Source organism: Monomorium pharaonis, chromosome 7 (genome assembly GCF_013373865.1).
Source record: "Monomorium pharaonis isolate MP-MQ-018 chromosome 7, ASM1337386v2, whole genome shotgun sequence".
In the NCBI taxonomy this organism is placed as follows: Eukaryota; Metazoa; Arthropoda; class Insecta; order Hymenoptera; family Formicidae; genus Monomorium; species Monomorium pharaonis.
Genome location: NC_050473.1, coordinates 15,482,603 through 15,541,729, shown reverse-complemented (window position 1 = coordinate 15,541,729; position 59,127 = coordinate 15,482,603). Strand labels below are relative to the sequence as shown.

Genomic DNA, 59,127 nt, shown 5'->3' with positions numbered 1-59,127 from the left:
GTAATCCTAATGGGATATAATGAGTTGGCTTGATTCAATCCCGAATACCTCGTTCCTTATATATCTTGAAAAAAAAATCGTTATACATTTTTTTTTTTTTCCATTATCAATGTCGCACCTACCCAACCTGTACTCTTGTTCGTCACTCAGGAATACGAAGGTCGATCGGAGGGTCTGATTTAGGAATACGCAACTAGCAGGTGATATCTCGTCAGATCGCACACGTGAGATATTTCTTTCACGTACGTGAACGGAAGCCTGTATACACGTGGCAAGCGAAGCGACGAGCTCTATGTGCGAACGCACACCAAAGTGCCGATGGATGACCAAGCGGCTTACTCAACACGAATGCGAGCGCGTGACATGGGACGAAGGGAGAGAAGCAAACGGCTGGAGAAAGGAGGAGGATGGGAAATTCGTATGAGGGGGACTTTGAAGATAGAACGAGCGGGCTCTACTTTCCCCCTGGGACGTCGGAATATCAAAGTTCGGCTCGCGTAAGCCGCAGAAACATGCGGGCTGATTCTCATGGACCACCACCCGTTCTGGTGCCATCGAAGATTAAATCGATTCTACCGCGACCGTAATATTTTTATCACGATAATTTAATTGCCCTATCGATGGATTTCGATTATATCTTCATTTGATAATCTCCGCTTGTATCCGTGCTTGGTAAGCCCTCCTTTCTTCTCCTCTCTTTCAATACTTTTTTTTTTACTGTTTCAAGGGTATTGTTTACGTTTTTCTTTTACTGCACACATATCTCGATTCCGAAATAAATACTGCAAAATTTTTATTCGTTATGTGCGTTTCCACGCACATAAAATTTTTGTAATATTTCAAACATATATATGTGCGTGTGTATGTATGTGTATGTATGTGTGTACATATTTATATAATAAAGCGTAAAAAATTTAAAGAGTTCCTGATTTATTTGCTGAGTATAATCATTTCACATATATACATAAGTAGTTACAATCAAATTTACTTACAGATCTTATCTGATCAATTATAAACTTATTTAACGAGTTTTATACTGAAATAATTTTATTAATTAAAAATGGATAGCAATGAGTTAATTATAAAGTGCCTCAATTTTTAAAAAATATTTTTCTAAGAACTATTTTTCTTATTATTGTCTATTTTTATGTGAAAATTTTGTACGAAATAATTTTGTTATTTTATTGTTATTTTCTCATAAAAAGTAATTTATGATTGGTAAAATAATTTGAAAGACGAAATAATCTGTGAAAAATTGTAACACAATTCAAAAATATTATATAAAACAATTACGGATATCATCGGTTATATCTAATTAACGAGAACTAGAATGAGAATTAGAACTTTATTCACGTAAAAAGTAAAATATTCTGAAATATCGGAATGTCGAGAGACACATAGACGATTGACGGCCGTGCTTGATTCGGTTACGAATAAACGTAGACAAATAGAATATAACACCTAAAAAGAAAATTTGCTAAAAGTATCGTGTTTGCGGTATTAAAGCCGCGTGGGGGTGGAGGGACATTTAATGCCAACGCTAATTAAAAGTCCGATACTCGTCGTCAACTCGCCCTGCCGTTTACAGAACTCTCGAATTCGCCTACTTCAAAACTAAAGAGATTATTTTTCTCACTGTTATTCGGGAATAAATTCATCACTAAATAAAACATGTTTTTTTTTCTCTTCTAATAAAATCATGGTAACGCGATATTTATTCACAGATATATGTATGAAGATAAGAAAAAAGTGTGCACGCTGTATATTGAATCGATCTTTAAAATTTAGATTAGTAGATCTTAAGATGCAGTATATCAAACTTAAGAAAATTTAGAAATTAATCTTACTTTCAGATAAGATAACTTAATGATAAAAAATTATTTCACGATGAATTTGCAAGAGACGACCTTGCGTACTTTCAAAATTATACTGTAGCATATTTTCACTTTATTAACCGCGCTTTATTTTAATTATATCATATTAATTTAAGCAATTTTTATAAAATATGTGATCTAAATTTTGCATTACATCACCCTAGGATTTTAAACAAATTTTTACCAGTTGTTCATCGAGATCACGAGGATATTCCTATCTTCGCAAGGCTGTTATTTTTTTTTTTTTTTTTTGTATTCGTTTTAGCAAGTCATCAATTTTTAAATAAGCGGATCCGCGCACATATTTGTCACACGTATAAAGGAATCCTAGGTGTATCCCGCGAAACTCCACCGCCAATCAATATTTTCGTAGGATTCAACGGGTGTCCTGTTTGTACGACGTCAGTTTGCCGACGCGCTCGCTTCAGGATGTATGAGTTTGCCGAATTAGCGTGCTGTTTAATCAGGCGCGAGGATTGTGTCCTTCCAATGCTCGCGTCACGCTGCGGAAATATCGGGAGCCAATGACGCTCGTCGCCCAGGTCCCCACATCCGCGTCGCGAGATGCGTGATTTTTCGATGATTCCCGGCGGGATCCGCGCCCTCTCCTCACCCCACACGCGCGTGGGCCTCGGGCTAAATAAAAATACAAAAAAATAGAGCGGCGCTTCGCGCGATGACCGATCTGGGAAGTGCAGTTCGGTGTCGGCTGCGCCGACATCGAGGAAATTGACCGGCGTTTGCTACACGCAGCCGCGCTCTCGAAACGCTGGCGGAAAAAAAAAAGAATTTCAAGCTCGCGAACGCGGGCAGCTGAACACGCGCGAAAGTAAAATGATCTTTATAAATGGGTCGATTAAAACGATCGTGGCGTAAGTTACATCTACAGCGAAAACGCGCACATTTTATTTCTGAAAATATTCCATGTATATCGTTTTCGCTTACAAAACGAAACGGTTAAAAAGCAAACGATTATGCCGCAAAATATTTCGCAAAAATAATACTAATGGATAGATTGAGTGTTAAAACCATTTCGCATATTCTAAAAAATTGCATGTAGAAGTCAACTGATTGCTTGTGTAATACATTTTTTTTTTTTTTACAACAGGACAAAATGCATGAAGCATGGATTCAAATATTTACTTTTAAAATATTTGACTATTATTATATTATTGAATAAGGTTTATTAAATTTACTTTATTTTTAGAGTTTAAAAAAAATTTATTAATCATCAGAATTATGGAATAAAAAAATTAATTAAATGAGCCTTATTCAGCAGAAATATCATAACTTTATTTGAGAAATTAATGGACATTATATTCTTCAAAATATTAACGAAAAATTGACAAGTAGATTCTCATACTGAGACGAAAGAAAAAATGATAAGATACTTCGTGTTTTTTCCACCGCTTTAAAAAAAGACATCGAATGGAGACTATTAAAAAAGGAGTAGAAACAATTTCCAGTGTTAATTTTATTTAGTCGACACTCGGAAATCGGTGACAGGCGCGCGAAGAATTGTCACACCGCGGAAAAATCAACTATAGGAATGTGCAAACGCGCGAACCGATATCCGTAAATCGATATGATTTACTCTCGCGGATAAAGAGCGCCGATTGTTCGTCGGACAGAGAAGCGCAGCACGATACAAGTCGACGAGCGACGTAACATCTTCTCAGCGCGACGAGCGAGCAATAAACCGGAAGAAGCAAACGCACCCATTTCCTCCGATGCATTTCCTATCGCTATGGCTCTTTGATCTTGTCCCTTCTCCCCCTCCCCCACCCCCCGTCGACGTCAGTCGATCGAATCTTATAATCGCGGCACGCGGCGCCGACCGGACGAATTTCCACAACGATGACGGCTCAACGCTGCGGCTGGCCGCGCGGTTTCCGACGAATCTGCGAAAAAACCGCACGTTGGCCGTGAATTCGGCCGGGCCGGCCGGGCCGAAGATTTTCAGGCGATTAATCGACGTGCGGTTTCCGCCGAAACGAGAACGATAACAGGTTGACCGTTGCAGGAAAAAAGAGAAAAGGGAAACGGGTCGCGAGAGCGCGAGCGGCCGGCACGGTGTGTTTTGACTGTTCTTGTTTCCCCCGACACCCGATATTTTTGCGGCGTTGCAGAAGCCGCGCGCGAGAAATTAACCGCGGCCGGCGAAGGTCACGGCAATTGAACGTATAAATTCCGATAAATTGGCGCTCTCCGATAAATCAAGTTTTCCGATGTTGACCGCGACGAATCGTCGAATTTCATCTCTTACCGACTCGCTGCCGCCGCGCGGCAGAAAGCTCTCTTACCGGCATTTGTAAGGGGATGCAACGAATTCGAGGTGGGAGCGAAAGGGTCGCTGCTGTCGGCGAAAGATAGTTCAAAAAAGTTTCGTTAATTCTTCTACATATATACGATAATATATGTGTAATTATATTAAATACATAAAAGGAATGACGATTCAGACGATGATTACCATTTGCACAAAGTACAACTCAGTTAAATCGTTCATTAAGACAAATAATTAAATGTTAATAAGGCACTAACGAAAATTTATATCCTACATAAAAAGCTAAATATAAATTTTTATAGCTTACGACAAGATTTTATCATTAAAAATTCGAAACAAATAAACTTCAAGAAAGTGTTTTTTCCCCGGCAAATTAAGGAAAGACAAAAGAGATAGTAAAGTTTTATTCATTTCATAATTAAACTGTTAAATAAACATGGAACAAATATTTTTTTAATTTGTTTTAAGGTCTACTTAAAAACGTACTTTTGTTTTTTTATTATTTTATTTAAAAACATTTCTCTGGAATTTTGATGAGATTTTATCTGCTAACTTAAGACTTTTCTTTTATAAAAATTGTGTAGCTTTCATTTTCTACGGCTTTTTTTTTATTATAAGACAATATAAAAAACTCAAATGGAACCACAGAGAGTTAATATCAACTTGGCGAACATGTAGTTTCTCTCTATTAGGAATTCGTAAAAAAAAAAAAAATGAATCAAAGATCTGTGAAGCTATAAATCATATATAAACACTTGATATAATTTTCTTTGTAATCAATTTAATTAGCGTACGGAAAATGTCTGGAAAGCGTGTTAATGCAACTTTATGGGCACGAGGGGAATCCCGATACCGCCGTCGCGCGCGAGCCGCGTGCATCCATCCGACGCCGAACGCGTATTATATCCCGCGGCGAAGCGGATAACGCGCAAATATATTCGAAAAGCCGGGCCGATACAAAAAGGAAGTAGAAAGAAACGGGACAAGTTCCTCCACTGACCCAGTGCACGCGTGGCGCGTGCGCGCACCCTCGTTCGCGCGGCGTATTTACACGCCGCGGTGACAAGCGCCGACGATATATCCGCCCATTTTTTTTTCCCCATGAACGCGTATCGAAGCGATCCGAACATTGCGCGCGTCCCCTCTCCGCAGCGAGATGAGCGCGAGAAGGATGATCCGAGCACACACACACACACACACACACACGCACGCACGTACATACACGTACGTACGTACGTACGTTTGTATGATGTACGTGCCGCATACCATGCACCAGACGATACATAAACGTCGAGCGAAAAAGCGTTGATCGAAGAAGGAAAAACGGTCGGGAGAGCGAAAAGGAAAGGGGATGGAGTGCGAAAGGGAGAGAAAAATAGCGAACGGTTCGGAAACGGATAGAGACAGGGACAGAGTATCGGAAGGGGTGAGAGGCGCGAGCGAGAAGAATGCGAAGATGCGGCGGCGGCGAGGTGACGAGCGGATGGTGGATTCGACGAGGACCGAGCGAGCCGCGAGAGGGTGGCTATGTACCGCGGCGGAAAGAGAGGCCTCGAAAGAGAGGACCGGCGACGCGAGAGGAGCGGAGGACGCGCCGATACCAACGGGAATGGTGAGAGACGAGAGAGAGGAGGAGCCCGCCGAGCGGGCGACGTGAGCGCGAGAGGAGATCGGAAAGAGTACGGTTGCACAGAGGGTAGTAGCGAGCGAACGAGCGAGAGGGAATGAAAAAGAGAGAAGGTATACGGAGGCGAGAGGAAAGAGAGGCGGAACGATATCGAGAGGAAGCGAGAGAAAGAGAGAGAAGCCGGGGGGTGGAAAGCGAGGGTGGAAAGCGGGAGGAACGAGAGAGCGAGAGAAAGAAGGCGCGCGTCGGCGTGCCCGGCGGAGGGAGCGAGACGGCCGCATATGTGTTCTGAAACAAACGTTCGATCAGAGTGCCGATTGTTGCCAATCATACGTTGCCGCGGCGTACCCCTCTGTGCCCGTGGCTGGTCCGCGGATTCAGTTCCGCGTTTTTACGCGGCGCGGCAACCAGGGCCCGTCTGCCGCGCGCGGCTATCCGCGAAAACCGCCGCGCTAAATGTGCCGCGAACTGCTCCCGCGTGGTCGACGACCGTGTGCGGCACGTCTCCAACTTAACCCTCGTCCCCTCGAGTCGGCCTCTCGCGAGGGTCGCGGCGGAAGGGCGCGGTGTAGAGAAGGCAGCCTTTCGTCCGGCGGCCTAACTCTCAGCGTATCGATATGGAATGGGGCGGCGTGCGTGCGTTGCGTGGCCCGCGTACGTGCGTGTGCTTTCCGCGGAAAATGTCGGCGCTGGCGGTGGCATTCGATGATTGATGACGACGGCGGCGGCGGCGGCGGCGGCGGCAGCAACGGACTACGGCATGGACACGGGCATGTGTGCGTGTGCGTGTGCGTGTGCGTGTGCGCAAATGAGTGTGCATACTTCTCATCGGAGGCTGGCTACGTGCGTGCAGCCCATGTGTGTGCGTGTGTGCGTGTGCGTATGCGTACGCTCCCGTGCGCGCACGGGAGTGTGTGAGTGCGCGCGCGAGAGGGCACGATGATTTCGGAAAACACGGTGGCCTGTGTGCCGACCAATGGCAGCGCGTCTACTCGCCGACCGGGCGACGGCGATACGCGATGACGAAAAGAGAGAGGGAGTGAGACGGGAAGAAGGGAGAGAATGACCGGGGGGGATGACGGAAGTGGAGGAGAACGGACGGGGTATTCGCGACGAGTAATAATGAATGTTTGTTGCCGCCGGCTAAGCCTTCATTTTCGCTGCTTCAACCCGCGGATGAGGCTCCTCGCGCGCCCTTCGAGTCGCCCACCCCCGACCCTCCAACGTTTCGCGATCGCGCGCCGATTCGCCATCCGGTCTCCTCGTTTGAAACTGCCAAGAGACGCCAAGACCGACGCGGGGGGGTTGGTCGGGCCGCTATAAATAAGAGAACCGGTTTAATTCCGTCGAGTTCCGGATTTCAAGGCTATGAGCCCGACGGAAATGATTCCTACGATTATTCCTCTGCGAACAGCGCTACAGGCAGAGCGTGCACATTTTTCTCTCTACTCGTCTACTCTTTATTCCGATATCAAAAATTGAAAAAAAAAATTTTAATGAGATCCTGAAGATGTGGCTTCCTTCTAATTCTATATATTTTCAACGTTTTGTACATACGTATATATTTAATGATAATATTGTCAATATTCCTAATATATGTATTAGCAATATAAAGTCTGATTTCACGTCTCTGGATTTGAGAATAGAAATCATGAAATACGATCACAAACAAAAGATATATGCTCTCGAAAGCATTGTCTTCCAATGATAATATCTATAAAATGTGTTTATCAATGTTTTCTAACTTATTTTTTTAATAAATTAAATATTTTGTTATAATACATTATTTCTTTGTTTTTTAATTATCTAAAAATATAAAAAGAAATAAGAAAATTAGAAATAAGAAAATCACATCTTAGTAGTCACAGAGCAGATTGCTTCTCTCGCTCCTCGCGAGAAGACTAGGCGGGCAAGACTGGAAAAACTCGTAGGAGCGTGCATTTTCTTAGGGAAAGTTGAAATGATTAAGTCAATGTCGGGGCGGAAAACGGCGCACGCGCGTAAGGAAAGGGATTCCAACTTTCTCAAGGGCGCGAAAAAAGGCGCGCGGAATTAGTCGGGACTTTCTCCCGCTTCTTTCTTTCACGATTTTCAAAACGCGGACGGAAGCGGGAGAGGGGGGGGGGATGGCAACGGCAGGATGCAAGTTAAACATTGCGCAACCCGATAGCACTCTAAGAGCGCGGAGAGCGCGAGAGGGATGCTCGCGGAACGAGCGCGAACGCGAGGGAGACGCGAAGGTGGAACGAGGACACCGTGCTAGGGCGAACGGGAGAAAGAGGGGAGAAAATGAGAGCGGGCAAGGGATGAGGCGAAAGATGAAGAGAGAAGGGTGAGACGGATGGTGGGGAACGAGTGCTTTTCACGACGTTGGCACAGCTCGTAGGCGATAGTGCGGAGGGCAGCTCCGGGCGCGCACGCGCTTTTTCGAAAAATCAATAAAACGAAAAGCTTACCTAATGCTATGTTACTACGGGGGTAGACTCCGCCTTCATCTACTAGCTATAGATACGGCCCGATCGCCGCCTAGATACTACCTCGACCCGACCAGATGACCATCTGCAGATGAACGTGGCGTAGGGTTGCGCGCGAGCGCGCACGGGACGCATCATTTCCATACTTAACTGGTACACGCGCGACAAAGTTCATTTCGCGCCGATCAAGGAAAAAAATGTTACCCACCCCATCGCCCGCGTTTATGTCACGTGGGCACTTTTCGCGTGTACGTTCGACCACGCTCCCGGTTTGGGCTGATTATTTCATTTCTCGCGGCGACGAGGAAAGAGAGCGAGAGAGAGATGCTTTCCGCGGTTATCATAACAATACAAATTTTTATTTAAAAGTCACGTCTAATCAGTCTAATTAGCTTTAAGTAATTACTTTGAAGATACAAAATTTATTAACTTCCTACGTCTAAGATTACTTATTGTAATCATTGTTAACAATAGAGAAAGAGGGTGCACATTTAAAGTAAATGTCATACGTATTTCCCAAGTATTACGTTGCTTTGTTTTGCGCGGAGTTGACGTAGCCTTTTAAATGCGTTCCATATTTTAACATACGAGTCATGCATGAATTATCCGATGTGCTGGCGATTAATAGTTTATGCGACGAGGTTAACATTCGCCGATATTAAATGATATATCTTGGTATCGTCATAATTCCCTTAGGACATTGGAATCTCGTATGTGCACATTAATGAGGTATTTCATGCACAGTGCTGCTCGTCCAAAAGATATAAATGCCGCAAGACAATGTAGAACAGCTGGGAGCAAATAATCGATTTCACTGACAGTCTTAGCAGTTTGAAAAACTTTCATTTCAATTTTTGTAAGGACTACAATTTTTATCGTAATAAATATTGTTACGTTCTTAATAAAGAAAAATTTAAATATATATATATATAAGAATAAATAATAAGATGATATTATAATTATAATAAACCGTAAAAATTAGACTCTTAATAGTTTTTGTGAGAGGAGAATGCGGTTAAGAAGATTTTCCGAACAGATTTTTAATTGTAAATCAACAAATCAAACCACAACTACAATTTAAGCCACGAAACGCGATCGTCGGGTGACCGATTAACAAGCTTCGCGGTTTCCAAGGAGCCACGAAATAAAACGACAAGAAAGAGCGCTACAGACCCCACGCGATATCCAGGAAGCTCTTGTAAAATAGGGGCTTGCGAATGCGGCGAGCCATGATTAGATTGTGGCTTGTGCTCCAGGCGTCCGACTAGGTTCAGCACGTTAGCGAATTCGGTCCGTTGAGTGTTGACAAGTCCGCATCCTCCTCTCCCGGTGCCTTTAGCGCCGGCCGTGTAACTCTAACGAGCTTAGGGCACGTTGGCTCTCTGCTCGAGTGCATTATCTGAAACCGCGAGGTGTTCTTGGCCAGAGTGGATGCGTTTCCGGTGCCACAACGTACGCGAATGGTATACCCGTTATGTTGTCAACAGTCAGGTATCGAGAACGGATCGATTCGTAAGAAGATTCCGCCGAGAGAATTTCTTCATTTCATTTCTTACAAAAACATTTTTTTTCTTCAATTTTCTATATATAACACTTGATGTAACTGAAGTCATTTTCATATTAATTTTAAACTCAAAAATTAACATAACTGTATGTACTAAAATGTATTATATAATATACATACTTTTATTTCATATAACCAATTATTTTTTCATGTAAAATTGATTTTTTTATATTCATGGATAACCATAAGTAATTTAAAAAATTTGAAAATATTAAATTTTATATAATATAGTTTTAATAGATTGAATATAATCATAAACGACATTAGAGAGAATTATGATAATAATCTCTCTTTAAAGAATTATGTAAAAAATAATTTTTTTAACTATCTAGTTTGAGCAATTAACCTAAATTAATATCTAGCAATTTAATAGTTATTATCTTCGAATCAAAAGAGATAATTTATTCTTAAAATTTCAGTCTTATCTACATGTTATGTATTTCGCGAGCATCGTCATTTCTTTAGAACAGCTAAAGATAGTGCAACGAGTAGCTCCCTTGTATCTCCCTTTCTCTTTTTTTTTATCCGCGGATGAATATTTTTACCGTGCGCCGACAGTGGTGAAATTATACAAAGGGGATTCCTCCCATGGTTCAAATCGAGCTGCAGTCGTTACTTTTTACTATCTTCGTAGCCAATAAACATAACCGTTTTCATAACTACTTACTCGGAATAGCCGTCGACGCGAGAACAAATCGAAAAATATATCTGATGGTTGTCACACAAGGCCATGGAAAATCAGCCACTGGTGTGAACATTCTTTAATTGATAAATATAAAGCCACAGATACATGCGTTCTACGTATATACATGTATCCGCTGAAACAATAATTTAATTACATAAAATTTATGTGTGTGTGTGTGTGTGTGTGTGTGTGTGTGTGTGTGTGTGTGTGTGTATATATATATATATATATATATATATATATATATGAAAAAATGCTATTTTTTAATGATTTGTTATGACGATATTACAGTAATTTTTTACAAAAAATAACACTTCTTAAGTACACATATTCATCTTTAATAAGCATTATTTATAATGCTATCTAATTATCTATATCAAATAAAGGCTATCAAATCAAATATGAACTTCTTAGCTTAATGTCGAGTATGCTTAAATAATTTATGAAATCGTATGATTATGCGTGCGAACGTGTCTGAGCGAATGTGAGCCTCGACTAAGTATCACGGCGGAAAACCCCGAAAACCCGGTCATTAATTGTCTTAGACGTTTAAGCGATGTAAACACTGGAGGTCGCGAAAGGGAAAGCCCCTGGGTAAAAGCTTTTGCAAAAGTACGAACGCTGTTAGCGGAAGTTTTTCCGCGTAACGACGCCGCGGTGCGCCGGCAGTTTTCACAATTTTGCGGAGACTGTACCGCGGGGGTAACCCTTCAAGTATAAACCACCCCCTACGGTAACCATGGCAACACGGACGTGGTATTCCTACCCGGCAACTCGCCCCGTCCTACCTCCTCCTCTTCCTACGTCCTTCTACCCTCCACCCCCTACTCCGGTCCCGTGCCCCTCGCCCTCCATCACCGATACCCGAGCCTCCACCCTAAAAACAAGAGTGTAGTTGCCGGATCACGTGGTTCCGCTGCTCTCAAGGGGTGGGAGGTCGAAGGGAAGTGAGGATAGAGCCAGAATAGGATAGAAGGGGTAGTTCCTAATTGCACCGGGTGGGTGAGACACTAGAGGGGCTCCAGAATTGATGCTGGAATTTTGAGGCTAGGTTAACTCGCTCTCGCTCCCTCTCTCTCTCTTTCCTCTTTCCCTCAGTCTCTCCGTTCTACTCCCTGCCTCTTTCTCTCCCTTCGCTCACTCACTCTCCATCGTTCGCTTGTTCTCCTCCTCTCTTCTTCCCTGCCGTGAGCACCTATCTCTCGCCAGTCGCTCTCCCTCGAGTGAGTCCAGAGAAGCTAGTAGGGGTTGGTCCCCTAGACTGAAAAATGCTGCGGTATACCGGCCGGACATGGGGGTCCTTTTCGAAATCCTCCCGAAACTGTAATGAGAAACTCACTTGCCGATTTTCAACCAGCCGAGCTCTCGGCCCACTGAGAATCGCCGAAATGACCACGGCGGTTCGGTCGTAATTCTATTTGCTACGCACCGTACTTAACTTGCAAGCTCCTCGCTTTTTTCCCATAACTTAGATTGAGCCGGCTGATATTTAAACGGCTATTTCCTTCCATCCGCAACACGAACCGTATAACTCAAGAAGTTCCCATTTATCATTGATTCGTGATATTCTTTCTACGATAAAATGAAATATTTATACCATCTTTAAACATCTTTAATAAAGAAATTACTAATATATTGTTGTAATTTTCATAAATGTAATTATTTATAAAAATAAAATATATATATACATTTTTTCGTATGAATCTTGTCTTAACCTTTCATCTTTTTTTCGCCAAAAATATAAAAAACAAAAAGCAAGATTTTTTACAATTTTCTATATTTTTTTCATTTAAAAATTTTTTAATTTTTTTTTAAGTCGAAAGCCCTCAGAGATTCCTGGGCTCCGCCCTGAAAGTCGAGAGCGAACGAGTCCCTCTTCGGCTGCCCGGCCAACGAAGAGGATAGTTTGCATACGTGGTGCAACGGAGAGGGTGGCAGCCGGACACAGCCCTCCGATCAATGAAGGCGAAGCGCGCGCAGCCTCTCCGGTTTTTTGAAAATCTGCCCGCCAACCTGGTACTGCCCCTTGTTTATCCCCTCCGCAGTGTCTACATCTGAACCGCATACCAAGATGGGGAAACGTAGTGACGCTACGTGAATACACCATTTTGCTGTCGACTTGTTCGATTTACCTAGTATCGCCATTTTGCCCCAAGAAGCTGCTCTCAACGACAAAAATTGTCAATGATATGCATCGAAATATGAAAAATAATACAATCGATCTTACATTCTTATTCCATTTATGCAAGCATAAAAAAATTGCTTTCTTTAAAAGAATGATTCAACCGTGATATTCCCGCGCGCAAAAAGAATTGTACAGAGCCGCCCTCTCGTTTTTTATAAGCGCGATTTGCACCCGGAAGGTACAAAAAAGCAAAAAAGGATTCTTTCTTCGTCGTAGAGAGGAGCCTGGTGCCATCTACTGGCATTTTTTGCACAAGCCATACTTCACTCTTCATCCCTTGCGTACATTCGTTGAGCAAAGGCACGTATAAGTTCACCAACCACCTGCAGGATGGCGCCACTAAGCAAATTCCATTTTAAAAAATTATTTGCATTATTTATAAAATTTTTTACTATTGAAATTAACAACTTGTCTTTTTAAAAATTATTTTATAAATATAAAGCAGTAAATCAATACAATTTAATGGAATATTAAATCATAATATTACATGCAGTATTACTTTTAAATTATTAACTATACTTGTATAAATTATTTTGATTCTCAACAAAACTTTCAAAACAACTTTAAAAATATTGTTTTAGTATAGTTTTATTCATGCTTCTTAAATCTCGTGTCTATATGTTTCTCGTATAAAAGAATGAAGAATGAAATAAATATATTATATATATTAAATACATTATTATATATATATATATATATATACACGTCGTATCATCACGTATAATAATAAAACTTTTTATAATTAAATAAATTCTATTTTATCTAACCAGTAAACAATTAAACATAAACATAATTTTTTTCAAGAAAAAAATAATCATTTTTTTATTTTAATATCCCCATACATCGAAACAACAATATGGAATTGTTTTATAAATACATGGAACTTGTCTTGTAATTATTTTATTTATACTCTTGAAGTTGTTTAATTATATTGAATATGATATTGCTATTATTTACATATCTTGATGTCTTCGATACTAAATTAGTCTCCATAACTTCCATTTTATGAGCCATCTATTCGTTTTATCGACTGATTGCAAACTGATATTCTTAGGTCAATTTTTTCAATATATATTGTGTTTAAAATTTTAAAAATATCAAATGTTAATTATTGAGATATTTGTAGGATAAGCGTTATTTTTATGAAATAATCTCTGTACAAATACACATACATATTGTACATAAATATAGTAGTATTATATTATTATATTTCCTACTGAAAAATATATGACAAATATTCCAGTACAATAGCTCCTTCTAAAGTTACATTTTTATCAACGTCAAATTAAAAACTAACTGTGCTTATATTGCATAATTGCATGTTTATCTCAACGCGTAAATAATATTAATTGATTGCAATTTTTGAATATTAAAGTTGTAACTTTGATCTTAATATTGCGATGTTAGGCTGTTAGATAGTTATACGACAAGAATTCATATGAAAATCATAAGTCTCTCATCAGTAGAGAAGGAACAAACCACCTTTCATGACTGCAACGAGGTTCACCAGTCTCGAAATCCAACTGATGGAAGGTCGATGAGGGTCGGTGCATATGCACGACACTCGTTTCCCGTTCGTAGTTCCTATAGTTGCGTTCTTGTCCGGGTTTCGAGAGGACGCGGTAGTCGTGCGATAATAAATTATTCGAGATAGATGATGTTGCCACGCCACAACGGGTCTGGGCTTGCTCTCTGCTCCTGCAGTGTTCTGCAACCGGGTATTTATGCCGAGTCTGGCCGCCATGCTTCATACCACCGGGATAGCGACCCCCCTGAGTTATGTCGACCGCGTTGGTCTTGATAGATTTTACAATTTACGATCGCCGCGTACACGCGTCGCCGAAATATCAAGCTGTCGCGAACTTCTCCGACGGCGACTTTGCATTTTCGGCAATTGTGCCTTTCACCGTCGAGACAAAGTGCGCGATGTACTTTGACGTCATCGGGCCACACGACAATACTCGTATAACTTTATAGCGGTTATTGTTGCTCGTACATGAATAGTCTTTTAGATCTACAATATATATTGAATATTGGCCATAACTGTAAAGTATACATACTATTTATAATAGACAAATACAGCAAAATAATTTTTTTGTTACTCATTAATTTGAATTAAGCATTCATTCATTCATCGTGTATGTCGAATTTCGTACAATTCGTCGGAAATGAATCACGCGCAATGAACATCGGACTAACATTTTAAATTTCAAAATAATCGAGAATTGCCCGGTTAAAATTTGAAACGTGTTTTAAAAGGGGTTGTAGACTGGTATCTGAGGAGCGGTTATCATCAAGCGTAGAACGGGTTAGTTTTATGGTCCTACAAAGATAAACCTTTGGCTGTTACCACCCTGCCGTATTATCTCTGGGTGCGAGGTGGAAACACACTATGCGCCGGTATCGCACTGGACTAGACCGCCATTTCATAAGCTTTCACATCATTTTACCCGGATACTAACCACCGTCGGCTGATGTTCCTCACCCTTGAATCTCTTCCGATGCGTCGCAAAGTACCGAGTCAGCCGGATGGAATAAATGCAGACGGAAAACATGGATCGGTTAGAAAGTGGATATCTTTATTTTTCATTCAATTCAGGGATATGTATTAAGGGAGCTACTCGTTTTTTTTTTTAATACAATCACAATTTAATTGAAATATTAAATAGTACTAATTGCACTTTGTTGCTATTAATAAGTAATAATTAAATACAGAAACTTAATCTAAACGTTCCTATTATATAAACCTTAACTTATATGCAGAACATCAAAGTAAATATCTAATCATAAATTCAAGTTAATTCATCTTACTTTATTATTAATATAATGCAAATAAATTTTAAATGCTTTCAAAACAACAAAAATCCTTAACACAAGATATTAAAGATATGTATACACATTACATATCTTTATAATATCTATACATTATATTAATTTTTTTTTGCATGTCTTATACGTCCATTTCCGCAATTCATAATTAATTAAGCATATATAATTAGTTAATTAAGCTAATATAAAATTAATGTTTTGTTGTTACCATTTAACTTTGTCGGAATCGTCTTACCTTTACGGAGATATTCTTTTATCGCCATTACTCGTATCTGAAACATAAAATAATCAGTATAAATTAATAATAAAATCAAACAGCAACTTACAATTAATAACAATTTACTGTATATATATATGTCATTTATTTTATTGTTTTCTCTCAATTTTTGATATTATTTTATAAACCAATAACAATTCCCGCTATTTGCACAATAGTAATAACACAATTAAATAAAAAAACGTCAAAAATAATCAGAACTTAAATCTTATAATCAGCGCTCAATATTTCTTATTTGAATTTATATACATTTTCTAATTCTTCAAATTGATTGTGAGCATCGAATACTTTCGATCTTAAAACACAGTTTTAATTGAATCAGAGTAGAAACATCGCAATATTAAATCGATAATCGAATAATATTGATTTTAATAAATAGTAAAGAATTTTAAAATTCTTTTAAATAGTAAAGAATTTGCGATGAACATCACCCCAGCCAGATAACAAAGTAGCAATTTTTTTCTTCTTTATCTTACTCGCGAGTCTGATGGGGACTATTCAGCTTTTATCCCGCTTGCCTATCTCTACATGCCTAACTCCAACCAAAGGCTTTAACCGGCCGCTCGACCGACTGCGACCCCAATTGAAAAGTCTCCTCGGCGCTGACTCTCTCTCGCGCGATGAAATACTAACGCAATTAAATACCGTCCGACAAGCTCGGAGATATTGGCACTCCTCGGGCGTGTGCAATAGTATTACCCTTCCGCCTTTCGACGCAAACACGGCGATGCGTCTCCGCCGTCCTCATCCCGTGACCGTTGGCCGGTCGTATCATAGCTACCACCACAATTGTCATACCGCCACGCCATCCACCCGTTTTACCCACCCCATTTTGTGTAACGCGGCACAAAGGAAGTGCCTGGAAATCGTTCAATATCGAGTGAAGTTCTCGAAATCCTCGATATCACTTTCCAGTCGTCATGGATTGCGCGACGACGCGGAGGTCTAGAAAGGGCTGACGGCGATGGCAGTCCCGGATCGCGGGAGGGTACGACCCGATTAAGCGACGTCCTGCGACGCTCGACACTCTCCGCACGTACGACGAGAACTCCCGCAGCTGCTCGGGATTCCATTCGCGCCAATTTCGAGAGACCGATGAAGACGGAGGGTAGCTTTGGCATGTAGCGTAAGAAGTCGATTATCATCCGGCTCGCAAAATACGTGCGAGAAGCGACGCTATTACGAATACGTGCACAAAACATATAGCACCGAGCTTTGCTAAATTACGCAAATGTTGCAATAAATTCTAAGATGACGCTAAGGCATGACGTTTGCTCGTCACGTAAGGAGGAAACGCTGAAACGCTACTCGCGGTAGATCAATTTGCAAAAGTTGGCTTAAACTTTAGGGCTAGGCAAATGAATAACGTGACAGTTTTCAGATGTTTATTCGAGAAGCAAAAAAATAAAACTTTCCCTACATTTCCTTTGCATATGCACGAGACGTGACTTTTCTTGTGGCGTATCACAAATTTGCGTATCCATTTAAAGGGTTAAGAGCCGAGTTTCCTCAATTTCTGGTAAAGGCTCGCCGGGATATTGTCGCGGGGATAGAAAGCATGGGTGGAGACGGCGAGTGTCGTGAGGGACGATAGGAAGGAGAGATGGACCGAATTTGTCAGGCTAACAAGGTGTTAGCTTCTCGCCGCGGCGCGCCTCGACATCTGTAATGCTCAAAGTTAATTTCAGCCGCTTCGAGGGCGCAACATCGACCGTTCGCCCGCAAGAGGCGAGCACGGACGAGGTTCCCTCGTCTAAAGCTTCCGAGAAACGTTTCCTAGGTGCCATATTGAAAAAAAAACTTCATTAAAGAATACATGCGCACAAAATATAAATTATCATAATAAAATAAACGTTAGAATAGATAATACAATGTATTGTTTGTCACGTTTTACATCATTCACAAATTTAGAACCATAAAAGCATCTTGAAAGTACTATTTAAAAAAATATTACTTGAAAGTAATATTTTTAAAAAATAATAGAGAGTTGAAGTAGCAACATAGACTTTTAGTGCATATACTATTGTCTAATACTTTATGCGATATTGAAATAATAAAAAAGCTCAATTATTCAAAGTAGCATGATTACAGATAAGAAAAGCACTAATATTAAACAATGAATTTCTTATATGACGAATTTAATATACTTATATAGTAGACAAATCTTAGATTTTCTAAGAAGAACACAGTTACTTTTTGCGAATTGAGAAATGATCGCGATACGACAAAGTCAATGAAAATTGGAAGCGTCCTCCTATCTTGTCGTCACTACAACCGAAACCGGGCATCGTTCGTGCACGTAAAAGGATTGGCGACGACGGAAGGGAATGGAGTTGGGCGCCGGACGAGAGGTAGAGGAGAAGGAGAGGAGGAGGTAGCGGTTTGGCGAGGACACCGGGTGGAGTCGACGGCGTTGCCCAGCATCGACCAGAATATTATGGACTTATCAAGCCATCCTAATAGTCTCATCAGGATGCAAGCCTGCAGATCTCATCATCCTCGGCGTCCCTGGACCACGTAGGAACGAGCGAGCAATGGCGTTTCCTGGCGTAGATAGCGTTATAGGAAGTAATAGAGGACTGGCATGATTACATGCTGTTTTAAGGCATAAACGACTTGGAAGGAGCGCCAACTCTTAGATGAAAGTCAAAACACACTTGCGTCTCCTTCTTTCTCCTTCTACGCTTTGGTAATGGAAAACTCATGCTGAAAACTACACTGAAACTTTCGTTTGTTCCAAAAACTTTAAATATAAATAACGATGAATGTTTTGTTTTAGTAAATAAAATATATTTGTAAAATTGCGAAAGAAAAATTTTTTGTTTTATATTGCCTATTTTATGATTCAATAAAAAAACTGCAAACTTAGATCATTAAAATTTTTCTTTACCCTGTCAGTTACAAATTTACTTTTAATGTTTATTCTATCCAACAATGGTTTATAAAAAATTTTCTATTGTTAATTTTTCAAGTTTCTTGTCTTTAAATGTTATTTCTACATCTAATATTGCTACTTTCTGACGCATTCAAATGGATTAATGGGTAACGCATTTTATTCGAGAGATAATAAATTATCAAAAAGGCAGCACAAAACAAATTAGTACTGCGACCAGTTTGCAACCCTCGCTACCGCATATTGCATACCGTGTACGCGCAAGCACGAGGAATTACATAGTTTTGGGATATATATTGTTGTTTAGTATGGTTTAGAATTTCCATAGATAACGGAGAATTATAACGGAGGCCGCTGTCGCGGGACCGAGAAATCGTACGCCGTTCCGTATAGGTATGCGTACACTTGTATATGAATACATAGAAGACGCTTTCTTTCGAATTAATTCGCAAACCAAGAAAGAAAAAATCGATATCTGAGTCCATTATTGTAACAATCATGTTAATTCTTTGCCTTTATTTGAATTGAGAATAGCTCGGGCTCCAAATTGGGCAAAGAATCTTATTTAAATTTTGAAAAATCAAGGAAGGAATCTTTTACATACGTAAAACTTCCGATAGACAGAAATCGTAGAATGAAAAATTCCATAAGTATGAATATGATGTGAAATATAATTCGCATTTAATTTATCAACGCAGATTATCAGTCATTAATCACTGTTCTTATAAATAGCAGAAGATAGTGCACGTCGCCTAAGTAAGTAGCATAAATTGCGGCGGAAGTACAGCGGATCTGATAAGCTTGCGCTAAATTGCGCGAGGGCCGCATGACCTCCTCATCTTCCCGCTGGCTCCCTAGCTCCCCCACCCCCCTAAGCCGCAACTAATAACTCGGCTTTTTCTTTAACGACGAACTACAAACTAATCTACGGCACACGCGCGCTGTCGCTCGGCGGATATACTATTGGCGACTCGAGGCCGCCGTCCGTGCTCTTTCCTCCTCCGCCGTGCGTTTCCGCGGGCCTCTCTCGCGGCTACGACACGAGCGGGCGGGAGTCGCGGCGACGGAAAAATGGCGCGGCATCGGCGGTCGACCTGGACCGAGTAACCCACATTCTTTCGGCCGAGCCGCGGACCACACTTGATCGTCCCGTGTGTACCCGTGAGAGAAGGTTAGGTTTAAGCAACTCGGTGGAAGTTGCGGGCAGGGTCGGTTGGCCCGAGGGCGGCGGCAACTATTATAAACTGTAGCACCTCGAACTACCGCCTCCAGCCTTCCTTCTCTAACACCGGACGGACCGCCACCCTTCTTCGCCCGGTCCTCCCTCGCCACCGCCCTTTACCTTGCTTCCACCTCGAATCCAACACCGTTCCCCACACCCACCGCCGGCTTCACCGCCGCCGCCGCCACCGCCGCCGCCGCCGTCGCCGTCGCTCTGCGCCAACCACCCCCTCGCCCCCGACTCCAAATAACCCAGGAAACCCCCTGCCGAACTAACCCGCGCCCCGGAACTCTCTCCAGGTTTCTCTCCTACGCCGTACCCTCTAATCAATCAACCCCCAGGCATCTCGGCCGGTCTGCACCGGGGATCGCGGCTTTCCAGTCTTCACAGGAACGTCTCTCTATCTCGAAAGACGAAAGCGTCGGCTGGACCCGTGGGTAACCCTGTTGCTGCACAGTCCGCTGCAAACGGCTGTGCGCGCACATACGGCCACGAACACGGACGCGCGTAGGCATGCATTCATCGCGCGACGTGGAATCTCCAACTCTGCGGCGAGCAAGATCGAAAGGTTTCGGGCGAACATCCGATCGACCTACTTGCCGGACGTTCCTGATTAGCGTCTTGTCTATTGATTAATGCTCGTTGATTAATGCGAACCCGTCGCCGGGAAGCTCTCAAAGGCTTCTATGTTTAATCTCTGTCCAGTAAGGTATAAATTATTTACACTCCAGCGACCAAACTGGTCAGTTTGACCGCTAAATACTTGTTTCCCGCATTAGCCACAAGGCATGTATTTTTATCAATTTTTAATTAGCGTTAGTAATGAAAAGCGTAAGAGGAGGTACTCCTTCATATTTCGCTACGAGTTTTAAAAATTCAGTTTTCCTTATTTAGTCTGAAAACAAGAACACATCGACAGAGGAGATAAAATCTATTTCTCGAACTTCTGTTTAATAATAACTCGAAGCCTGTTCATTCATTCGAGCAATTTATTCTCGTCCACCAGATATCAATTTCGAAAGATCTATAATCTTCATCCGTAGCTTTGACTGAACGGTAAGGAACCAAGAAAGCACTTTGGCATTCAGCCATTTGACCAAAGACAAACGTGATTCTTTAGGGCGACGGCGGCTGTGCCAGGTACAATGCAGTTAATGGGTAATTATCGCGGTACAATTTTGCCCGGCAGCCATTCCCGTTCATTTCCTCGATATCTTCGGACAAGCCGCTACCGCCGCCGCCACGTTTCGCTGTCTCTCCATCGTATTTGGTCCCGACCGTGCATCGCGTTCCAATATCTGCCGTTTTCTCCCATCGATTTAGCCGTACAGGCCTCAGCGTAACTGTACGCGAAAGGGAGGAAATGGAGTAATTATAAGGAAATAACGGGCGTTGTCCGTGTGGTGGGTATTGAGACCTTGGGGGGAGGGAGACCTTTTGCTTCCCTTCGATAAACCGCGATTCCCGAATATGAGAATTCCAATACCGTGCGAGATTATCGATCATAATGTAGCATTATATCGTAATTTCTATCACTTATTTACTGCGTTTTGATTTGATTTTATCGCTGTAAATACGCATTTTATGAGTTAACCACGCGTTCTCCATTTGAATATCTTATTGACAAAAAAAAAAAAGCGAAGGAAGATAGATGAAATGGTGCGGAAGACGAAGGCAAAAAATACGTACGAGTAAATCTCGATAAAGTAATGTAGAACAAATCGTGTGCATCTCAATTAATTCCTCTGGACGAAAACATCGGGGAACGAAGCCACGCCGCACGTTGATCGCACTTTCTAATTACAGGGGCCAAACCGCGGACATTTATTTAACAACTCGACGCTCCGCCGTGAAGTCGACGCGACGTCTCTCGCAGAGAGACGTTAATTCGTTAACGTTTAATTGCGCAACTTGGCCATTCCCCGCCCGCCTCCTTCCACCCCCTCCCATCCCTGATCCAACACTCACACGCTGCGTGAACGGCGCGTTTGCACGCGTGTACTTGCGTGGAATTAACCGACGGGCCAATACCTCTCGTAGTGGTCCTGGGGATACGCGATGCAATTAATATAATTACTTTCGATTATACACGGAAGGTAGGAGAGCAAGAGCGGGGTGAGAAAGGGAAAGAGGGACCGTCTCTCTATCCTCGTTTTCCAGGCTACCGCGTCGGCTCGCACGAGATTACGTGCTCCGCGCACGGACACGATGTATACGTGCACTTCCGTATACACAACACGCAAACATTCCAACTTCATTTCATCGACTTGATCTTTTGACTACTTTGCTGCGTCAACGAGAATATAAAGAATATTGCCGGTAGAAAAGCTACACGGCACAGATGTATTTCGATGAAAAATTCATTAAAGAATGTTACTTGCGTTTACATCTTTCATGAAGCTCTAATATTGGAGTTTATTTTTTTAATAAAAACCTTCTCAGTGCCTTACCCGTACATATTAATGTTATTATATGTACAATGTTATATAATGTATAATGTTAATATATGTTTCTTTCATGCTTCGAATAAACTTAGCAACTTTACGACAAAGTGTCATATTTTAATTATCACTTTTTTTAACGTATATCATATCGGGAAAAGTAATAATTAAAATGAATTTAAGTGCAAACTTGGAGTTCGTGCATAAAGCGCGCCTCATCGCTATTTTCTATCTAAGATTGCTTTTGCGATGCAAAATACATATTGACCTTTACTCGAGATCTGCTGTACGACCTTTGTCATTTCTTTACGTGAATATGAATAACTCAAGGTAAGCCTTAAGGTTCGCCCTTTGTGCTAAGTTTATTTCTACCGCAAACTTACTTAATGCGAGACTAATCATACTCGGTATTTAACTGTTCAAATTCTGATGTATATTTCACAGCGGAAACGAATTTAATCGTTTTACTCTGCAGCCCAGTTTGCGCTATCAATATTCAATTGGCACACGTGGCTACAAAGAATTATCGCGCAAATGGTGCACCTGAAATATGTATAACCAGGCGAGAGATGCCCTTCGCGTTCAACCAAAAGTGAATCCTGCTCCGTGCATACACGCTCGCGCGGGAACAACCACACTCGTGAGTTTACCAGAACGAAACTACACGCGTGGTCTAGATGTATGCAATTTTGACTAGATTAACGCTGCATTATTCAGCTAATTAACTGCTAGGAACCGGGCCCGGCCCGCTGTTTTCGGTATCCCCCCATGGAAACAACGTCGTTTGTCTTGCACCTCTACTCTCGGAGATATTCGCTCGGCACCGTCGCAAATATAAGCTCTTTACATTATTGGTCTTTCAAATTTGCCTGTTGCGATTACTGAACGTACTTCCGCGTTGAAGAACGACACATGATCGCTGGTTCCCGTTTTTAAGATTGAAAGTACATTTAAGAATTTGCGGGTAACTTCAATAATAACTGCATCTAACATATGAATGACTTTTGTCTGCGATAAATGAAATATTCTGAAATTGAAAGAAGTTTACAGACGCGTGAGGAAGCTGACTGAGGAAACCTATATTCAACCTGCCTTTCGTATTGATTTGAAGAGCAGCGGAGCACGAACGAGCTATTCCGAGTTTGGCAATCATGTTCAACGTTGCGACCGCCATCTTCTTCGGGAACACTACGCGATATTGCAGTGACGTTCGGCGTTCCTCTCAAGCGCGAGCTCTCTAAACTTTGGTCGAATCGAGGAGATGGCAAAGGAGGATAAGAGGAGGGAGACGCGAGGAAAAGGGGGAGGGGCGCGGCCGCAGAGAAACGGGAAAGGCGATGCTGGAAATGGGAGAATGGCTGAATATTCCTCGAGGACGAGCACTCCGTCCGTTGAGCGGCAACGGCCGAGTCTAGGCGTAGCCGATCCAGAAACCAGAAACCAGAAACCAGGTATAGCTTTAATACAGAACTATCTTGATACCGCACGGATGGACATGCGAGGTGCCTTTGCCGCGTTTCAGAGCTACGCAGTTTGCAAAATCATATTTATCTCGACCTCATTCCCCTGTCGACGAAATCACGTAGTAAACGCCAAATATAAAACGGTAGTAACTTGAAATTTAACAACAATCGCAGTAGCAGAATGATTTTCCCTTTTCAAATAATTCTGATTTACCTATTCTTTCGCTAGAGAGAATATATTGCACGTCTCTATAGTCATATCATGCAAAATGTAATCGTCCAATTTCCGACATTATCTATTCATCATTCACGTTCGGTGTTAGTGTGAGATAAAAATTATATGACTACATTTAGCGCTAAATGCACCGTAAAGAGTATGGATCGTCGCTTTCATTATTAGTATGGCACTAGAAAGAGAGCTCAAGCTGCGCATATCTCCCTTTTTAAAGATGACCTTCGTAAAAACTCGTCTTACTTTATGCAACGACAACAGAGATGCAAGAATCTCAGATTTCTCGCACTCTTTTTAAAAAAAAAAAAAAGTTATTTTCAACAAAGATATGTAATATTTTCTTTTTACAAAAACATTAAAATGCTACATATTTATAAAATTATTCTGTAAAAATGAATTTATATGAAAAAAACTTGATGAGTTTCATTCATTAAACAAAAGTTCATTGATGTCTGTATATTCTTCAAAAATTTTTTTCAATATGTTTTTATTGCGGTTCAATGAAGCCTTAACTTAAAAGTCAAGTAAGATTCAAGTTTCTCAATAATGATTAATACTTACAGCACATTTAATATTTAATAGTGATATTCGAATTTTTTGAAAACGATAGCTATAAAAAAGCATGATAAGATCATTGAGCATCGTATACGTGAATTACTCCTGAGTTGTCGTAAAACAGGACAATAATCGTGTATTGTTCTCGATGCGTCTGCAGGTCTCGCGAAAGGGCATCTCCAGTTATCGGTATAGCTGAATGTCGGCGGCGATCCGATTGGCGTCGCGAGTAAGTTCAAATGTGAAGGTATGCGAAGGTATACGAGACCAACGCAGGCATTTCGCCTCTGGAGGGCCCCCCCACGAGCAAGTAGCGCGATCGCGTTATGCCGCAGACTGGAACTATCGTTTGCGTAGGTGTGCGCGAGTATGCACGGAGACTCCGCACCGCACTATCTTCCCCCCCCCCCTCCCCCTTAGCCCGCGAGATCCCAAAGTCCTCCTCACCTCACCGAGCTACCCAAACCACCCCCTTTACCTCCTTCTCCTCCTCTTCCTCTTCCTCCCCTTCCTCCTCCTCCACGAAAGCCCCCGCGGCAACCCCCTGCTCGCCGTTCACCCTTCCTTATTGCAAGTTCCACGGTCCGTGCATTAAACTATGGAGTTGCCCAGGCATCGACCCGACCCAACCTGCCCACCCACCATCTGGATATGCGGCCCGCGCGCATATACGCTATGTACATTTCTAATCAAGCGATATTGTAACTGCGGTCTAACCTCCAAACACCACGGCCTCCACTACCGGCAACCACCCCCTCCGCCCCCGTTTTCCATCCCGATCTTCCCTCTCACTCGTTCCCACCGGTCGACCTTCCCCTCTTTCCTCCGCCACCCTCACTCGGAGTTTCATTCGAGTCCTCTCCTTCGTACACTATCGCGTTCGTATTAAATTGCCGACTTGCAATCGTCGCTATCCACCACGCGGTTCTCCCCTGGGGGGGGTGGGGGTGAGAGGGGAAGAAGGCGATTGACTCTGCGGGATATGCAGTCACATGGTCACGAGAGTCAGAAAGACTGCGCACAATATGTCGAACTGGTTTGATATTAGAAACTAGAAAAGAAGCTGCACAAATTGTTACTATAATCTACAACACTTTATACTTGTCATATAAAAGAAAGCATCGATTCGAGACATAAAAGATTAATTAAATTAACTTCTTATAAAATTACTTTATTATTATGTCTATTACTTTATCATTAAGTCTGTCTAGATTATAATTCGCGTATAAAAAGAAAACACATAAGAGACTTGTCCCAAGTGCAACACACAAAATAATATGTTTTCTCTTCTTAAAATTATATGAAAGTTATATCTATATGTAATATCTAAACATACATATGTAACAGATTAAAACGACTTCTGTAGGAAGTAAATAAATCTAGTATATTTATGTACTTAAGATTAATGCAATTAATCACACTGATGTTAATTTGAATAGCGTGATACCTTTCAACGTACGGAGTTATAGTTAAATGTCTTCGTGCCTTCTCCGCACATGGCGCGAAATTCATGGAAAATCAGCGGTCTCTGTAATCGCCGTTCGCAAACCACTCAAATATGGCTGGAGTCTCGTGACTACCATTGACTAGAAATGGAATTTATACCCGATCGTAATTGAAGTTACCGGAACCCCGTGAAATCGTGGAATAAGTTACCATTGGGTGCATGTGCTGCAATATATCGATACTGACATCAATGCGATCTGCATCATCAGAGAGTCACCGTTATTAAACTAACGATATGCTAGGGAACTCGGTGAGTTAACGACACTGAGAGAAACAAAAAGAAATGTCAAATTGTCACATAATGTAAAATACACATTTGCATCGTAACGATACGTTGTAGGCGCTGGATTTAATCGCGCGTATAAAATAATTGCCACTTCCGTCGAGACGATACGGGATTTCATTTTACGGAAAATTCCGGCGTTGAGGGTGAACTCCATTTCGCGCCAAGTTATTTGACGCTCGATTAATGATACGTACATTACGCCCCTAAACCGTCGGCTGCCCGAGCCCTTAGCTGCTTAAACACCGATGTGTAGTAACACGATTTCGCAAACGATAGATCCGTATAATCCTCGGAGAAAATCATAACGCGCGGAGGAGAGAAGAAACGGGGTGAAAATTTGGAAGGGACAGTGCAACCCTTCAATCTTTATAAAGCCTCTCTCGTCTCGGGGCTTCAGAAATTAAATCAATGGCATTAGATAGTTGTACCATAGAAAATATAAGACATCACAATTATTGTGGTATAAGAAATAAATTACATATTTTTATTATTATTATACTAATTTTTAATCCGTATTATTCTAATTCTAAACGTTGTATCAATAATATAAAAAAAGTTATACATTATTGTATAACTCGGAAATACTGTGTCCCACTTAGCAAGGTAAAATGAGATAGATGAGAAAATATAATATAGTGCTGGACCAAATTTTCGAAAACCTGTTTTGTTGAGAACTGCTCTCAAAACTATAAGGCTTTCTCACGATACCAATGACCGCCGGTCATCTCACGAGATGCGCGATTATCATGCGGAAGAACGTATCCCTTAAATCAGGTCCAGGGGATGAAACTGGTCGGACCGGGTTGACGATAATGCGTATATAGGACTTGAGCAGCAACACTCGTCTTATATGTCAAATTGTCAGTTTCAATAGTATCTTTGTAATAAACTTTTGCAAAAAATACATTATGCAAATTACGCTCCGTAATTACGAAGTTGCATTGTAATCATAAATAATAAGTAACCGTTTTAACTGACAATCTAATTATGTCTAAGGCAATTCGTTTTATGAAAACAGTTCTGTAAAAGTTGATAATTATATCATATTTTAATTAATTCTCAACTTAAAAGAAAAAAATGTTTTTAATATTAGACACTCAGGAAAAAATTGAAAAGATTGCTATTCTACATATACATATATATATATATATATATATATATATATATATATATATGTAACGATGGAAAAAATGAGTTAATTATTTATTATATTTATATTTATATTTTTTATATTAAGTGTACGTTACGCTTGATTTCAATAGAAACATTTCTGTATTTTTTGTACAAATTTATTAGCATAACAAACTTTCTTTTCACGCATACATATATGATGAATACTTTTTAATGTCTGCCAGACATCTGTGCGTGCCGTTAAAAAAGTTAAGTTGACACAAAGCAATTCATCACACGCTATCTCCAGAAGTTTTGTAAAGCACATGTCATATCGGTGAATAAATTACACCGTTTTCGCGATATTGAGAACGAGAAGAAAACCTGTTCCGCGCCGCGGCTTCCCGTCATCTCGCTACTTGACCACCGCGCGTTCTCACGGTAAGCCTGGACCAATGATGATGGCTCTCGCATGTGCTCTCTCGGCGAACAAGAAACTAGATCCTGTAAAGAGGGGCGGCAGGTTTTCGAAATCTAAAGACCGAAATTCTGCATCGCAAATTGCACGCGTGCGGTAACCCGCGAGCTGGTTCCGCGTATTTCAAGAGACGAAAATCTGGGTCTGTCGGTCAGTATCGGGGATGCTGCGGTCCACGCAGCATCCCTTCTGCTCGTAAAACAGTTTTTCTCCCGGGCGGGCAACTTGTCGAAATTTACGATCGTTGAAATTACGACAGCACGGCGGCATCCCTACGGATCGTAAAACATCTTTCTGACGTTCGAAGATTCTCAACCGAGAGTCTCGGGGAGACCAGTCGTGCATTAAATTCATCGTCGTCGTCATCATCAACATCATCATGCAATTTTTCATCCCGTCGTCCAGGAGGGGTCATACGATTTGGCGACTTCTTCAGTCGACTTACAATACACGCTAACTGAAGAATCTCATCGATTAAACATACGATTTTTTCGTTACTGCTACTAAACATGGTAAGCCAATTATTCTTTATGTTACATTTATAAAATTTTTTTTATTATAAATTATTTTTTGTAAATTATAAAAATTGTATTCTTTCCCCTTTTTATTTCGGTTTTTATTCCTGTTTCGGCATCTGAATGTATTACGCACGTAACGATTAAAAAACAATACATCCGGTTTTACTGCAAATTATTAAATCGTCCTTGGGGATACCGAGCATGAAGTAATATTCAGGACGAAGGAATATCGAGTTACATCCGAGCGTTCGACGTCCGTGACCGAGCCAGTTTGAGGTTAGAATTATTGATCTAATACTCGAGGAAGCTAAGCCGGGTGTCTACGTTGGTCCTGAGCGTATCTTATACTTCCCATCCCACGCGCGCCGCGCTCCCGACTGAGCTCAAAGCCTCGAGGTTCGCAGCCCCAAAAGGAGCCCCATAATTAATCGCGTCCCGGGCGAAACACCCCGAAGGTAGCCTGTCGCTACAGCTAAATGGATTCCCCGTAGAGCTTCGCGAAGAGTCCCTGAACTACGTTAGATATGCAATTAGATATGACCGAATCTTTTGCGAATTATAACTCTATCAACATCGGTAAAACTTATTTTAACTAACTTGTACGTTACTTTCATAATTAAAAATTTAAGAAGAAAGAAAAGAGAAAAAAGTAATATTAATTGGCGTTGATTATATATGAACGAAATGTATGACATAAATTAATAGAATGATGTGAAAGATAAAATATGAAACAAGCAAAAAAGTTCATCATTTTCACATAGAATATAAATAGATCGCTTCATATTTAATTATCACTCAGCGCGTCATCTGGCATTTGATCTTCGATAATTCTGTAGGGTTACTCAGTCACCCATCTAGTAATTAAACTTCTTCTCGTTGCAATGTTCAAAGCTGACCGACTTCAAATAAAATAAGGACCAGATCAACGCTAATTATAAATAGAAACTATAATCAAATATAGAAGTCAAATATAGAAGAATTAACGCTAATTTTGTAATATCTACCCTGATTAAAATAAAGATCGGAACGTAGATTGAGTGTAAGGAGAAAGTGATAGAAGCCAAACAAAACTGTTTTAGGAACCGCAAATTGAAACAATAAAATTTAAAAGAAGCGTATCCCTCTCGATGCACTCTTTTTACGTTTCATTGTCCCAATTCGTGTGCTTCTCAGAAGTTTATATCACTTTTCCCTTATAGTCGATAGTCGCTTCGAATCAGTCAGTTTTATCGAAAATATTCCTATTACGAGACTTTCCTTTCGCTCTCTTGAAATTCCAAAATGAGTACAGTCTTTTACTATCGAAGTTCTAGAATCATTGATGTTTTCCGAGGGCTTGGTGGGCGCGAACGCCCATTACCACCTCGATGATCCCGGAGCTGAAGCATCGACAAACACTCGTAAACGAGGTACATACGCCGGAGGTGGAACCTTAGAGCGAAGTGTTAGGTCGGTCGGTCGGTCGATTGGGAGGAACGGGGGGCGGAGGGAGACGATGCAGGAGAAGGCCAGGCAAGGTTGGAAACTACGTGCGGCCGGTGATTACGTCGATCGTCGAAAGAACAAACTCCGGATTGGATTAAGCACACGGTGCTGCACGGTGCGGCACCTTCCCCATTTACCGGCCGTGGCCGGCGTCGCCCCGCCACGGTTTACCATAAAGTTTACAACTTCTGTCAAGCTCCGCGCCCGCTGTAACCATACTAGAATGACGACAGACCGACCCTTTTGGTCCTCGGCGTCCCTCCCACGATCAGCTCGCGCGCGAGTGTGGCCCACACTCGACACTCGCCCACACTCGGCTGCGCGCCGCGAAACGAGTGCACCGGCCGAGTTAACGACTATGACTTCTCATTGTGCACGCGAAAACACTGCGATCATTGAGTAGGAGGGAAACTTTGGCTTGGGGGATAAATAGCCGGCAATTTCGAAACTTTTGCCACGGTGGTTTCCGTCTACGTGTCGCAAGTTCGGCATTTTCAAAACACGTCTCAAGATGTTTTCGTCCTATTCTTTTTACATTAAAAGAAGATAGCCTCCCCTTAAAAAAATGTAAATTACTAATTAGTAGAGGAAGCTCGCCAATATACCATTTTTATTTTTCACTCAAAAATACAATATAAATACAAAATTGGAAAATGTTTTAATATTGTTTTCGTAATATTTTACTGTAAACAAATTTAAATTGTTAGAAACTAACTTAAAAATTATTAATTTGGGTCCAGTATTTCTTTCAGTTTTAGCTTTAATTATTATATGATATTCAGCAATTTAAAACAATCTTAATGTAGATAGTCTATCAAAGAATTATCTAAGCCATCTTGTTATCGATCAAAGATCACCATAAGAAATATGTATTTATTTTCTGAAATTACAAAAAATGTCTCGATTGTCGCTTTTATCTTTTTAATGCTCTTTAACTTATCAAATGCAGGTGGCTGCTATTTTAAACCTGCTGTATATTCTGCATTTGCAAAGTCGCAAATGTAGGTCACTAATAACTTAACGGAAGTAGTAAAATATTTGGTGGGTCGACAATAACCAAGAAAACTTCATTAAATCACACAAATATATCATCGACCGCATTGTCATCATTAATGCGATAAAAAATTGTAATTATTTTGTTTTTATAATAGCAGGCACAAATTTATAACGGAAATATGAAGGCAAAATGGACACTGCCATGCCCTTCTGATGCAAATTACATTAGCTACCCCCTCGAACGTTTCATGGGTGCATCTATCTACGAGGGTCGAACTACCCTTTCCTTAATTCGCAACTAAGATGGCAGCCGACTCGTCGGCCATTTAGTTTCCCCAGCGATCCCGCAGGACTTCTTGCTGGTCTCTATAAGCTCTTGTCTATGTGTCGGATCGTATCAGAGGGGAGGGAGAGAGTATAGCGCCGAGAAACCCCGTGGTCATCGTCTCCGCATAACGTGGGGCAGGATAATTTTCTCAATTTCGCCGTGTCTCTCGTGGGGTCGGTCGTTAAGGGCTCGAAGTGAGATTCCAGGGGGTCGAGGAAGGTTCCGGGGAGGAGGGGTTGGTAAGGGTTAGACCGTAAGATAGTTTGATAGGCTTGGTTGCCAGGAGACCTCTAAGGCCTTAGCCCGACTACCTAATGCCGAGAAAGGCTACCCAGGAATACATATATACAACCCAGGCTTATAAGTGATCCTGCCTATATACTCGCCTGCTCGCGCTCGCATTATTCGCCGCGCCGCGTCCGCGTATCACCCCGACACTCGAAACGACGCACATCAAATGAGGTGATAAGGATTTAACTCGTCGCTAAAGATTAAGACTGGCATTTGCACGAACAAAGCGCGAATGGGCGAGGAAAGATTCGAGGAAGAAAATGTCTCATTCTGTATATTATGAAAAAAAAAAAAACATGTAGCATATAGAGTTTTTTCGGCTGCTTTAAAATCAGTTTTGAAATTTTTAACATTGCGTACATATCTTTACGAACTTGATCGCAAATTAATGTTCTATACAAAGACAAAGTTACAGTTAAAAGTATTGTAAAAAAATGGAAATAAAAAAGGAAAGCATTGATCAAGTAAATAAATTAATTAATCCGATTGATCACGAATCTCACGAATGTCTCTGTAATAAAGGCGAGAAAATTCAATCACAATCAACGCCAGATAAGGAAAATGTCGAATGGCTGATTGTGCACCATGAACAATTGTGCAAACTGAAACAATTCCTCGGAAACTTGTTGAAGTTTCTTCACTAGAGGTGCACGAATGTTCTCCACAATCGGGCGCTTCCTTTAAACGCTCGAAAAGTCGAACGGACTGACATCAAATAGATATCTGATTGTCTACTTGATACAAAGTCGAAGCGATTCAGGGACAAATTCATTTAATTTAAGACATGCTTTTCTCCTCCTCTCATGACATAATTATTCAAATAGTAACAAAAAAAATAAAAACATACAAAAATACCATTCTTTCTCTATTCACAATTGACATATCGCAATGTTTGCAACTTCAAAAAGATACTTTCTATTCAAAAATAATATAATTTTACGCAGCTAATACCATTTTTGTCTATTTGCAGTTACAAGAGATATTTTGATATCGCGAATTCAATAAAAAAATTGTCTCAGTTTAAAAGCTGTTCGCACACACAGCCAACACATCCGCGCATGCAGGTGGAAAGACATTCTGCCATCCCATACCGCGCACGACCAAAGATCAGATTGTCTGACCTCGATGCGAGCGAGCGTGACAGTTTAAGCAACGTCTCGACAGGGTTTACAGGGTTTTCAGCGAGTCTTCGCTTCCTGCGAACGATTTTAGCGCGCGGGCATTAACGTCGCGTAATGTACCTCGCATGCATACCTAGCAGACAACGAGTATAAGGCCAGAGATACTCCCGCGGCCAATGGCTGGACGTGGTAGTCCTGTACAGAACAGTTTTACCGATAAGACCCGCCGTGTTTAACAGCCCCCGGCTAAAGCACCGCTCAAGCCCGCCCTCCTCCCTCCCCCTCCCACCCCCGCCGCCCCCACGCGCAAACCCACACCCCATGCTCATTCACCATAGAACATAGACCGTGTTATATTATATACGCGTATCTATGGAACTACCATGGAACATCCTACGTAATCGTTGCGATCTTATAGCGATCTAGTCTGAAATGTCGACAGTTCGAAGAGAAAGCGCTCGCTGAGAAGCTGTGGAAAATTGTAAGGTCTCTCTTATACTCGTACAATACAATTCATCGATTTTATAATTACAATACTGACGGCTATAAATTCTTCACAAATTCTGAACTTGCGCGTCCTTCGTTCGAAAGCGAGAGATGCAGAAATATCGCTCTAAATATTTACATCTTTACAAGATAGTAAAAGGGTGAAGTCAATTTATCGGATATTAATTAAGAATGTAATCGTGTAAAAGTACATGCACATTTATAATCGCGAGATGTTTTCATAAAAAAGCCGATTTATCAAGACGGACGTAAAAGCATTCGTTTCCTTTATACATATAAAAGCTATCTATACGCGCGTACTACATTACGCGCGGAAAGCTCGGAAGCGCCCGACAATGTGCCAAAAGGCGAGAGACGTGCAAAAAAGCGTTAGCGGAGAGAACATTCAAGGTTACGGAGTGTAAAGTAGAGGGTGAAGAAAAAAGAAGATACGACGAAGCTTTCGGGTGGCGTTGCGAGATCCGTGTAGCGGTCTCCGGAGGGAGGGGGGGAGGGGGGGGGCGCAAGAAACCGCCTTAGTGCCGGATCAATAGAAGAAGGGGGAGTCAGTACTCTCCTACCATGGAGAGAGCGGACAGGGGGGATGACCGAGCTATAGAGAGAAAGAGAGGGAGAGGGGGAAGAAGTAAAGAGGGTAACAACGGCAAGGGAGGAAAAGCGGTGCGAGGGGGGGCAAAGTGGAAAAATCTTAGGTTCCCCGCGCGTGAGGAGAGACTGTGCAGGGAGCGAGAGAGAGTCCACGTCGGTGGGGGTAACCTTAGACAAGAGGCGTGGTCTGTACGTCGTTCTCACCCCACGGCTTTCCACCGAGAAGCAACCCTTATCGCCGACGTACTGGAAGCCACCATGGACGTCGGTCACGACGATTGTAGCGAAACGTACGTAGGTGGCGGGCGGAAAGACGCCGCTCGCAGCATCCGGAGCCGGATATTTTCATCTTCTTAACACTCTCTCTCACCGTCCGTTGTCCCCCACCTCCTCGTCCCGATTCTCATCCGTCCACACTCGTATGGACGCACTTCTTTCTTCGCATCGCGACATCCCTGTCGGCACAAAGCCGCTGCACTCTTCTTCGTTCTCGACTATTCGTCTCGTTCCTTCCCTCGAAACAACACGAGACGACAATTGCACGACGATGACGAGGCGTTTGCGCAACGAAGATAACAACGTCGACGACGGCGATGATGACGACGGCGAATGATGATAAAGGCACGAACCGCGGACGGACAGTTATGTCCGCGACGAACGAGAGCCGCGCAAGCGAAGCTTTTTTATCGGGCAATGGGTAGACGAACCCCGAAGAGTGAAACGAAACTCGTAGCGGCCGTGCTTTTTTACGGCGCATGCGGCTGTTCCGCGGGAAAACCGGTGGTGGGGCGGAAAGAGAATCGAACTCACCACCCGGTTTCACCCTTCTTCCCTCTCATTCTCGCACGTTCGGGGTTTATTTTTCGGTGAAAGTGAGCAAAATACAATCGATCCATCGGCCATATCGAGAAATGTATTCGAACAAAAAATATGCTGAAGCGGCTTTCAACAAAAACTTATCAACGATCCGCCTGGAAAAAAAATGTCAGCTATATGTAGCGTATTGTAAATCGAAACACTAGCTGAAAAATTCAATTATCTAAACAATACTAATAAAAATAATATATAGTGTATTTCTCTATTTAATATAATATTGTTTACTAGTATATTTATTTTAATAATGGTATAGAATCCTTAACGTCTTTACGTATCTTTAACTTTCTTCGTGTACGCGCGCGTGTAAAGTTCGTTTTTCCTATACTTTAAATTATTATTAAAAAATATTTAGACTTGACGCGCTCGTATTACTTTGCTCTTTTAACTTATTAATTCTGATATTATATAATATATTACCACGTGGCGCAAAACCTGACGTTTTTTCATCTTTATGATCGAGAGTCGACTTCCACGCGGTTTCCCCGATTCTCCTGCGTGGCTTCACGTAACACATACTCGCCAGCTGATCGTAACGGTGGAGGTTTACCGTGCAAATGTGGCAGCACGAAACGTTCATACATTTCGGTTACATTACCGTAGACATCATCGGATGTGTTGACGGGAAATACGAGCATAACTCAGCCGACGCTACCTGCCAGGATTTCGCGAAAATCCCCCTCCTCTCCTCTCCTCTCCTCACCTCTCCTCTCTCTCTCTCTCTCTCCCCTAGATATATGTATGTATTTGGCTTTCTCCTGTCTCGCATAGCTTCCACCATCGTCTCGTCCTCTCGCTACACACTTCTCTCCCCCTCTCTCTCTAACGTTACACTGAGTGATGACGTCATTTCCTACTGAGTATTATACATTTCGCAGCGTATTTCCGGCGGCCGATTAAGATTCGCCTGACATTCGGCAGGAGAATGAGATTTTCCGAGAATCCGACGATCGTGTTACGAATAGACAGTTAAAACAGTTAAATGAAACTTGAGCGTGAGTGATGACAAATGATATCATCCAATCAATTTTTAGGAAATAAAATAAAAATCATAAAAAATATCACTCTTATGTCAGACCTAATTCTTATACACGGAAAGAATATTTTACTGAATATTAAAAAATTTAATTTTATATATATATATATATATATATTCTTTTTTATTATATATATATATATATATATATATATATATATATATATATAAACTTTATTAAAGCAAAATAACTATATAAGAAACTCAATCATGATGATTAAAGCCGCAAACATTCTAGCAACTAACTTAAGTCCACGATCATTTTAATGGTCAAAACAAAATTATTTAAAATTTTGCATCTATAGTTTTTAGATTTCAGTAAAATACCGTTCTTTCCATTCAGAAATGTCATTTTTGTTTTAATCAACGTGTGTCAATTACACAATTTTCCTGGAGAATAAAAAAATTTTAAAATTAAGAAACTATACAAACTTTACAACTGATAATTTGTTATAAATGTGTTATAAATAAATTGTCTAAGGAATAATTTGCGCAAACTGTTATAGGAATACAACGGATAAATTTCGACAATAAGATATATCTGAGCGTATGTCTGAGCGAAGTAAACGGGCGTATATTTTGATTTATGGGATTAAAACATTTTTCGCACATTGAATTGAAAGGCGAGCAAAAAGTTCAGGCTATAGGTTATCCAGTCTCGTCACTGATTTCTCTCTACTTTACCCTCTCTCTTTCTCTCTTCCTCTCTCCCTTTTCCATAGGTCAGGAACTTATCAGCGCGTAATTAACGACGAAGCAAAGTCGTGTCGTTGCCAGGCAAAAAGGTACTTGCGCGGATACAATCCCGTAAATTTCCGGGCTGGCGCGGCCCTGCCCCCTGTCCATTGGCGAGCAAGAAAATCCGTTGTTCGGTGTTTTGCACACGGTGTGCGACGCGACGTGTTCCCCGGAATCAATTGTTGTTTCGGGGTTTGTTTGCGGCCGAACTACGCGCGGCCACGCAATGAGACAAGCCGGAAATATTACCGTTGCACCGCGAGAAATTATGCGATCAACGTGGCTGTAACGCAGCGTTCAGCCCGGATAGCAGCGGATTTTACTCGATAACTTCCTCCCCCTCCCCCTCTACCTTTTGCGATTGATATCGATCACTCTTGATGTAGCGGCTGCAATCATTACGTGCAATTACTAACTTAATTTGCGTTGTGAAAATGTTGAAAATTCGCAATTTGCAGAGTTTCGCGACCGCAGTTTAACGAAATTAACGATGTGCAACTCGTGTTGTACTATACGAAGAATACCATGCGTGTAAAACGACAAATTCATCAATCTGATATCATTTCATGAAAATTATTGTTATTTAATGGGCATCAATAAAATACTTTGTTATTAATTTTTCTTCGTGTTATTATTTTTTAATGATTTATGTATTCCGACGCTTCATTTAAACATTAAAATTTAAAAAAATTACATTTGTCTATTCAAAATATAATACTAGTTGATCTAATAATAAAAATGACTGAGATATATTTATTGCTCTCTTATACAGTTAGAAATCCCACGGGGTCCCTTCTAAACAGTAAAGCCTCTGGACCGCAAGATCCGGATCTCGAAGCAGGATAACTTCTCCCCGTCAGGAGGGAAATATTTTAGAGAAGTCAAGGGGATCGTGGGATAATTCCTTCTTTAGAAACCGGTTCAAGACAGATTCGAGAAAATGTTATTTCATATAATCACGTGCTTTGTCATTTTTCTCTTTAAACTTTAATATAAAGTTATTAAATATTTCATATGTGTGTAATAACTAAATATTGTTTCAATAATTTTAAAAACACAGAATTATTTCTTCGAGTATTATAAATGCATGTATATTTATAACAAGTATCGCTTATTTATATATTTATTCAAAAAAAATCATAAATTAACAATATGCCTGATATAATAGAATTTGCATCACTTGTAAAAGAAGTCTAAAAATCGAGTATATTGCACAAGTAAAATTTATACCGAAAATAATATTTTCCGTAAGAAAATTTCGTTAAGAAACATTTAATTGTCATCACGTCACAAATATTAAAAGTCTTCCGCGCGAGATGATATCAAATTATAACACAACGGCCGGATGTACTCGTTAATCGTGTTTTCACCCCTTCACATCATCCTTCCTATCCAGTCAGCGCGACGGTAACACACGAAGTCACGGTAGAATCCAATTAATGCCGACATCTCGCCGCGTGTCTTTCACCATTTTGAATTTTAAGCGACATAATACGCCGACTGACACGACTTGTCAGCCTCTCGAACTACCTATCAGCCTTCCTTCGAGCGAAATCGAATATCGTTCGAAAGTGCGAAATGATGTACATAACAAGAAGCAAAAAAATATGATTTGAACTAAAATTTATTGGTTTCCAAGGGGCAATTTTTTTTGTAAAATTGTACACTGAAGAGATTAAAGAAAAGATATCGGATAGGAAAGCGTATTATTGCACATGATATAATAAAAGATGTTTGTAATATCGTATTTACGATATGTTAAAAGCATCAAATCCGGTGAATGCCCGAGGCGATGCAACTATGAATTTTCATGTTAGTATTACGCATTATCATTCACGGTACACGAAACTTGATACGATATTACACATTTACCATAGTCGAAAGACTAATAACGAAAAATTTCTCTGGACATCACGTTTGTGATGTTAATGGCTGGTCGATGCCGGATTTCGTTAATATGTGCGAAGTATGTATAATATTTTCGATGTAAAGTAAGGGATTAGAGATAAAAGGATAGGAATTAAATAGTCATGTTTATGTTGTTAAACGTGCGGCGAGAACGAGGACGAGGAGTGTATTGTACGAAAAGTGTTCGGTCAGGAATTCAGAAGATAAACTGGAATTTCTGGCTTGCAGATGTAAGCTCGTATTTAGCACTCCGCCGAGAAACAACGTGCGATAGTTTAATTCGAACTTCGTACGAGATCCTCGTATATGTCACAGCAATAACGCGGAAAACAACGGACCAATCTAAAACGATTGTCTAAAAGTTCGGTTAAACTCGCTATTAAACTTGCCTAGGAACTGTTAATTAATTCTGCCGTCGTTGCAGCTGCAATCATTTCAAGGCCGTGTCTATCGTTAGACGCGCTTATAAAAGAAAGCGTAGGACGCTTTAAAAAAAAAAAACTGTCTGTGGCCGAGGGTGAGACTGGAGACAGGCGTTGAAAAAAAATCGCATAAAAAATTATATAAAAAGCAGTTGCCATTATAGAACGCGGGATAATAATAAAGCAACTAATATTAACTTACATATCATACAAAAATACAGCAGACGTGCTGTGAATAAAACATTAGTGTCGAAAATAGAAACAATAAATTATTTTGTTTCGTTTTTCGCCATTATAACGTCAAGTTTTTTAGTCAGACCAGAGATAGTGAGAGCTATTTAAGTAAATGGAAAATCGTTTCTTCCTCTTTACGGTCATTTCAACTTTAATGGTAGAAGCCACTGAAATTGACCGGTTAATAAAATGAAAAGGATTTAAACATTGTCATCAAGAATGCGACTCACATAAATCTATTTACGAGCAATTTAAGACGCGATTCGTCGTTCCGCGTAATAACTTTATACAGCAGAACGACGAACAATGCCGCGATTCCTTACCTAATCCTGAAACAATCCCTCGGCCGAATGGCGTCGGCGATTTCGTGGAGGAGTAAGGGGGTGCACGATTCTCGAGGGCGAGAAGAGAAGTCCCTTTAGCTGGTCGGATGTGGCGACGGCCGAATAGAGGAAGGGGGTGAAAAGCGGGTGGAAGGTGGAGAAACAGGAAGAGGCGAAGGTGGCGGAAGTGGAGGAGAAGAGGAGAAGAGAAAGAGAGAGAGAGAGAGAGAGAGAGAGACAGAGAGAGAGAGAGGGCGGTCACTTGGCGATTAAGAACACGTACTAACCCTGCCTGGTTTTCCACCCCTGCAGCCTAGGATCAATACAACTTAGTTTCCCGTCTCAACCCTCGCCACCCCCTCCCGCCGCTCTTCTCATCCCCCGGTTACCCCTTTGCACCACTACTGCCGCCGCCACCACTGCCGCCGCCGCCGCCGCCGCCGCCGCCACCACCGGTGATGTTCTTATGTCGCGAACCAGCACGGCGAAGCTGCGCTTCTTACGAAGCCGCGGTTCTGCAAAACCGACCTTTGAATCTGGCGAATGCAACGGGTGGTCCAAGATAAAGGGATTTAAATGTGGCGGGGAACGCCAACCAGCGCGACGGGAGCACGAGTCGTCGCCGCGACACGACGTGTGCTCGCACAAAGTGATTTAAGAACGTTTCAACCGCGGTTTTTATGCACCTACGTGCAACGCGCTGCAGACGTGCAGCGTCGTAATTAATAGCCGACCACTTTACAGAAACGGAACACGTTGCACTCATAAAGAATAATCGACCACTTGTTACCGTATTAAACTACTTAAATAATTATTATTATAAAAAGACTAAATACCTCGTTTTACAAAGTTAATCGACAATGTTGTAAATAAATATATAATAGTCTTGAGGCACACTTTGTGTTTTATCACCCTTATACTTGAATATTGTTTTACAGAAGGAAGCGATAATTATAAGCGATAAATTATAATCAAAAATTATGTAATCAAAATAACATTTAAATCTGAAAGATAATATCTGTATAATTTGGCATTAGGTAAAAAGAAATCAGATGCAATACACACACACGCGCGCGCGTACATAATATATAACAGACATAAGTGCCCCATACAATTTTCTAAAGCTTTCAAAGCTGCATACAATAGTTTGTTTACAGTTGGCTGCATCTTTTACTTAAGGCTCATAATATTCTACTATAATATTCTTGAATATAATTTAATAATATATTAATATTGATCTAAATATATGTTTTCATTATAAGCGCGAAAGTTGAGTAACCTATCAGACGCGAGAAGAACTTGCAAGGTGCGAAATCAACCGGGAAGCTATGAAGTAGCATGAGTAATGGAACGCTGCGTGCAATCACGCGGATAGGCAGCCGCTCAGGTGCCTCGGCCGGTTTATTTATTTATACGCGATCCACCCAGTATAGGATGCGGCGCGAGGAAGTGTGAGGTTCGTAGGTGTGGAAGTCTTCTTACGATCGATAGAGGTTAGTCGCGCCCAGTTCCGCGGATGAAAGCACCCACCCCCTTTTCTAGGCGCTGTGCTAGATGGTAGTCAGGTCGCCTTCCCAAGGTAGAAAGTCGCCCGTCCGATTCTCGTCGCCGTTTTCTTCATCTTCTTACCCCCTCCCCTTTTCTCTTTCTCGTTTCTCCAAGCTTGGCTGAAAACTCGACCGACACGTTCGCTTACTTCCATGCTTTCTAACACAACAGAGGGATATATCCGTGTGATCCTTTCATCTGCACATTTCTCATACTTGCCTCCTGCCTTAACGTCATCTTTTGTCTACCTTTCAATTCATTTATCCGCTTTCTTTTACACGTCTTTGTTATCCTAGAGCCAACTCTCCATTTCTCCATATTATTTAAACGCTCTTCTTATCTTCAAGTTTCTCATTAACATGTCATCTATTATATCCCTCATCTACATCTCATTCCTTCTCTATTCTATTAACTTTATTATATATTTACTTGTTTTTACTTTTTTTTTGTCTTTGCAATCTTTCGTGATTCTACATTTGTATTGTCTAAGATATTCATTCTCTGCCCGATTACGTCCCTTGCATGCGTCGCTTCGTTTACTTTGGGTTCTCATTACGTTGGGTCTTCGTCTTCGTCCTTCGTTTGCGTTACCCCCTTAACCGATTGTCCTCTCGCCACGTTCTCGCTCGTTCCATCGCATCTATTGCGCGTCGATGTCGAGATCAGCATCTTCGTTCTTCACTCGCGCTCTCCTCACATTCTGTCTTAGTCGCCCCCGCTCTCTCCCGTCCTTCGCTCTTTCGTGCTTTTCGTCCAACCACCCCCCGTGACCAGGGGAGGCCGCGATCAGCGCGCATGCGTCCATCCTGATGCAGTTTCCGCGAAACCACCGCGATGTACACGCGATGCCTGCGGTAGGATCTCACGAGACGTGACGTCTCCAGGCGAAGATACGCCACCGACCTACCGAACGTCACTGGGGACGAGAGCTAATTTTCTAAATTGCTCCGTTTTCATCCTCTACAAAATTCAAACCGCATCCCAGAATGAGGTTTCACCTACTTTCAAGATTTTACACTTGTCTATTTTTAAAAAATGATGGCAATTTGCTTTCTGCTTCTGTTCCCATTGTTTTTATCTGTAATTATAAGTGATAAATCTTGATGCCCGATTGTATATATATAAAATCCTTCTTAACGTAATAAAAAATGGGATATTTAAGAGTAACACAAAGTTTTTCCAACATATCGAATTCGATGTATCGATTACGTGTTAATATAGCGAAATACCGCTATGCAATAACTAATAATTTATCAAATCAAGAAGTTAATTAATCCTTTATAATTTTTTCTTTTTATATTTTGTTCACTGATTATTATCCAATTCTCATTCTACAAAAAAGAATAAAATATTTAACCAACAGTAAATTAGTTATTATGTCCAGAAATTACTGATTCTGCCCGTATAAATGCCTTAGGTTAAAATTATGCAGAAATAACTTTAGCGACATTATAGTACAATATGCGAACCAAATATATCGTTGCACATTTCATTTGACATAAGCTCGTAAGTTAATTGTATTGTTCATGAAATAACTTGTGAAAAATAATTTATACAACTACATTTTTTATTTTTGTACAGTACTATGTAAATCATTGAAATTTATCACGATAAACACGTATTTCCGCTTTAAAGATGCGTAAGAGACTATTCCAACATGGCAAAGTTATCCGAAACGAGTTTGTACTACACGAATGAAATAAAACGATATGTAGATTCAAACCCACCAACGATGTTTCGAAAAGTTGCATGGCGAACGTACGAAAGAGGATAACGAGTACTTCAAACTTTACATGTCCGATCCTAAAACCGATGTTACTAAATTTCTAACACACTCATCAGCGATATTATTATGCTTTACCACACATGTATAATGCTTTCTAGACATCAGAACAGGTAACTGACATTATAAATGTGTGAATACATTAATAATTAAAAAAAGAATATTATAAATAGAGATACCTTTTTTATGTTTATTCTATTGATAGCATCATTCTTTTAATTCGTTCAATCATTCTTTTTAAGAATAGTATGATAATGCATTTGTACGATTTTTATTGTCATGGAATATATATAAAATTCAATAATTTTATGAATAAACAACCGAGAATGCATTTGACCAATTATTTGGAAACTTGATTATTTTCTCAAATAGAGCTACCAAGCTGACTTCCTTAGAAGCCGATCAAACTTTTAATGAAAAATGGTATGCAGTTTGTATTTTTTACCGTAATGGAATATATGCATAAATAAAATCACAAATGTGTTTGTAGATAAACAATTGAGACTGTATCATGTGCTTGACTGATTATATGGGAAGTTTATTAATTCCTAAAATAAAGTCAAGACAACTTCCTTATAGGTGTCGTGCAAGAAGTCGATCCTAGTGTGCACGAACCCCGCTATTGTCACCCGGGCATTTCGCCGAAGCTAGACGCTAAGTCGGCCATTTTAAGCGAGTCCCTCGATAGCTTTTCCTGGGGTACCTGGTGCCACCCCTCGGATGAGCTTCAGCCGGCAGCGTGGCAAGCCAACCCGGCAAAAGCGATTAATTACTTTGAGCAATTTGCTCACCAACTCCACTCAGCTCGTAGACCGACACTATTCTCATTTCTCTGTCCGGGCAGCTACCACCACCACCCTCCTCCGTGTCCCGTCTGCCCCGCGCCACTACGTATGCGGTCCGTGCACCAACACAGGCGCGTAAACGCGTGCACGCACGCACACAAAAACGCGGTCTCTGATTGTGTCGGTGCGCGGAACGATGCACGCACACACCGGGCGCAAGAAGAAAACATGCGCGCGAGCACACACAGACACGCCACCAGCGGACATGTGTGTTACTGGTCATTCAACGAAGGTACAGAGTGACTTCCTGTAAAGCTATGTACATCCAACCGGGCATTCTCGTTCGAGTTGTCGAAGGGTAGAGCCGCCGTAGTCAACATCCACCGAACGCTATTTTCCGCCCGAGTACCGGCTGACGCGTTACCGCCGGATCGATCATACCGCTCGCTCCCCGTTCGCCTCCTCGCGATCGCAGACCGGCAAGAAAAAGAAGGTCGCGTGCTTTCTCACCGCAGCGTCACGCTGTTTATCCGAGCACGTAGGCAGATACATTCGCGTGTAAAAGTAGGGGATCTGCTTCTTTCTGTAAGTCGTGGGAGCGTTGAGAAACGTTAAAGATGACAAATCGGAAGTAATAGAAAATCGTGCGTAATAATCGCCAAGATTTATCGAATTTTCTCCGCTTCTTTCTCCTATTAAATCTCTCATTTTTTATGATCTCCATGAGCTATGACAGACATCAGTTTTTATAATTTTACACCCTCTTACCGCATATTACGGTAAACATTTAACAAAGACTCGAAACACATAGATATTACATAGATTATACATAACGCACTTCCCAAAAAACTTAATGCAAGTAAAAAATAATGCTAGAAAAGAGAAAAAACTGTTAATTTTGAAATTAATTATTTGTAGCAGTATTAAATTAAGTATAATACGAAATTTAAAAAAAATTTACTTGTGTCACTTTTCTTGCAGGAGTAGGCATGACATATGTAAAATATATATCAAAATATATTAATAAAATTCGATATTTTAACGCTAATTATTAACCAGTTAAGGTAAAATGAATGCGATAAAAGTAATCATAAAAGAGAAAAATTTAATACGTTCACGTATTGGAATGCCTAAACAAGAATGGGATACGGGTCCCATGGACTGATGGAAACTTGTGCACGCACGACTGAGATGAAATTATCGAGAGGCGTTCGGCTATGCCGCCGTATTACAGAATATTACGAATAGCGCACTCTGACGCGTCGGTATAATTACGTTTTTATGCTAATGCGATTCTGCCGCTCCATAATAAAGGATTACCGTGCCGGTAGTTATTAACCAAAATTTGGTGTAAGCTGACGTAGATAATGTACTAGCAATAATCGGTGTAACGCATACGCATCGGTTCTTCGAGAATCACATTTTGTAATCAAAATACTTTCATTCTTATACTTATTCCTATACGGTGCAGAATATATAGATACGTTAAAAATCTTTGTTAAAATACATATTAAATGTTGCAATTCTTATATAAATTCTTATATAATGTTTCTTGTAAATATATATATATATATATATATATGTATATTTTTCTAGTTTTTTCCAAATTTATTTATAAGTTTCTTTTAATTAAAGAATCACCGCTCGTATGCTAAAATCGCTTGATAAAGGAATAAATTTTCGAACGGGGTTAATGGCTTTCTAAACATGTCTGTGAGATCCGCGACGCGGAAACATCGCGTTGACAGATACGCGCGATACAAAAGATCCGAATTTCGGGCCCGCGGAGATATTAACGTAATGAGATTAATTAATAGAACGGAGTCGGGAGTTAATTTGGATGCGTGCGTGTGAGGGCGACCACAGGGTTACTAACATCTGGGGTGCGCCGTAGGTGCCTCTTACAGGACGCTTCAAAATGAGCTTACAAACAATTAATACTGCGATTTCCTATGTATTAGATAGGACTGGTAATACCCAACTAATTATTCGAAAACAGACATCATACACGTACTGGCGGATGAAAATCGTATTATTACAAAGTTACTTGAAACTGCCACGCTGAGACGTCCCCATGTGATCACAGAAGCGCGAAGAACGCTAATCGGAACGAAGGAACTCATGGACGTTACTTTTTCGGTACGGTAGACATACCACGTAGGGGAGTAACCTCTTGTTTACGGATAAATGTCTTACTTCCCCTACTTCGCCAGTGGCCGCGGCCATCTTGTTACCCCGCCTTTCCTTTCGAGTCCCCCCTGTATTCCCCTTGCGAACGTTAGACTGCCACCACCACCATCACTACCACCACGTAACCCTCGCAGTCCCTCGTCTTACCCTCTCTGGAAAATGCGGCTCCCCACACCATTCGCCCCACCCCCTTTATACACTATTCTGACTTACCCCCTCCAACTGAAGGAAACATGGAAAGACGCCAAAGTAAGTTGGAAAATCTCTCATTGCTGGAACTTGAAAGAAATATCTTAATTAAATTATCTCTGTGTGTGAATTCACTAGTGTGTATGATTTCACTTACATATTTCTTACATTGTGCAAATTATTTAAGGTGCACCATATATGGTATGCAAATTTTAAAAAACAATTAGAAACATTAGCTATTTGTTTTATAAATATAAGTATGCGACTTGTATTAGATATTTTTTTTATCGTGTATTATAAAACAGAATTTAAATCATAAGTCTACTACAAAAAGTTACCGCCAATCGATAGAAATAAAATGCAACAGAAATTATTTAATCCCTCGTAACCGATCGCGACACGCGGTACTTCAAAAGAAAAGGATTACATTTAATACACCAGTCACATCTAGTAATCCAATTGCCTTTATCTACTGCCTTGTTATGAAAAGATATGCAATAAGTATATTATACATCTATTAAGACAAAGTAAAAATTAATCTAATCTGTTTTTTTTTCAAAATAATAATTATTTATAAAGAAATAATTATGCATTTTGCATGTCTTTTATTTTTCTGTGAAAGAAGAAATTTCTAACGATACCAACATTCTTTTCTAATTATATTAATAATAAAATTGGATGCAGTATTATTATCTCGTGTATTACTTATTAACAATTACTTCTGTCTCGATTACATTTAAAAAATTTTATTAAAAAATTTTTAAGTTTATTTGCATACTACAATTACATTTTAAGTGTCTGATTTAATTATAAGGGCTTTAGTAACGCTTGGTTTTACACGAAGAACCGTTGCAAATAGTTTCTCAGTTAACCCACATCAAGCACATATTTGCATTTATTTGCGAGTGTAAGCATCTCGTTTAAGTATGTAAAGGAAGAGTGGTAGAAAGGCAGAGAAAATGACAGAGAAATGGTAGATGACTGCAGAATAAATTGAAAGTATTAGACGGAGCCTTAATCGGAGAAACCCAATCCTGTCAGAGAACGGAATGTCCTCATTCCAATCAGCCCTTTCACTCCCGAAGGTACGCAGTATTCCGCCAATAAAGATAAAAATCTTCGATTACGGTAGATTGTCTCGCCTTTCTTTTATGATGCTTCTTTTTTCTCTTTTTCTCTTGCTTCTCACGCTTTTCACTTTTATTTGATTTCACAAATCCTACAAGTGGCTATAAAATTCCAAAAATTACTACCGCGTATCTACAATCTGACTATCTTATATATTATATATATGTATGTATGTATGTATGTATGTATGTATGTATATATATATATATATATATATATATATATATATATATGTGTGTGTAATATAATATAATTACGCTAATTTCACAACTAACATGTCTCTGATTATTATACGAAAATTCTTTAAGCATAATGTATTTTGTATAATCTATTTCAATATCTGATAACGCCACGTGCTTTATAGATTGATTTAATTTGAAACTTAATTATCAAATTATATTCTTAACTTTGAATATTAAAACATATAAAAAAGTCATTAATTAAATATTCGTTAAAAAATAGACTAAATATTATATAAATATTATAAATAAAATTTGCAGATACATAATCACGACATCTTTAAAAAGTAAAAAAGAAATTTAAAAGAGATTTATCATTTCGACTTATTTAGAAGCTGCAAAAGTTCAGAGCAAGTTTCTCGTCGAATTGACGCATTTAATCGATATCGAGCACTACCCGACCTCGCTCCGGGCAACTGGCATCGGTACTGAAAATCGAATCGTGGGATGGGATGGTACGGGATGCGACTCGGGCCGCGGAAGGACGAGCAAGGATGTGTAAGGACGCGTTACTGCAGGTGAAGGAGAAGTAGGTAGAACGTGGTATTCTGGAGCCAACGACGATCAATACCCAACAGCCCGGCACGTACGAGTCTGTATAACTATACCAGTGTATTCGGTGTACACCGTAAGGGGGTAGTTGGTAGAAATAGGGGTGGAAACATCCCCAAGGAGCCGATAGTAGCCCATAGCGCTGCCAACCCACCCCATAGTTCTGGCCAATGGATGCCCACTGCGATCTCTAGGTCTGTGCTACGAATGAGGAGCTTTCTCTCTCTATTCCTTCTATGTCTTCTCTCTCTTCTCGTTATAGGTATATAAGTATATACGTAGATATATATATATGTGTGTGTGTGTGTGTGTATATACATGTATATATGTATGTATGTATATATGTATATGTACATATCTATCTATATTACAACTCCCGACCGGGGTTTCTCGCCGACTCTGTCTTCCTCCCTCTTCTCTCTCTCCTGCATCTCGAGTGTCTCTTAACATTTAAATGCACCTATTCGTTTCCTCGATGGGAGGCAAAGGAGCCCTTTTATAATGCACGAAGATATACTCGGTCTCGTTCTCGGCTGCATACAGTTCGCGCTCCTTGCCAGAGAATCGTGCAATCATTATACTTTTGACGCATACGTTTTGAATCTTATAGACCATTAAAGCAACATAAATTGCCATTATTATAATTCAAAGATTAAATGTCTCATTTAATTCTATAATATTTCCTAAGTCAGCCCAATCCTATTATGAAAATATATCATGTGTATCTATCTTTACAAATGTAATATGGTAATGATAAACTGGAGTGAAAATGAAGCTACGGAGTATACACATTATTAATTATTATGGAAAGTAAAACGAAGTAAAACAAAGAGGGTAAAGCTCTGTCATTTGAAAAGCTCAAGTCCTCTTTCTAAATATAACTATCGGAGCTCGCCCCCTTACGAGTAAGAGGTAACTGCATGACTTTTCTCCACGCACGTTGCGTGCGTAACTACATGCGTATGTGAAGTCACGTAGGAAGATCTTCCGACCCCGACCTCCGACTTCCATCATCCGCATCCTACCTTTGACTTTATTACCAGAAGCCGCGAATGAATGGAAGGAGTATGATAAAGCGCGTTAAAAGAGGGTGGGTAGGCCACTCCTGAGGGCGCGGACAGGGGTGCAAGGTTGTCTAGCGTCGGAACGCACTGCCACGGGACGGGTGAAGGGTGCGGTGATGGCCGGAGAAGGGTTTCATTCATAAACGTGTTTTATTGTTTCAGGCACAACGACTGGAGAACAGAGGAGGCCCGGATAATAGCGACGGGAGGAACCGGAAAGCATAAACCCACGCAAAAGTGGAGGCCACTTCAAGCGTTTTCTGCGGCGGTCGCCGCGACCCTTCCGAAAATTATCCAGAACGACCTCGTAGTCGCCGCGGCCTTACCACCGAAGAAATAACCACCGACTCGAGCGGGAAAAAAATGTTTTCGCAACAATGAGATATGGATGCCGCAAAAATATACTTTCCCTGGTAAATCGTGAAAATGGGCTTGCAAGAATTGTCTTTTTACGAAAGAAAACAAACGTACATCTTTTGATAACATTTATCAGTGGAATTAAATAGCAGCGCATCATGATGCATAAAAAATCATTCGAGGTTTAGAGAGAAATAAATAAAATAATTAATTGGGTTCAAAAATATCTAAACTGATTCTCTTCACATCTTTTGAAGACTGTCTACCAACAAAAAACTTTCTACTTATTTTTATTTTAAGACAAAAATTAAATTTAGACATATGGAAATATATGTATGAAAATTAACTCCATTTTTTAAATACACATGAACATATTAACATAATAAGGTAGAAGAATAAAACACATTTTTTTACGCTTTTCAACATTATTAAATTTTAAAAAGTCTTAGTGGATCATGGAAAAATTTAGAAAATACTGGTATCTAATAAACAATCCTTTTTTACAAGATAGACATACATCAATAAAAATATTTAAAGTTTTTAAATGAAAAAAGATTTTAATTTCCATGTTTTCAAACGTGTAATAACTGCAGTAGTACGACAAAAATACTTTTAGTTTAGTGCCTTAATTATATTATTCGAACATGTTCAGCAAGGGGAAAAATTTTTGCTGGCGGAGAAACTTTTAACGTAATTTCCTTACCAGCTTTTATCTCTCTTGCAGTGGAAAACTTTAATGAGCGCAACGAGAATATGCACTAAAAGAAACTTTCATTATCTTAAAATAATCGCATATGCATATCACGTAAAAAAAGGTCACGTTACAGTGCTTCCACTTATTTTAAAGTTTTTCGATACTTATTCTTATTGACCATACTTGTTATTGTTATTAACTTTATGAGCATTATTTTTTAGATAGCCTCTTCAAAAGCTACAAAACCTTTTCCCCATGTTTCTTTATTCAATTTTGCTATTTGTATTCAGTGCAAGTATTCTGCAATTATGATTGCGACTTTCGTCCAATTGAAATTAATTAAAATTTATGAAGAGATCAATGAATAACGTTAAATAGAACAGTTATTGAAAACTCATTCTCTATCAATGCAATGGTAACGGCCCGCGACTACAGTTTAAAAGGATAAAAATAAATTAGAACCGCTCCATTTTCCGAGTGTGCAGCACGCCATTAAAGAAGTTATGGTCCTATTACTTAAAGTACTGCCACGCCCCTATGCAACGACCTTAACTTCCGGCACTACCTACATGCGTTCTTTAAAAAAACAACCCTTCCCTGTTGCCTTCGCTTTTTCCCAACCCTCCGCGTCCAAAAGTTCAAACCTGTTCAATGGACAGAACTTTTTCCGTTTCGAAACCTCGACCATGTACAGTCAATGAAGGAAAACATACAAATCTGTCTAACGAAAGAGCTTAGTGTTTTTATTAAAGCGTTTGATTATTGCATGCAGGTTTTCGGGAATACGCGTAAATTGAAAATTAGCTTTTACATAATTTCATCAACTTGTCAGGATGTACGAATGAAATTTAACATACGAGAGGTATATAATAAACCTCGACGTAATCCTGGAATTAAAATACATATATCACAAATTAATATTATCGTTTACATAGCAACGCAAATTATTCATTTTATCGTAGAATGACTGAAATCTCCTACGCGATGCAATTTAGTCGTTTGTATATGCAGGCTCGCTCATTTCACTCTATTAATTAATATAAGAAATGTTTTAAAATTCAAATAAAGCTGTCAAAGAACGAAATTAATCGAAATCGAAAGATATGAATTTTTAAATGTTTAGCACTTCAGTAATCTACATTTTCTGAATTAAATCTCAATTAAATCGCTATTTTTAATTTAATTTTCTTATTCGTTAATGCTAGAACCTGTATTCTAATATAACTGTGAGGCGCACATGCCTTGAAATTGAAGCTAAAAAGTAGTTAAAAAGAAACCTGTTTGTTCATATCCCGTAAACGAGCATATGAAAAATAACCCAGAAAGCACGAGAGCGATGCGTTAAAATATAAGCCAGACTCCTGTGTTAATCGCGTATCACAAAATTCTCTCCGAATCAACATGCATATATTCAAATTAACGCGAGCCGCGTAAGTGAGCGCGCGAAGGACTCGGAGCCTTAATCTGTTTTAGCGGGGGCGTCAGTAAAAAACCGGCAGACGGCAGAGGGCAGAGGGCAGAGGGAGTCGCACGTTTTTTCCCAAGACGGGTGGAAGAAACGGCCTCGGGTTCCCAATTAGCGTTCTTACCCCGTCTCGACGGCCGCGGGGCAAATGCCGGGCTTCAGGACGGCGACGGGATGCAAGGGAGCGAGATAAACCGCGCGATAAAACGGTACACGCTCGCATCACACCCCGCCCTCGCGCCCTCCGGCTCCGCCGCGTCCTTCTCTCTTTTTTTTTTTTCTTTTTACTCATTCTAGCTTCACACGCGCGCGCGCCACCGGAAGGGCGGTAAAGTAGAAACGGCGAGGAGACACGGCCAAGAAGAGTTCATATCCCGCGTCGCATCCCGCTGACTTAGGTGACTCTCAGAGATTTAACATGTAAATAATACGGTGGACGACAGTTCAAATATTTTGCAAGTTTACACGTCGCGAGAGATCCCGGTAGCGAAAACATCTGGCTCGTGAAAGAAACTTGATTAAAATCATTTATGTAACTTACATCAACTATTTTTTCTTACTTCTTTTTGCTTTTTGCTTTCGCTGTTAATATCTTGCGGAGATTTATTGCCGTTCTTTTTGTTTACAAATTTTTCAAGTTACTTAAACTCGAATTAACTTTGAAAATCTTAAAATATCAATATTTCAATTATAAAAGTTATCAAGAAATTTACAAAAGTTATAGTTATATGTAAATACTTCAAATTTATGAAATGGTAACAAAAGTCCTTTACTTAATTTACTTCGAGATAAATATTACAAAATTCCAACAAAAAAATTCAAAAGCCAAAGTTAAAGTAGTAGACAAATTTATAAAACCGAATACAAAATTCTAAATTATAATTTTATGGAAAATATATGCACGTTTATTAATATTCATATAATGTGGCAAGTAATGCAACTTACGCGAAATTTTTGAAAAACCACATAAAATGAAAGAAAAGAAATATAAATAGAAAAACAAAACATAAAAATTCTATTTTTTAGTAAATAAAAATCTATATTGCTAAATATCTATAATCATTCAAAATAAAATCGCGAAATTAAATTTAACGAAGATACACTTTCAAGGTGGTTATTTATATCTTCCATAAAATACCTCTATGGAGCAACTATTAACGCGCTTTTTATTTTACCACGAAATGTCACATTTAACTCACTAATAAAAAATTTCGCCACTACTATGCAAAACGCGTAATTTGCATGTCCGCGGAAGGACGAAAATTCGCGAAGACGAAGGGTTGAGAGTCAGCGGACGCGGGTAGCTCGCTATTTTCAGGCCTTTACGAGAAATTCACGCCGCCAAGGAAACGCGAAGGAATTGTCCCTCGGTCCCGGTGTAATGCGCGAACGTAATACAGTCAAATACTTTCCATCTAGTTCCACCAGAGACAGCATCTTTTTTCTCACCTTTTCTTTCACGCCGGCGACTATTAAACACACGCGGCTGAGAAAACGCACGACAGTCGGCGGCGCGTGATGGTCGCCGCGCGCGCTAATTATTTAATTATTTATTTACCGGCTTCATTTCACCGGATTATATCCGGTGCGGCCGGGCAAGTTTCATTCTTCATCGCGGCCTATTAACGCGACATACCGCCAGCACCTACGCGCTCCACCTTCGCGGCTCCTGCAGACGACTAATTGTTTACAAAGCGACTCTCTACTCGGTGTTTACGTACTAATCAGCCCCTGCACATTTTAAACGAGTTTAATTTTGTTCCTTTGACTTTAGGGACTACGTTATTTACATTGTGCGATGAAATTATTGCGTTTGAGAATTTTTGATCATTGCTATCTGCCATTATTAATTACGGATGTTATAAATTTTAAATAATGTCTGCGGCTATGTACAAACGATATATTTAATAATATTGCGGGAAATAATCATTAAGAATTACAGATTATACAGTATATTTTGACAAGCATGTAGCAAAAAACATAAAAATTGTGATAAAAGTTATAAAAGATGATAAAATTTTCAACCAAATATAAAGCAAAAAATCCGGACTTTTTCGATCTAATTTTAGTAAGATAGTTTCATGAAACTAAAAATGATTAAAAACTGTTTTTCAAATAATAATTTACAATTAGAACGTTTTGAAATATATGTTGCTTGAATTTTATTTCAGCGCGCATGAACAAACAAGGAATTGCTCCTAAGCTTCGCATATATATGCATGTATATTATTTTGAGTGTATTAAGTAAATTTCGAAACATAAATTAAGTACAAAATTTGTGTGTTGCATCAGCTTTAACAAGACTTTTGTCTTATATTTTCAACTAGCTAGATGTGTGACGTGCAGCTTGATCAAATATCCCGTGTAAAAAAAATAAGCTTATAGAAATTAGCATGAGTATTGCGTTGTCTAACAAATATTAAAATAACCACTGACAAATAATTATCAGTTACAAGCTGATATTTAGTTCGACACATGCGGTATTTTCGATCGATTGTAATTTTCTCTAATAATATGGTTCCTCTAATAACGTAAATTATAATATTTCACACATGCTTGACTAATGTAACATGTATTTGTTTATGAATCATATAAATCCATTCTGTACTATTTGTGCGTATATATTTATCAAACTCATATTTATCGAAATAGACGTCAATAGCATAAATCATTATCGTCGAGATGCTCTATGTTAATATATTGTCGCTTGATTTATTGTTCTTTTAATTTAATCTGCACCTCAAAGTCAAACTATTGTAAAAAAATTACTAATAAAAAATCAATTCAAAGTTTTTATTTTGTTACATTATTAATTTCTTATTTGAAACTTTGAATGTGATATCTTGAATCTTAAGCATATATTATCTTGAAAGTCTAACAAAAAAAAACTAAATAAATATTCATAAACTTTGTCTGTATAGCAAGTTTATACAAATATCGTTAATTTAAAAAAGTATTAATTTATATTATCAAATATGCAAGTAAACAAAAAAATATATTTTTATAAATATAAAGTAAACTTCTTGTTGCATAATGAAAAGATAAACAAATATACGATAGCATGACTCTGAGGTACATAACTTATTCATTTTATTTTGTATACACGAATGCGCGCACACTTGTTACACATTGCACGAATGAATGCATCGGTGTATCTTTGCAACAAATAAACAAATCTATATGGTCCGGGAAGAGAGCGATAATAAAATTTACCCTACAAAACAAACCACATCCCATTCTTCTCCTTCCTTTCATTTCATTTACGTTTAATAATCACTACTAGTCCGACAGCTGAAGAAGAAACATCTGCTGGACCGGTCGGTCATCTCGATGTCCGGTCTCAAATTGAATTCCCCGATATTCTTTTCTCGCGCGCAATGCGAACCGGTCGGCGCTCTCTGGTCCATCATGATGCTGTAGCGCGCACCTCGATTCGCAAGACCAGTTCGTCCGTTACGGAAGCGAACGCGTTTGACCAGCTCTTAATTCCGGTAATGGGCGAGGACTGGTTTCGGAAAGTCGCATCTTCGCGAGGGATTCATCTCTCATCGGTCTTTGCGGCAGACCGTAGTTAGATCAGTAAGCACCGCGACGGGAGTAAGACGGGATTCGATTTGCACAGTGGCAAGTGAGAATTTTAACAATCATGTAAAATTCGAAACGTCGCATCGAAAATACATATAAAGTGATTCATAAATAGAACATAATATTCTAGAAACAAACTTTTTTAAACTCGTTTTTTTGTCAATCATCCAATCCGTGCATTTTAAAGCGCTTCATAATAAATACGTGCGCTAAGTTAGTGTGTGTCTTCACCGGAATGTACGTATAAAAAAATATGTTGACAAATACATGTCTAAGAATAATTAAAAATTAAATAAAATATAATTTAAAAAAGAATAAAATCCTGCGAATTACATTTTAATTAAAGATACGTGCGAGTTACCGACCAATTCTTCGACCAATTCGAAGCAGAAATCAGAAACTTACCCCCGTGTTACGTAGATGGCTGCAGCAAAGCGCCGGAGCATCCACGATCAATAATTAACCCTTCTCCCGTGTCCTGGAGCATTCGCAAAATGGCTCCATACGCCATCTCTGAGAAAATCACTGGACAAGTTACATAATTTGCCTTGCGTTTAATCAACAAATGCGTTTTCTTCCAAGAAACGTTTCTGTCAAATTAGATTCTTATTCTCTGTTGTAAAAGTATCAACGGAGTTATTTTAGTGTTGTTTCGAATGAAAAATGTATCAAAAATATAATGAAAGAAACTGAACGCCAAATGTCAAGAATATGTAATTATTTATAAAATAATTTTGCACAATAAATAAAATGTTTTATAATTGGACAAGCTTTTGTCAGCCCTGCACCAAGTTTGCGTAAGTTTTATTAGGAGTGCAACAAGAGGGGTATGTTTTCTTGGCAACCGTAATTTACTGAAAACGTGGTACGGACATCAAGATTAATTCAGTTGAAGTCGGTCAATCTTAAGGCGACAGCTGCCGCTGAAGGAATCCATTAGTAGGCTTACGGTCATCGTCTTTCCCGGGGGGTGACCAGCATCCACCTTCGACGAGGGGGAAGCATAACTCTGCTTTTGTTCGAGATAATAAGCCGCCATTGTTGAGATACGCGGATCCATCCAACGGCCTTATTGTCCATCGACCCGCTTTGCCGAGAATACCCGCGATAAGAGTGAAATTCTCGAGATTCGTAGACCGGTCGTAACAAGCGCGGGTCACCGTTTTCCGTTAAGAACGCTTTAATCAGTTTAATCGATTGCCTTCAAAACCCGAGCCCTAAACTCTCCATAGCGTCGTTTAAAAAAATTACCTAACAAACTATTAAATTTGTCTTATAATTTCTCTATTAAACTTTGTCTTAAAGTCGAGATTATTGTTTCATTATTAATATTTTCATTAAGTTTGCTGAAGCATGTAAAAATTTACCTAGATACGAATCTGAAACTAATTTTGTTGAATACCATCAAAATAATTATACAGGACGCTCAAACTAGTTGTTAGAATATCAAAATTTATTGCAGCATTGTTCATCGTGTTGAAGTATCCTATGATTATTTCAACGGTCCAGCAAAATTATTTTTAAACTTGATTTCAAATGTTTCTAAAAAAACTTTTTCTTTCTTTTTAATATAATGCTTTCTCAAAGAATAGTCCAGAATTATAATAATAATAAAAATATATATAATACTGATATTGTACTCTCTTATAATAATAAAAAAGAGACACATAGAGAGTATTTACGCGCTCCGAGAAAACATCAAAGTCATAAGATACAAAAAATTTTTGAACACTATGTTGTTATTGAATCCGAGAGGAAAGAGGAAGAAAGAGAGATCTAACTTTTTATTATTTTACAAAAGAAAATGCAGGACTGCTGCGATCAAAATATTTTTCAAACAAAACGCCTCTTTTATTACGCGAAATACGCGTAGCAATGATAATGCGAATCGCACAAGGCAATGGAAATCTACGGCGAGCTATGGCTATGGAGTCGCCTTGGCTCGTGAAGCGGTACTGCACCCCCAGGAACAAAGTTATATCGGCTCCTGGTGCCGGGATCGGAGTCGTGGGATGAGGCCCCGCTGCCCATTCCCAAGGGAGCGGCGAAGTTCGGTGATTACCTAGGACTCTCCTAGGAGCCGGGAGTTTCGTACTTCGGCAACGCGCTGGCTTCGGGTACCTAACAGTCGAGCAAAGTAACTAAGGTTATTCGGGGGGGGTGCGTGGACGGCGAGTGGCGAGGAGGCGAGGGCGGCAAGAAGCTCGCGGAATATCGAAACTGAGTGAGAGAGGGAGGAGAGGCCGGAGGGATGCGTTGCGCGATACGTCTGCATCGATGTACCCCTGGCCAAGTAATCGCACCTTCGGGAATACCGGAAGATCGTGATTGAACGGAATATCCCATGCGACGCGCGTCTCGAGTCAGTAAGTTCTTACTTAGATAAGCAATAGGCGTTGACCGAGCACCCAAGATGACGAGTGACGTCGGACATTATTTCAATCTCGTGGGTATTCACGTTTAGATCAGACAAAGCCCGCAGGTTGGAGAGAGATTAAAACTTTCGATGCAAAATAAATTGGATTTAACCTAAAAGAGATTCAGTGTAATGTGAGAGCTTATCAGTTATAACTACAATTATATTCTTCTTCTCTGAATCGTTGAAATTAAATTAAATTAAGCCATTAATATTTCTAATCGTATTCAATAAATCTATTTTTTTTCTCTTATTAAGTATATCAATGCAAAGAAAAAATAATTTGGCTTTGCATCGTAAGCTATAATCTCTCAAGCATACAAAAAGACTAAGAACGTACAAATTCTCTTGCATCAAACGGCTCCCTTGACCGCAAGCAAAAAAACGATTAGACTAGCAGGAATTGAAACGCCAGTGACTTCAAAGGATACGAAGTATTCTAAGGACGGGACCTCGTAATAACCATAATTCAATATGGCTGGTAAGATGGTAGGCATCCCGAGACGATCTAAGCGCGTACTTTCATAGAGGTCAGAAATGGGTTGTAGTTACCCTTCCTGCATTGACCATCCCTCCACCCCCAACGTTGTAGATGCTATCTAAGAAGGGAATCCGGTGTCTACTATTGTTCTGTTACGAGAGATCTCGATACTTCGGCACGACTGCACCTCGGTATTCCTTAAAGTTTACGGGCTAAACTTTATCTTTGACATAAACTTCTCACAATCATCGGTACAAGTACTAAACGGCTACGAATCGGTATGCAACAGGATTCTATACATCTCTATACATTAAATTCCTTTGATCGCTTAATAACATCCGAGTTAAAATCTTTCTTTAAGATAATAATTTCCTTCTTACATAAATTCCTTGCAGAAAGATATTTTATTTGCTACAATTCTCATTATATTTTATTATATTTTTATTATATATATTTTATTCTATTTTTTATTATTATAATGTCTTTATGACATTTATAAAACTTTTCTTATATATTTAATCATATTAATCAGAATATTATACATATAGCTTTTATGATTCTCCATTATTCTTCAATCTCTCTCTCACACACACACACACACACACACACACACACACACACACACACACACACACACACACACACACACACACACAAAATCAGAACTAATCAAGTAATCAAGCCGCGATTCAGAATCACAAGATAATTTTATAACTATCGACTTTCAATTTGTATCAAAAACATATTTCTCTTAAACATGTCTTGCAATTCTTGTAAATCTGTGTTATTTACCATGATTTTCTTCAGATAAAAATCAATTTCGCCTTTTAATGATAATTACCCTCTTTTGCTTCCTTATTTTCTTTATTCAAACCACGATTTTGGTTTATTTCCGATCCCGCAATTTTTGTTCATTATGCAATCTGTTCAAAAAGAAAATTATTCAAAATATTATTAACAACAGCTTTTTTCTCATCAAATGTAATTTAGTAACAATCGAGAATCAAATAGAATTATACAGAAATATTGTTAAACACAGTTATTTACTTGTTCCAATATAAAATATAAATTTCTTATTCTTTAACTTTCTTTTGTATTTAGTAAGTTTAACAAAATGGTATTACAATACCAATATTATAAGTATGTAATTCTATTTTATAATATAATATAATATAAATAATATTAATATATCAATATTCAGAGTTTTCAAAAATAATATAATAACATTTTTAATTCAATATCACAAGATTATTAATACATACAGATATTATATTATATTGCAAACATTGTATATAATT

General features: G+C 39.8%; 1 protein-coding gene and 2 long non-coding RNA genes across 6 annotated transcripts; 2 read left to right on the top strand and 1 right to left on the bottom strand.

Moving 5' to 3' along the window:
• Positions 1 to 15,251: 15,251 nt before the first annotated feature.
• On the bottom strand, positions 15,252 to 34,874 carry LOC114255742. The gene is made up of 2 exons (XR_003626927.2): positions 34,024 to 34,874; positions 15,252 to 15,794 (listed from the first exon to the last, which is right to left on the bottom strand). It is a non-coding gene; the product is annotated as an uncharacterized LOC114255742 (long non-coding RNA).
• LOC118646731 lies at positions 18,723 to 49,412 on the top strand. 4 transcript variants are annotated; one of them, XR_004964183.1, is made up of 3 exons: positions 45,088 to 45,908; positions 47,548 to 48,029; positions 48,994 to 49,412. XR_004964183.1 is itself a non-coding variant. In XM_036290286.1 (2 exons), the coding sequence occupies exons 1-2, from the start codon at positions 45,657 to 45,659 to the stop codon at positions 49,054 to 49,056; spliced, it is 315 nt and encodes a 104-aa protein (XP_036146179.1). In that variant the 5' UTR covers positions 45,088 to 45,656; the 3' UTR covers positions 49,057 to 49,412. The 4 variants fall into 4 exon arrangements, 1 of the variants encoding a protein (XP_036146179.1); XR_004964182.1 differs by lacking the exons at positions 45,088 to 45,908; positions 47,548 to 48,029 and adding an exon at positions 18,723 to 23,806; XR_004964181.1 differs by lacking the exons at positions 45,088 to 45,908; positions 47,548 to 48,029 and adding an exon at positions 27,634 to 28,497.
• Positions 49,413 to 49,588: 176 nt separating this feature from the next.
• Positions 49,589 to 55,678, top strand: LOC118646734. Its single transcript, XR_004964186.1, has 2 exons — positions 49,589 to 55,169; positions 55,279 to 55,678. It is a non-coding gene; the product is annotated as an uncharacterized LOC118646734 (long non-coding RNA).
• Positions 55,679 to 59,127: the final 3,449 nt, after the last annotated feature.

Coding starts and splice junctions, on each gene's coding strand:
- LOC118646731 (XM_036290286.1), top strand. CDS start 45,657: ATGTCTTACTTCCCCTACTTCGCCAGTGGCCGCGGCCATCTTGTTACC. Junction 45,909..48,993: donor AAACATGGAAAGACGCCAAA/GTAAGTTGGAAA, acceptor TTATTGTTTCAG/GCACAACGACTGGAGAACAG.